At 35.9% G+C, this 60,948-nt stretch overlaps 1 protein-coding gene across 1 annotated transcript; it reads left to right on the forward strand.

Annotated features, from left to right (window-relative positions):
* Nucleotides 1-34,451: 34,451 nt before the first annotated feature.
* Nucleotides 34,452-55,221, forward strand: LOC149077108 (uncharacterized). The gene is made up of 3 exons (XM_089242347.1): nt 34,452-35,548; nt 36,002-36,584; nt 55,090-55,221. The coding sequence occupies exons 1-3, from the start codon at nt 34,452-34,454 to the stop codon at nt 55,219-55,221; spliced, it is 1,812 nt and encodes a 603-aa protein (XP_089098473.1).
* The last annotated feature ends 5,727 nt before the right edge of the window (nt 55,222-60,948 follow it).

The following is a 60,948-nucleotide window of genomic DNA, read 5'->3' on the forward strand; positions in this document are numbered from 1 at the left end:
AGGAATCGACATGGGATTTTCCGCTTCTCGTGAACAGCATACAGTTCACTACAGAATTGGATATTGTTAAATTGAAGAAAACACAGAGAATCGGTAGGAAAACAACAACAAAAAACAAACCATATACTCTTTTGCCGCCAACATCGGTTTACATTTATGAAACGAGATGTTAGAAACAACATCCTGTGATTATATCAGCGAACGGATTTCTGGTAGTTGATCCGGAAAGTATATGTATGCATATTTGTTGAGTATATTGTGTTTCATAAAAAATAGATCGTGTATCGAGTTCTAGGAATTTCACAGTAGAAAATATATACACACATCGATAGAATGGATCTCAAAAAATGTGAAAGCGATCTGAGTTTCTATTTTGTAAATCGTCATGGTATTGCATATTTTATTTGGTTACTCAAATATCCATCGTCTTTTTCCATAGTAGCTTTTTGAGTTTTGTATATGTCATTGCCAATATTTCAAAACTTGTCAATATGTACGAGAAGCAAAACTAGTTTGATCTTTGGCTGGTGAATGCGCAAATTGGTCAGAGACTTCGGGTTCAGTGTATGGAGTAAGAGAAGTATTGCACTAGTTTCAAGTAATATTTTTGATTGTTCCAGTTGGCTGTCATAACGGACAAAATTTTATGGAAAAACGCGCAATTTTCCCATTTCTAAATTTTCAAACAATTTGGAATTTTGTAGCACCTACATCTGAGTTCAAAGTTTTGCTCTATCTGCATCAAAATTGTTTTTTAAGTATTTTAATATATGCTGTCTATTTGCATTATTTATGCAAACACAGACACGTTTCCATTAAAATACTCTCTTCTCAAAGCTAGAGTTTTGTGTCAGATAAGGAACAGATTTTCATAAAGTATTTGTTCAAATGTCTTGAAGTATTACATGTGTTTCTTAGGCCGGGATAACACTATAAAAGTTTTAGAGAAAAGTTTTATTAAATTTAAAAAATCCAACCAATAAGCGCATCGGTTATATTCGAGCGAATGTAACCAAAAAGCTTATTGGTTGTTTTTTCAAGTTTTGTAAAAGATCTTTTATCATTTGTTCTTTAGTATTGTAGTTTTCTATGTATAACGAGAGGATTTTTTACTAAATGATTTCAAGTAATTTTGTGGCACAATATTTGGGTAAATTTTGGTGATTTTTAAAAACGTTGCTCATATGTTAAAGTTAATACTGTATGTGGGAAAAAAAACTTCTAAAAGGTTTTGTTAAATTGTTATAGAAAAATTCACAAAATATAAGGAAAAAATAAAGTACCTAAATTCAATAATGTTGAATTAGGCACTTTTTAATAGGTTTCCCAGTAGGCCTCTTTTAGTAGGTTTTGGGCACAATTCGATTTTTCATTTCACCGATCTCTCAGCGCTTAGTAGCTCGCTACTAAATACGGATATCATGTAGAGAGAGGTGAGAGAGGTAGTGTCACTTACTAGGATTTTTTTGTGCAGAAATAAAATTGTCGCCAAAATCTGTAACCGCCGATTCCGAATTTTCGTCAAAATCTACTTCGACAAACACTCAACTCCTGAACCAGAAAACCGATATGGTAAGCGGAAGCTGGTGGAATGGACAAGTTTTTGGCAAATTTGACTGATTGCAGCTGGAAGGTGTTTGGTGGTTTCATAATCTACTTGGGCTCGTCTATCATCCCTTTTCGTTTGGCAGAATAGGTCGGATTCACCCTGTATATACTTACCTTCTTCGTTCTTCAGAACTACAGTGAGAAAATCTATTTGGATAGAAAACTTTTTTTCAAGATAAAGAATAAAGGTGCAATGAAAAATATTTTAACAAATTAACGAAATCACAGCCACACATGCTCTGCATCAAACAAAGCGCTATCGACCACCCGCATGTATATACATATTTTTGAAAGTGTTATTTTGTGTATTATGTCTAAATTTTAAATCTGATATAACATATTTCTTTTCGGATATATATATCTATAAAGCCAGAATTTCGGAAATTGATCGGGTCAACTGGGCTGGCCAGTTCGTGAAGTGGCCACAACAATGGGCTTTGGGCAGTAACATATATACATATATATATATATATATATATGTTACTGGCCACAGTCCGTTGTAAATGTACTGGCAAAAGTCCAGTCGATATGTTAGTAATCCATATATGGGTGTGTATAAGGATCGACATATGGGCCGGCCAACGCCCAGCGAAAGCTAGAATTTCGGAATTTGACACACACACACATCTGTTAAGGTTTGACATAGCAAATTAAAATAATTATGGTTAGCTTTGGCTCGGACTCGCATTGCGGTGACCCGGGTCCGAGCCCGACCGTCATCACAGTGGTGGTCGGCTGACGCTGGTTCTCTGTGGTTCCCAACTTCGAGGCGCAAATGCGAGCCGATCTCCCCGTTAAAAAGTCTCGCCACAGAGAGCAACAGTCCTACAAACAGTACAAATATTCAGTCACTACACATCACTCACTTCTGAGATATAGATGGCTGCACTGAAAAATCATACACAACACTAGATACACACTCAGACTGCTAGGTACACACACTTACACTTCCGGCACAACTCACTAGGTAGCAAATTGCCTATGGCGATAGACCTGAGTTGTGCTCGGTTTGAAAGAAAAGAAAAAGAAAAGGTTAGCTTTGGCTAATTAGAAATAGACATAATTATCACAAAAAATATAAGCCAACGCGGCGATGACCTCGAATCATAGGGATGTCGATACATAAGGGTTAGCTAAAGTCCTGCAGAAGCTCAAATTTCGGGGTCAACTAGGCTGAACACCTCGCGCTTTGGTAGCAACACACACACACACACACACACACACACACACACACACACACATATATATAATATATATATATATACATACATACATACATAAATTATATATACTAATTTTTATCCAATATATCGACCGGTAATAATTATTCATTCTATTACAACAATCGATCTCAGCTCGACGTCCCCGTTTTTCTTTATTTTTTTTTGCAATGGAATGAACAAAATCTGTCGTTGAGTGTGTTAGATCCTGACCTTTCATGTTCAGAGAAGAAAGGTCACGAAGCACAGATCGTTTAAAGATATAACTTTGGTACTTCTATGGCATTTCTACTTCTGTAGAAGTCGGCTACATCACTAGCGTCTAACTAGTGCCATCACTGGAAACATTGCACGTCATTCCGTTTTACTTTCTCTCACATGTGGTTGATTCTCGCGTGGTTGTGGATTTTTTTATCATATTCCAAATTTTATATTGCAAACTTTTATACTTAATTCCGCAATGGAGAATAAATATAGGCAAGTGAACTTATTTTTTTTTATACAAAAGACGTAAACATCACCCCTCCACGACTCATTCGTGTGAATCCTGACCACGAGGTCCTGATGACGGCTCTCTATTGAAGAGCCGAAACGCGTCGATCATTCGACCAATTAAATTTTATTTGTCTTGAAAACGTGGCAATTTTTGTATAAATTAAAACCAGGCAAAGTTTCTAATTTTTGTGATAAGTGAACTTATTATTTTGCTGCATGTAGTAAAAAAATAAATAAAGGGAGGTTTACGCCACATACACAGTACAACGTACACATACTGTATTTATTTTTTTCCAGCCAGATACATTTTCATTTCAACATTGTAACAAAATATTTTTTTTTTACATTTTATCATATAATATACATAATATTTACCGGAGAAGCTAACTTTATTATCTTCCTATAGACACTTTATTTGCTAGTTTATTTATTTTTTTCATTAAATCACATCACTAAACACCACCGAAAAGTAAAACCAAATGAGAGAAAAAAAAAAGCAGCAGTAATTAAAATTTATTTCCCGAAAGAAAAAAAAAATGAAGTGAGACAATCGGACTTATTGATGTTAGTCTGACAAATAAACTGGTTTAAAAATTCTGTCTTGGTGCGAACTCCCGAGAAACATTACCAGTGGTTACGGCAACCTATGATAATGGAAGCAATTTACACTACGGAATTGGAAATTTGTTAATCAGGGAATGAAGCATAATGGCAGCAATTTGCAAGAAAATAATTAGGAAAAAATATTAGAAAGTTAATTTCTTTCGATCTTGTAAAAAAAAAGTTCATTTGAAAGAAAAGTCAGCGAAATGACTTTTGAGATTTCTTTGAACCAATTATTCTTTGAGATTCGTATTCAACTCTTACTTCGATGTGTTTCGACTCAATGATTCTTAAACTCTAAGAAAAGGATATTTAGAATCTCTTGCTTTCAATTTTTTTAATCTTTTTGTTTTCACAAACACCATTTTTCTTCACTTTTATTTTTTTAAACATTGAAATAAGTATTCAATAGCACAGACGTGTTCCAAGAAATTGGGAAGTTTCAGAAGATTTATTCTTATATAAAAAGAGTCCGTCCATTTTTTTCTCTTATAAATGGAATTCCTATGAAATAAACTCATTATGCATATCAAGATTTCGTTAAATTAATGGTTGACATGGAGATCGACGATTGATTTTCGGAAAAAAATGTGGTGGTAATTATATGATATACATATTGTAAGGCATAGTTACGAAGGTTTTTAACAACTGGCTGTTGCGAAGATGAATTTTTGGAAAGCGAGACAATTTAACTGCCTTTACGGGGTATCGAACCCACGTCCATTCACTTTCCGGGTGAACGCCCTAGACAACCTTTCCTTGGAGCTCGTGTGCACTGAAAGGGACCGTACATGGACGGCCGAACCTAATTCAGGACAAGCTCACAATTGCTTATATGAATTGACATTTACAAGGACAAGTCCTAGTATAAGTCGCTATCTGATGGCATCTAGTGTTACCTACAAATAGGGTGTAAGATTTAAAAAAAAACTAAATTTAATTTGCTTAGATTATTCAGATATTTTCATTTCGTCTCTCATAAATTATGTATTTTAGATGATACATAAATAACCATTTACGGAATTCATAATAACTATTTTGAATATTTGCAATAAAATTTAAGTTTAATTTAAATGGAAATTTGGTTTTAAATTTTAATTAACAAGATCTTTAACAACTTAACAAGATTTGGGAATTCATAGCTAGTAAGGGCAGTCAGTAAGTCGCCAGGCAGCCCCTTCGGGCTGTGCAGCGACGATAAAAATTAAATTCTGTCTGTCTGTTGTGTGATTTGTGAAACTTCATGAATTCGGATTAGGCAATCGAAATTCGTGATAAGTATATGAAGATGAGTTATTGCTAAAAATCTTTCCTATATATATTGTGATTTCAGAATATCTTTCATATATTTTAGAGAAAATTAAAATAATTATACATTTTTGAAATTATAAGTCGATTTCAGCAAATGCAATAATTTTAATATCAACTTAATTTTTTTAATATTCTCTAGTTTGAAATGCATTATCAATGATATTCAAAATATTTCACGAACTTTAGGAAAAGAAGTTATATTTTCATCAGTTTGTGTAATTTTCTATACAAGAAATGCAAATATTCTAAATTCTTTTTTTTCAGTATAAAAGCATTGATATTCAATAAAAACATATTTTGACAATAGCTTACACCTATAACAGCGAGGAAAATTGTCAGAAGAAAACATTCCGATGCATCATATAAGTTCTTTTGTTTCTATACAATATCTAATCCAATAGCTTTGTCTCATTTTTTTCATCTCTTCTCTCTGTTATTTTCTTTTAACAAAGAAATTATTATTAAAAATTTTATTTCGTTCATTTATTTTCATTTTAATGTTACAAAAACGAAATTTTTTGCGTAGGCGCAATGAATGAGATAAATTAAAGTTTATAAAATAATTTTCATACAAAAACTTAGGTATGTATACAATAAGGCCAAAAAAAAAATTTGTAATATGGATTTGTTTTCTTTAATTTTTATAACTTCTTAAAAGACAGATATTTACAACAAAAAATTATGCAGCCTATCCATGTTTCTGATGGATTTTTATATTAAAAGAATGTATTTAAAAGAAAAAAACAACTTGTTAATAACATTTTTCTATTTTTCCTTGTATGAGTATCTTTTTTCGACATTAATTACAAGCAACTAGCAATTAATTTTATTTCCGAGAAAAAACGGTAGTATTTTTTTCCAAATGTTTCTTTTGTCTTCTACTCATTCGATATATTTCCATTATTTTATTAACATAATAATTACTTATTTTATATATACAGGAATTTGAAAAAAATACTATTCATACTTAAGAATTCTTCATTTTATAACTCTTATTCTAAAATGTGATTCATCTTAATTATCTCTTCAACTTAAAGAGTTCAAATTATCTAACATTTCATTTAATATAGAATAACATAGAAATGCTTGTATAAAAATGATTCTTTCTGAATAGCATATTGTAATATTTGAAACCAGAGAGAAATATCCACAGATTTTTTCCGGCTGCTAGATTTTCTTGTGAGTTTTATGTATTTTCTTTCTTTTTAATTATTCATATGTCACTTGTAGATAATGCTTTCAATATAAAGAAGCGAAATATGTTAAAAATTTAGCGGTTTCTTAATTTTCAACATGTTTATTTCGTTTGTATATCTTCAGTTTCGATTACGGCTTAATATTTTTCTACTTTATTTTAATGGCAGACCGTGAAAATGAAATTTATTTTGATTGGGTACATAAAATCTTGATAAGGAAATATGACATCACGACACCGTTACCGAAAGAAATCCAAAGTTTTGATATTTTACTTTGTTGTGGTGAAACAAAAGGTGTTTGGAATCGCACAATTATTTTTGCGCGATCTATTTATTTATTTATCAATTTATTATGCGCGTCAACATGAAATTCGTTGGGATTGTTTAAGTTAACTTTTGAAAATTGTCACATCTCGAATCATATATTAAGTATTAAAAAGATAACATTAAAATATGTGAATTTATTTTTATGATACGGGGAAGAGTTTTGGAAATTATCCGCAACTCATACTAGTTTCGCTTTTTCTTCATGCTTATTTGAAAATTTTCCAAGCAGTAAAGCACTTTAATGCGCATTCTTCGAACCTCGTCGGGAACATATGATATAAAATTACATGCTGTACGTTCATGGCAATGTTCAGTCATGGAAATTTTAGAAGTGGTTTTTATTCTTCGTTATTCGCTGTAAAACAATATGAGTATTTTTTTTTTTTTGTTAGAATTATTGTTTTCTGATGTTTGAAGCTCGCATATGTTTTTTTGCTTTTTAGAACACGTACCAAAGTTGGGGCATCCATCGTGACAACTGGTAATTTTTGGATATAACGCGGGCGTAAATACACGTATGTTTTACACCGAATTTCTTGAATCACTAGTCTGCAGACAGGCAGTCAGAGGGCATATTTCACCCAATGCTTCAAGCCACCAAATAGAATTATATTTGATTAATACAATACAAACATACATGCATTGCATGTACAATAAATAAATACAACTATACGTGTAATTGTATTTTCCTATTTAAACGGATTTCAGCAAACGCAATAATTCTATTATCGGCTTATTAATTTATTTATTGTTAATATAATGTCGCTCGACATTGATATTGAAAATATTTCTAGAAAAAGTTCAGGAAAAAAGGAGTTGTATTTCGTGAAGTTAGTGTAAGTTTTGAATAAGATATGCAAATGTTCTAATTTTATTTTTCGTATAAAAGTGAAAAATTAATGTTGCAGAATACAATATCTTAACAAAGATTTATAGCAGTGAAGAAAATTATCGCAAGGAAACATTTTGATACTTGATATAAATTCTAAGTTCTTTTGTTTCTATGCAGTATCTGATCCAATACCTCTGTCGCAGTTTTCATGTTCTCTTCTGCTATATTTTATTTTCTTATCGTAGGCGTAAAGTTTAAGTTCTTTGCGTAGGCGAAATGAACGGGGGGCAAAATAAAAGTTGATAAAATAATTTTGATACAGGTTATTTTTCGTACAATAAAGTAAAATTTTTCTTTCGTAAGAAGTGGGGATTGGTAGTATTCACTTTTCTACACAATACAAGTATGCATTATAATGTCTCTGTCTTGGTTTTTGATTGTCATAGCCGTCAGAGAGTCTGCGAATCATTCCTCTAATTTTTTTTCTTGGTCATTAAATTACTTTATAAGTAGATTTTTTCCTTGTTTGCGGATTATTTCTTTCACTTACTGTATTTATTTTTTGCTGGTCCTCAAATTATTTTTTCCCTTTTTTTTTCTAGTGTGTGAAAGTGTTTTCTTATTTACTGTATTTATTTTTTATCAGTCGGCAAAATATTTCTCCCGCCTATTTATTTTTACCGGTCGTAATACTTACTTATTTTTTTACCGGTTCGCACAAATTATTTCCAACATTTTCGCAAATCCGTGATTGAAATTTTTCAGTCAGTTCCACCGATCAGCGTAAAAAGGCTTAAAAAGGTTTCAAGGTACAAAAAGGTTTAAGAATACTACACAACGCTTGTTGATGTGGGGGAAAGATAGAAAGGTATAGGTAAAGTAGGGGTACTGATAAGGACAGTATCATCTAAAATTAGCTACATGATAAGTATAATTCCTATACTTATAATTCACAGATAAATGTTTATCTTAAGCTCATTGAAAGCGCAATTATCAAATCTTAATATCGCTCATTACGATTTTATTTTTAGCACATTTTGCATTTGAAAGTTTTATACAAAATTTTATACAGCATCGCATATCACGAAGCAGATGGAATTACGTAGGATTAAATTCGTGGAATATAGAGACAAAAATTAAAGTCTCTTGATGTCGATATCACATAAATATAGAGAAAAATAATTAGTTAATGTATCTGATATTTCAAACAGTTTTCTTTTTGTATTCATCTGAAAGGGATTCCCTTCGTTTCAAGTTATCAAAACGTAAAGAATTCTTCACGACATCAAAGCGGAAGTTTCTCAATAGTTGAAACAGCTTTCGTTATACCTTTTCTAGACTACACTCAGTACTATTTTTCCAAACGTACATGCTCAAGAATTACTTCCACTCTGTGTGCATAGAATGACGTCGTTGGGTTGCCCTTATTAACAACCAAACACATTACTTTCTTCCGTTTTAAATATTTTTAATTTTTTTTTTTTCAAAAAGGAATAAAGAATTTCTATTTCAAATTTTGGATCTCATAATACATCACACTAAAGAAGCATTTCTCCCACAAAAATTTTAAGTTACATAAGAATTCTTGAGTTTTAAACTTACAAAAATCACGTAAATGAAACAGAAAAAAAATTAACATTTCTATTCACCAGAAGATATATAATAAATTTATGAGGCATCGTTCTGGAGATACTTATTCGCATCCATGAGTAACTTTGGCGTTTTGCTGCTATTCATTGCGAAGAATTTCGCTTTCAATTTATTCTTTACTCACATAAAAAAAGTAACGTATCCAATTTTTACTTTCAAGTTTTAGAGTAAGGAAACTCAATTTTGGGAAAGTAAAGTGTAATCTCTCTTCTCTTATTGGAATTTGAAAAGGAGCATACATCGCAGACTTTAGCTTAAGAGACATTTAAAAGATTATATAATGTTATAACATTCTTGTGCAGTTCACTTCACAATTCATATTCCTCAAGCACACAAGAAGTATACTTACTAGTACTTATAATCTATACGCTGATTCCGTTCTTTCTTGAATTTTACAGTTTAATTCAGTTCGGATTAATCAGGGGAATACTAAAACTATATTATAGAGCAGCATTGCTTAACCTTTTTGAACAGAAGGATTAGTGAAATGTCTGAAGCAAGTCGACGGAGCAACAACTTACCTCATAGATAAAGTTACCTTGAAAGGGTAAGGACAAGAATAAAACGCTTAAAATACAAGGAATGTCCCGCATTTTAGGTAATATTCTTCTATTTATATATATATTCTTTATTTATATTCTTGTATTGTTGTTCTGACTTTTTTATGCTCTTTTGTCCGTTTTTTTAACGGATATTGGAATTTTGTTATCTTTTCTTCAATTGTGAATGAAGATAATTTTCAGTACTTATAAATTATATAATATGATGACTGAGTATAAATATTTATTTAAGGATATTTGTCATGTTGTTAAAACTTTTTTTTTCCATTAACTACATTTCAATTCACTGTGACTTCATGCAGTTCTTCATTTCTCGCTCACTGATAACTGTTATTGATGATTCCGCTGACTTACGACAACTTTTTGGGGACAATTGGTGATGAGCCGCATTCCACTGTATTTAATAGTCCGATTTTCCTTATCTTTCTTAATGAAATATGGTCATCTATGTTATGATGAAAGTTTTTCTCTTGAAATACTGAAATTTATGACTGCTCTTTTTCTCTCCACCCTTCGGCAATTTTAGCAATAATTATCAGATTTGTCTTAAATTGCATTTCTCGGCTACAATGAGCGTTATCCCGTATATAGGATGGCGATTTCCCATATTTTTCCTTGTTGACGTGTGGTTACTCTAAGAATGAAGGTCTAATCTTCCATTTCTACCCATAAATATATTATTTTTCTCAATTACAGCAAATGAATACTCTTTTTCATTCAGTTAGAACTAAATTACCAAGTCAGCCTGTGGACCACCTGCGCCATCATCGGGGACCATAGGTTGAGGAACGCTGTTATGGAGCATTATGTTTTTCTCAACAATTATCGTGAATACCTCTGAATTTATACTTAGCATCATGTAATAAATCTTGTTACAAGTCATCCTCGTCTGAATTGTTTTGATTATTCAATTATCTCAATTCAGCGGCGCATTTGTATGCTGGCGTTCTGGTTAATCCAAGTTGGGACCGGTCCTCATTACTCGCGTATTATCGTGTCTTTACTGTGTAACCAATCATTCATACTTAGAATATAATCCCCACACCATACTAATCCCGGATGATGTTCATTGTTGAAGCATCCAGTTATTGCATATCACGTCATCAAGAATGAATATTACACTGACGGGGCTTTGTATGAACTTTTAGAGAATATTTAAATCAAACAAGACAAGCCATATGAATTGGACATATACAAAAATTGTTAAATTGATTATTAGTTATTACTCTCCTCTCTCTGTTTATTTTTGTATATTTGTTGCCATGAATATTGTTGCTCTTTATGAGTCATGGAATGATTATTCTTTTGGGTAAAATAGTGTGTTTTTGTAATCGGTTTTGTGTTATACAACGTCACAACAGCCGATATGCCCAATCAAGTGGATGAAAAAGAGATGCCCATGACTAATATCGATCTCACGTACTTCTAAAATACAGCAACCCCGAATTAAAAGTGCAGGTATAAAGAACTAAAAACTATATATATATATATATATATATATATATATATATATATATATATATATACATGATAAAATATTGTTACGATCTGTAGATGATAGATGGTGTGATTTGTTCGATGGCTCTCAAAAAATATCGAAATCTGTTGACAACAGCAGTTGATACCGGTTTCGGTTTAGCGCAAAGACGTGCGATTGGCATAGAACTGGAGAAGGGTTGGCAGAGAACATTCCAGAGGGTTCCGCCCCTCCAGACAGTGGCGCCACAAACCTGGTACAATGAAATAGAAATTTGTGGAATATTCTTTTTCCTTCAAGATTCGACCAGAGCTATAAATAGTGAGGCGATCACAAGAGGGAAAACTGGATGAAAAGCCAGTTGTGATCGAAATAGCGAGAAAGTTGTTCACTCTCTGATTAGCTTGTAAATACGTGTAAATTCCTGTTCTGTACATACATCTGATTTTGTCCGTTGAACTTGCTTCTTGTTTTGCAATCTCGAAGTCTTGCGGAAATTGTCCGGAACAATATAATACACTGTCTTTAAAAAATATTTATTGTTGTTTTATGTAAGTATGTATATCTTGTCGATTTAACCCAATAAGATTACCGTATTACATTTAAACGTGTCAATTATGCTGTTTTGTCTATAATTTTGTCTATCTATGCTGTTTTTACTATAAATAAGGGGCTGTTCAAGTATTACGTAGGCAAATTTCAGCCATTTTTGACCCCCTCCCCCTTGTCAGCAAAATTTTGTCATGAGCTCTGCCCCTCTGAATCCTAACGCATATTGGTGGGATCAGAGACATACACTGGGGGGGGGGCACAGGGGGACCCATTCCCCCCTTCGACGATCAAAAATTTATTTTTTAAATGCAAAAAAAAAAAAAATTAATTGAAATTTCGGTAGAAAATACCTTTATATGTTATTATGATCAATTTCTGTTAATTTAAATGTTATTTGAAGGCCATGAAGTCAAAATGTATGAAGTCTATGAAGTCAATTGATTGCGACCCACCCTCTAAACCATATAATGATGAATCGCATAAAGGTTCTTGGCCCGCGGACCAAATATGGCCCTGCGGGGTTATCTGATGCGGCCTGCCCTCCTCAAAACTAATTTTGTAAAAATGAACTGAGCAGCACATTTACAGATCGCTTAAGTGTCCCGTGGTACAATTCCAGAGCATTTAACCGGCCCGTGGCACATTTTCATATCATTTAAATAACCCGGGACACACTTACTGAACACTTAATCGATCCGTGACACATTTAGAGATCCCTTGAGTGACATGTGACGTAGTTTTAGAGCACTTAAGTGCCCCCCCCCCCCAGTGCGGCTCTAAATCACTCAATTACCCGCGGCACATTCTCAGATTATTTAAGTGTGTGATCCGCGGCATATAATTACGGATCACTTGAGCGATGCGTGTCACAGTTCCAGAGCACTTAAGCGGCCCGGACACATTTCCAGAGCACTTGGATCCTCAAAACATTTGGAGATTACTAAAGTGGCTCTGTAGGGCACTTATCAGTACGGGGGGGGGGGGGGTTGCTACTTCAAGTGCCCACAAACTATCATTTGATCACTTTTTGTCGCACCACGGTCATTTTCTGCACACGAGGGCTAATTAGACCGGGACCTACAATGTTTTGCCGACTCCGAACGGCAGGCTTGTTTTTTTTTTATACTCATTGAGAGGTTGGTGCGCTAACCCCCCGATGGGGGACTCCCTGCGGTAGCAATTTTATCTGCGGTCATGTCGCCGTTTCTGTTGTACCCCTGTGTCAGGAAAGTTTTCTGACGAGGACGAACCGGGTATCGAACTCGAAACACCTCTAAACATCCTTTGGTACTTCAGGCGAGTATCTTATCGACCTTGATACCGCGCTCCCACAAACTATCGAAAGATTTTTCTCGTTTTTGGCGCACAGAGTAAGATGCCAGTCAAAAAAATTTCATATTTTCACAAAGGGTAGTTGATGACGTAAGCATTATCCAAACTCCCACCCCTCCTCCTTGTCATCAAAAATCAGCAATTCGGAAACCCCCTTCCCCCATCGATGATGACGTAATACTTGAACGGCCCCTAATACTGAATTATTACTCACTAAAATTGTTATTAGGGCACGCTGTTTTTTTTTGTCACTCAAGGGATTTCAAAATGTGCCACGGATCGCTTAAGTGTTCTGGAACTGTCGCGGGTTACTTAAGTTATCAGTGAATGTGTCACAGGCCTACTTTTGCGATCTTAAAACGACATAAGACGCGCGTAGCGCCCTGTATTGACAATAATTCGAACTAATTTTTTTTCCGTACCAAAACAAATTCCCCCCCTTTGCGTGAGTAACTTTTTCACAAACGACATTCAAATTTTGGAATTCTTTCTGATTTTATGAGTTTTTAAGCTACTTGCGAATTTATGAGACGTCATGTATATGATGCATATTCCCACGAATTCCTTCCCTAATTTTTAACCTTTCTTCACCACACGCACTCACAATAAAGAGGAAACACTGTAGGGCAATGGAAAAAGCAATTTCTTTCTAGTAGAGTAATGTGGAAATAGTTTTCTCGAGCAACTTCGAAAGTTTTCCGGGAAACAAGAAACTCGATTGGAGGAATGTTTCTTTCTTCTTCTTTTTTGCATTTGTATAATTCGCTGTTATTTTTTCCTCTTTGAAAATCAGGCTTCTTGTAACAACGATGAATGCAAATTAACTATTGGTGCGTGGGCAAGAATTTCACGTACTGATAAATGAAAAGATTCACCTTAATAATTATATTATGCGTTTGAGGACATCGCAAAAAAGGAAATTGCTTTTTAATTTTCCGAGAATATTATTTCTTATCTTAATTTGAACAAACGTTTTGTCTTATTTTTATCTCGATAAAATATTTTCATTTCAATCTTATACATAATTTTCACCCTCAATTTGGAACATATTTTCACTTTGGACGTGTTAATCTTATATTATGAAATCACCATTCAGCATTATTTTTTCCTGATTTTGAGCACATATTTTATATTTTGAGTATTTTCTAAGAATAAAATGTTTTTCTTACTTTAATTTAGATTGGAATATATTTTTACTTTTAATTTAAAGACTTGAATATTCTTTTTTCATCTCGATTTAAAGCTATCTTTACCTTGATTTTTCACATTTTTTCACCTTGATTTCAAATACACGGTATATTTCATCTTTTATCTGTTTAAAAATAAAAACATTCCCATTTTACGCAAATACTTATATAATTACATTTTATATTAATTTCAATCATAATTTTCGTCCTAATTTCAAGCGTAATTTTCGTCCTAATTTCAAGCGTAATTTTCATCTTAATTTTTCAAACGTGAATTTTCGTTCTAACTTTCAAACTAAATTTTTGTTCCAATTTCAAACATAATATTCGTTCTAATTCCAAACTCAATATTCGTTCTAATTCCAAACATATTATTCATCTTAATTTCAAACGCAATTTTCATCTTAATTTCAATCGTAACTTTTATCTTAATTTGAACGTGTTCTATACTCATAGATATTTTTATACAATTTGAATTTTGTATACATTGTACTTCTTTCTCTATAATTCTGTACAAAATCACAAATCCTTACTTCAACAATAAGCATTAGCGCAATATACGAATACAGCACCCACAGGGCCGTCTAAAAAGCATCATGGCTCCCCCAGGCCAAATGATTTTTCGGAGGCCCTACCTGGAAAATTCTCGAAAATTTCCACCAGTCCTCATTTTTGTGAGGTCCCTCTTGGTCGAGCCCGGGTGGGCCCATGCATTAAGACAGCACTAAACACCCATGCGATGATTAAAGACTTGCACACATATTGTACCTCTTGGTTTTGCTGGATATTGCACACAGACTATCGGCAAGACAATACTCTCAAACAACTTTTGAGTTTCCTAAAAAAGTCGGCTTGAAGAAAATTGATACTAAAAGATAATTTATTTGTTTTCTAGCAGACTTTAAAATATTATAACTCGGTGTTTTGGCCTAAATGCTATTGTAGATAATCTAAAACTAATATTGGGATCGCCGAAAAATTCGTAAGGGCTAAACGTACTGAGCCAGAGAGACTCATAATGTTATTATCATCTATTATTCTGATGTCACTGTCTACGTTTATTAACTCGATGCTCCGGCCAGACCCATTATTTTAGTGGCAGCCATGTTCAGTTTATTTATTATGATGCTCAATATTCTTGTCAAGACACTGTCGCCTCCAATAGCGATCGTTCCAGACGGCTTCCGTCGAACGGATGATGAGTAGGTCTTAATCAACTAAACTGGGTAGAATCTGCATTTGAATAACCAACATCCACGTATTGAATTGGAAACTCATTCGCGAGTCTCTCTGGGGACGTGAGCTTCTTCGATCGCGAGAAATTCTGAGACGTCATTTGGGTGAGACACATTCATCGAGGAAAATAATGCACAGACACAGTTACATTGTAATTAGCTCAATTTCTATGCTCACATTTATAAAATTTTCTTATTCACTGTAAACAACAAATTTCAAAGCGTTCACAAATTATTTTAAGTGTATGTTTGTTCGTTTCTTTCCTGCTATGAAAAAGCGTCACTCGACAATATTACGGAATGGGAATAATGAATAATTACGGGAATAAAAAAAGAACATACGAGAGGAATACCCAAAATTAACCGAAATCGATTTACGGTAAGCGGAGCATCCGTAATACGCGGTTTTCCAACATTGTACAAGCGTGAAGCCACTTTTCCTGAACCAATGTGTTGAGTGGCGTTACTTGGGAAGGCTGTGTTTGGCATCTGTGATTCTTTTTCGGGGAAGCTGTTTAGCCTGCTCCTCGTTTTTGGTCATGGCAGTACGGGGCTGCGAAGTAAGTGCCTACCTGCTTAGGAAAGAAAGGCAGCAGGAACTGCTTTGATGCTAGAAGCAGCTTACGGGTGCGCTGCTATGGGTAAAACTCACTTGTACCAATGCTTTACTCGTTCGATATCTCTCTGAGAGATAGATGTGAAGTGGGGTGTTTCCGGTCCTTGAATGTTCAATGGTTTCCACATTTCAAAAAAGGTGAAATGCCGACTGACGACCAATCAAGCTGCTAAGAAGATTGCACTGCAATGTGCTCAAAAAAAGCCCGATATGTGAAGGACGGATGACTGGTTTTTGCATCGTGACAATGCTCCGTTGCATACATCCTTCAGCGTGCGCCAATTGTCAACAAGAAACAGTATGACACCTGGGTCCCACCGAGACTATTCACCTGATTTACCACCGAGTGATTTTTCTTTATTCCCACTGATCAAGAGGGACCTGAAACGTGAAAGCGTGTTGTCAATAAGGATGGTGTGGAAACAAAAACGAGGGAGGCGCTGTCCGGCATCACAACAGACTAATTTATAAAAATGTTTTCAACAATAGAAGAAAAAACGACTTGACAAGTGTTTTAGCTCTAACTGAGAGCACTGTCAAGGGAACGGAAGAAATTTTGCTTAAAAAAATGAATAAATAAATTCTGTGGTGTTTGGTCAGAACACGATAACTCCAAAATCCCATTTTTGAGATATAAGCTTTTCATTGTCATTTAATAATCAGAAATGAAGCATACACACAAATGCAAATGAGAATATCATACGTCAGCATGTTGTTCAGCCGGATGCACGTATTTGTTCATTTATCTCACTTCTAATTAGTTATAATTAGCAAGACTTACTACTGGATCAAAAAGACATTTTTCGGAGATATCATGTTCTGACCAAACACCACAGAATTGTGAAAAATAGATTCCGATTATCCCTCCACACATACAACAGGACGAAGATAGACGTGTTGATATCCACACATGATATTTCATGTGTGAACTAGTGAAGCTCTGGAGGCGTGGTTTGGTGCAAGTATGTAGGCAATTCTAGCCTAGTCTTAGCCTGTTCATCTAGCCTGACTGCTGAAGAGCTGCCAGTTGCTGGCAGACCGCCGATAAGTAAGGAAGTGTAAGCGAGTGCCGTCGAATTTTCGGTTTTAACAAAATGGCAGGAAAAACTTAAACAATTCTACTGCATTAATTGTGATGGAGCTACCAATTCGACGCAGTCCTTGGTTATGGTTGTACTGTGCGGTGAACATACTCGTGATCAATTACGCCACTGGAGTCAAAGAAGACGGTCAGCATGACTTTGACATTGAATCTCTCTTTAAAACCAAATCGTCAGTCAAAATGGAATGAACGGAGCCAGTGCTCGCTTCGTCTCCGAGCTCTCTGATCGTGATTCGACGATCCTGCATCACTAGAGTTCCACTTTGTCAACAATAATCTCATTTCTGGATGTTAAGATTTACCAGAACCTTCACTCTCCACTGATGTGCGACCATCTTTGAATGGGTTGTGCCACTCCTTTATCTGTGTCGTGCCCGTTCCTTCATCTCCAAAAGTCTTTTGAATCTTGCGGATTTTTTCCACTCAGAAATCACCAAGCTCAACACAAAATTTAATGCATTAGCGTCGTTCAAGTTTTTATCGCCATTCTGGCAAAAAACGAAAATGCGATGTCCCTTACACTTTATCATTCATCGGCTGTCTGCTGGGGACTGGCAGCTTCTGCAGTCAGATAAATATTCAAGCATGCGAACTAGGATCGCATACATAGCCTACATGCTGAAAACTACGCCTCTCTAGTTACATTGGTTTACACAGGAAAAATTACAGTCGGATTTTTTTCGGACAAACCTCGTACGAAATATTTGTTGCGAAACATCCACTAATTTTTTTCGTCATTTTTGCAAAGTTCTGAAAAAGGCGCAAGATGGAACAGGGATCGAATCAGTTGCGGGGCCCGGTGCGAAAATTATTTCGGCAATCCTTAGCCCGATATTACATATTTTATTGATGATGGGAATCGGCACATCCAAAGATGCACGTATTGTCACAGAATATACAGAAATGCTGAAAAATATCCACTCAAAAAATTATAAACACACAATTAAATGTAAATTGACGCAAAAATTAATGAAAATTTTAAATTGATGAAAGAAATAATTGCAAAAAAAAAATGAAAATTAGGACGCACCGATCTGAAAATTACTGAATATTCACCACTGATGAATTAAAAATTAGAAATGAGAGATTGAAAGATATATTATAAATTATTATTTTTTTATGGAATTAATATCCAGGGGGGGGGGGAAGCCCAGAATTTTAAGAAAAGCTGGGATAAATGATCAAATTTAAGAATTAATCAAGGAAATAAAATTCCCGGAAGTGATGGAAATTCCAGAATCGAATCAGTTGAAGGTTAGATACCTCGTTCACAAAAAAAGAAAAAATAATGTTTCTGATGTTGGCACTCCCCCCCCCCCCCCCCCAGAAATATGAATGTTAACATTTCCAAAACTAGGGGAATAACGTCTGAATGTTCACATTACCCATGCTATTCTACGAGTATCATTTTCCTGAAATGCTTAGGCCGGGATTACGCTATAAAAGTTTTCTAAAAGTTCTTTTATAAAATTTGAAAAATTCAACTAATAAGATTATCGGTTGTATTTCCACAAATGTAACCTATGAGCTTTACTGGTTGGATTTTTCAAGTTTTATGAAAGGGATTTTATCAAACTTTTATAGCGTAATCCCAGCTTGAGTAATATGCATTTCAATAGGGGTAAAATTTTCGCGTTTTAGGCAAAACTTAAAAAAATGAGGGATTCAACCAGTAGATAAACCCAAAAAAAGTGAAAATTTTCAGACTCATGATTCTGGCATGGGAAGGGGGGGGGGGTTTATATACTTTTTAAACTTTTTTATTCCAGATATAAGGGTTGGTATTCTAACCATTCAGCTACTCGATATTTCCGATTCCGGAAACGTCGCTGACACTGTATAACGGTGACATTAATTTATGGACTTGATACCATTAATAATAATAATCATGAAAATTCCATTCATCTTACAATTTCATGGTGCAAGAATCGAACTTGTAACGGATGAATAATGTATGAGAACTGTATGAGATGAGAAACTTCATTCTCTCAGAGATACGAACGGCATATCAACGATTGTGCCCCGATGATGCGTGGAGACATACCATTGATCAATGGCTGTTGATTATTCATTCATTAAGTGGTATAAATGCAATGAAGTTTTCAATCGGTAGCAATGAACCTCTCGATCACTCATGAAATGCATGTTTTTATTTTTCAAGGGGAAATTTTTATTTGACCGTAAAATAGAGATGACCGCATCTTAGGGGTGTCCGTAAAGACGGGTTTTACTGTACTAGCAATGTCCCCACAAAGCGCTATGCATTTACGCTTATCAAAGTTAATACTTTGTTATTTCAGAAGCCGTTTAATTTGTCAAGGAATGAAGTTCAATTTATTGATTAATCGTGTAACTTCGTGTAACACTGTCATACGATTCTTAGGTGTGAAACATTGCATAATTAAGGGAAATATTTTTTCAGCATAATGATTACTGTCATCGGTAGAAATATCATGATAGTGAGCACCTACAAGATCATCACATATTTTCTTGGTCGTGTCACGTGCTAATTTTGATTTGACTATTAGGGCCTACTGCTGTTTTAGTTCTCTTCCAAATGTTATTTTTTCTGCTGTCTGAATCATTGAAGAGTGTAGAGCTCAGTATTGTAGAACAATGCAAAATGACCTGCACGACATATGATGCTTATACAGCATATAGTATGATAGTAGAGCGTTAGTTCAGCGTCTTTTACACCCCAATATTGCACACGTAAACGGGGCTGCAATGGTTGAAAATGGGTTCGGCGTCCTTTGGTTACATAAAATATTAACATGGCAGAAATATAACAGTGAAATAATAAATTTCTAGCATAATATCAAACGTAGCTAAAAGTTTAATTGTAAAAATATTGAAAATAATTGGATTTCATTGCGTTAGCAAAAACTGGGACAAACAGGCAAAATCGCGGACTGTCCCGGAAGAAAACCGGAACATCGGGCCACCCTAGCCTTACCGATTCGTCTTGATAACATTTAGATATCACAAATCTTACTAATTTTATGGGCTTAAAAAATATTGGTCAGCGTGTTGGCCACTATGATAAATTTTGAGAGGCGTAGAAAAGCATATATCATACAATATTTTTATTTACTTATTTTAGCTTTGGGATTAGCCATTACAAGTGAAGATTTTTTTCATAAATCAAAGCATCGGAATTCTAACATATAGTATGATTTTCTATGCCGTAGCATATTTTATGTATGCTGTGGAAAGGGGCGGATTCGCTACGATATACGGTTTTTTCCAATATTTTTTCCAACATGGCAAAACACTCTATTACACAACAAAACACTCGCTATATTTCAATACGTATCAGTTTTTGACCGGAAAATCTGTTTCCCTGCGGGGAAAATATTTTCCTTTTTTCTCTATCGATAGCGACATTGACATTCTCTAGAAGTCACACACGTGCAAGAATTCTGTTTATTTCTATTGTTGATAGATACATACCTTAAATAGGGCTGATATGCAGGATAGTAAGGGATAGGATATCTTAAAGATAAAAAAAAAATTTCGAGTCTCTAGAAATGAATACAAACTTCAATCTTCTCTAAACCTAAAAAAAGATATTGGATTTGTTCTTAAACAAAAACGGATGCAAATTTGTGCTTGCAGTATATTTTTAATTGAAACATTACTAGACAACAATTTAATTGACTAGAGCGGAATTTTTAATGAACTAAAACAGTTAATTAAAAGTTAATGTAAACGTATTTGGGGATTAAAGCATTTAAGAATTTTTTTAAATTCAAAACTATCTTGGAAAACACATATTAACTATTCGAGTGTGAATTAAATATCACAACATTCAACATTAGGAACTTTTATTTTATCGGAACTAATTGTTCCCAGTTTATTTTAAAACTACTTCATTTTGTGTTAGTAGATTCTAGATTGAATTATGGCATGACATGTTAGGGCAGAGGGGAATGCATATTTGGTAAACTTCCTACACTTTCCGTCACACAGACATCCTTCCACTTTTCAACCAATTAAAGATACTCCCTCTACAACATCTGTATGTGTTTATAAATGTTCAAAAATGTTTTATAAAAGAAACGGTCATCTCAATCTAAAGTTTCATAAATTTGTGATGCAATTTAGACGTCATACAATGCAGGCAGAGAGCCAGGTATCTTAACCACTAGATCATAGGTTGCCAACTTTTTTTGTCCCATCTCGCCCCCTTCTTCAGAAATTTTTTTTCTCCCAGCGCCCTCCAACGCAATCTCACCCATAGAATCCTATGCTATACCCGTAGCTTCTACCGCAACCTTGGAACATTCCATCGCCTCCCAGGGGGCGTTAATGCCCACGTTATGAATCACTGCACTAGATCATGTGTGGGATGTCATACTATAAAGACAGACATAACCGCCCATTGAGACCATCTTCGGATGGTTTGCGCCTTTCCCAAAGAGATGGACGGTCTCGGAGAGCCTGATGATGTCGATTAAGACATACTTCTAACCTAGGCCAAAAAAAGAAATAAACTTATCTTCCCCAAGAAAACACCATTAATATTTCGCGAGCAAATATTTAGTGTCCTTGGGTTTGCATTCTTGCATAAATTTAATGTAATCATAAAACATTCATATGCCAGCCATCTAGAAACGCTGACAATCATGAAAAATCTTCCTTTTCCACAAAAATATTTACCACATTAAGTGCGTACGTACTATACGTACGGTATTGTACAACTTTCCAATATTTGTGTCGTTATTACTTTTCAGCATTTATCTTTAACTATATTTAGCTTACAAAAAAGAAGCTCATGGCTATATTTTCTTTGCTTTCACCGACCGGAAAACACCGGTGCAAATTAATCTGTCTTGCTATGTTTCAATATTAATTCTCATTTACATATGTTATGCTGATATTAGTACACGCTAAAAAACTTATGTTTTATAATTTATGTAATTGTATGCAAATATTACTAGCGAGACACGTCCCACGCACATCCCCATTAATACACAGCGCATATTGCAGCAGTTTCAGAAAAGCTTGTATTATAAATTAAATTAATATTATTTCCCCATGTATATCTATATTTTGCATACATTTTCCATCACTTGTTATAAAATTGCACACATTTTCCATCACTTGTTATAAAATTGCACACATCATAAAATATAAACAAATCAATGAAATGAAAAAAAAATTATGTCAGTTTTGATTAATCGAACCAGAACCCCGCTAATATATTCACCGGAATTAACAAAGCTGAGCGTTATAACGCACTATAACAACATACACACGCGCACGAAAAGTCACAGCACAGATCACTGTCACCCGTGATTCTACAGAGTTACCAAAGTTTCCAATTTTTTATTTTCTTTATTTAGCTCCCAAAATATATTATTTATTCCGCAGTTGATAACTAAGCAATTTCAGTGAACATCTTTTCTTATAAATTTAAAATTATGGTTTTTAACTTAAGGAAATTTAAATTGCCTTTTGATTTTGTAATTTTCTTTCACCTTGCATGTGTCTCTAAATGCCGATGTTTTTCAAGTCTAAAAACTCTATTCCTTTTGCCACTTATTTCTTTATATTATACACATATGCATTTTTTTCCTCTCGTTATTATTTGCATCGATGATCATGTAACAATTGTTAGTTTTTGGGGCTCAGAAGATAGCTTGGCGACACATGTTTTGTGTCGGTGTTTTAACTGATTAATAAAAATCATCTTGTCCTAAAATATGCAGTTTGCCTCTCTCTTGATTTTAATGTTATCTATAAACAGATAAAATCTTGTCCAGCAAAGTTGAATAATTCTTACCTTGAATTTTATTTTCAATTTCCTAAACTTGGTGCGATTTTATAAATCTCGGAACTCGTAAAATTTCAGCAGCTCTCAAAAAATGACACCGACAAGGATCGGTTTTTGCTGTATAAGTACAATACTTTGTACTTATACAGCCGTATTTCATTCTGAAATTATATCAGAAGCTATACTTTCTAAAATATCAAAAACAATATAAACGGATATATTCGATTTATATTCAAATATATAAATGCAAACCCACAACAGGCAAAATGGCCAACGAGGGGGGTGAGAAAAGATGCCCATAACAAATATGCATGTTTGACTACATGAAATGCTGGACCTAGAGGGTTCAGCTCTGCAGCCAATAATAATTTTCAAAGACAAATTTCAGATTTTTGCTAAATATTATAAGGCAAGAAGGACGCTTAACAATAAGATACAGAAAGGAATTCTTCGCTGCTTTCTTCCACAGAATTGAAAGGAAATGAACAACTTCCCTGAAGGTTTGAAAAAGAAAATAAAGACACAGAAGTTCAATATCGACTTCCTCAGATGGGAAGAAATGCCTTACATTACGTCCATTTTCCCAGTCTCTATATACGGCAAGAACCATACAGAGTGAGAATTCGTAGGTCAAGTCGCTATATTTGATAGATGTTCATGAATTCCGAGAATCTTTTGAAAGTATGTGATTTTTTTAACTGTGGAAGAATATAAATGTAGAATATTTACGAACACTACATACATGAACATATCCTTCTGAGAGTGATATCGAAATTTTCCCATCACAGATTCTGACTAGGACCGTAAAGATTTTTTTTTTCCAAGATGTTTCATGAATTTATGAGAAAGTTCGCTGCCAGAGAAATCATTCATCTCCATATATAAAGAGCGCGAGAGTTACATGTAAGATACCAGTATAATATCATATATTCGTATTTGAAATTTGTTAGTACTCTCAGGCGATGGCTATGTAGATGTTCTCGTACAAAAATGAACTACGAAATAGGATCGTGGTTTGGAATAAGCTCGAAGTGGGATTTACTCCTTGTTTTATGGATCTGTGTAAATTAAACATTTCCAAGAAACTATAGTTCAACGCGGCCAGGTACTTTTTTTTTCTACTTTTTAAACCGTACACCACCCAGGCTCTTTCGGCATTCAGCCCTTGTCCCGGTTAAGGGCTGGGTGGTGTCGGGGAACTTTATTTTCCGTGTACATAGAATACATACATTAAAAAAGTTTACAAAAGAAAGAAAAAAAAATTACAGAGACAAAAGAAAAACCTAGATCAACTACAATATATATAATCATGATGACAGATAAATAAAAGAAAGAGAGGGGGGAATACAACTGTACAGTGAACGTTCGCCGAGGACCTTCAGTGCAGGACTTGCTTGGGTCCAGCTTGGTCTGGGGATTAGTCTGTAGTGAGACCTAGTCTGACGAGTCTGAGTCTTCGACGTATCGCTGAAGTCTTTCTGCCAGCCTGGCCGAGCGTCTTGGTTCCACAGCGATGGTGCTGGGCCTCTCCTCACCCAAGTCCGGTCCGATCATCTTAGCTTTGTCAGGGTTTTCTTGTAGAAATCGGACAATCCTGATCAGTTTTCTTGTCGGCTCGGGTCTTTTTAGGGCATTGGCCATCCATGTTGCTTCCATGGCTTCCGAGGGAGCTCTTAGATGGAACACTTTGGTGTGTCGACAAGTTGTGGCGCAGTGGAGTTTTGTGTCAAGTTCACCACAGTTGCACCAACGTGTGTCATCAGCCGGCCCTTCCCTAATCGATGGCCTCCTCGATAACTGAACCTTAATTCATGCGATTTTTGGCTTTGGGGGCATTTGAAACGTCTGGCAACTTGTGCAATCCAAGAACTTTACCCGTCCTTAAAGGCAGCATTTCATGCCACGTGCTGAACATTTCCCAGCACACACTTCGGTAAGTTGTGGAACATGCCATCTTGCGATTTCATATGGAATGTGATAACCACTCGTTGCACCAATCATTTCGACAATGGCGAGCCCATTTAATACGTTGAAGTAGTTTTTACAGCCAAACATGTTCTTCATTCCTTCCCCCCCCCCAACCTGTTGGATCAACTGACAGTAGGCGGAGTCAACTTTTGTTCGAAGTTTTCTAACAGGAGAAGAGTGAGACAGTGTCGTTTCCTCTTCTTTTCGGAGTAAAACAGGGATATGCAATGTACAATAAGTTATAGAAAAAAGATAAAGTATATCTGTTTCTTGTTTGTCCTTAATTTTTTATCTCGGTTTCGGTGGAAACGCAATATCATCGAACAAAATCGGAGAAAAAAGTTTTTAGGTGGCAATTTCTAGAAATTTCCGTAATTGCCACTGCCGCTATCATAATGCGGATCAGGCGAATTTTAAAAATCGCTTAAAGGGTTAAGATATTGATCTACCAAACATTGTCATCTCTACGATAAAACACTTCAAATGAACATGACGTAAAAAAAGTATGAAAATGTATAATAATTACATCATATTATTATGACCATATTTAGGCATGTGCAACATGTGCAGTAGCACAGGATGCCAATTTTCCGTGATGTTTATTTTTTCAAATGTTTTTGAGGTTGTGTTTGGCAGACAGAGGAACATAAAATATTCTTACCGCACAGGGAAATAAGAGACCCTTAAAAGCGAAACAATAGCAAAGTGGCTTCAATAGTTACCCGTATTTGGAACATAAAGGACATTTCTGGACAGATTTCAACGAAACTGTAAATGCCAACGTGGACGTGTTTTACATTGAATATAAATTCACTACTGACATCATATCAATGTATATTTAAAAAAAAAAAAAAAACCTCAAAATGTGAAGGGAGTGGATAATTTATGTCATGAAGCTTATTTCTAAAACATGAAACAGATTTCGGAAAACAGATGGCGGTAATTCTTAACCACATAGCAAGCATTCCTTAGAAATAATATTTAACCGGGGAGAGATCGGCTCGTAGTTGCGAATCACAGAAAACCAACTTCAGTCCACCACCACAAGGGGCGCCGATGGGGTTCGAGAACCCGGGCACTCACAATGCTTCACTGTCACCACAATGGTAGTCAGCTGAAGTTAGGGTTTCCTGTGGTTCCCAACTTTGAGGTATGAATGCGAGAGCCAATCGCCCCGTTAAAAAGTCTCGCCGCAGAGAGCGACAGGCTTACAACAGTACAGTTAATCATTATACTTCACTAATCGTTTGAAACATTGATGGCAGATGGCAGTGCTGTAACAAGCATCACACAGAAGCAAACTTCACGTTAAGTTCCCAACACATATACACACATTCTTCATTATGGCCAAGGTCTTCTTCTTCTCCACCTGCTTACTCGTATATCTCTTCATTGAGACAGTGAAGCGGTCCATGATCTGGTTAAGAGAAAGTCCTCACGATGCGAGTCCGTCACTATGACCACTCAACCAACACAGCGGCAACTATATCCTACAATAAGAAATAAGCTGAACCGAATTAAATAGTGACTTTACAAGGAAATTGAAGAGCAGGTAACCTATTCATTTCCTTTTAAAGCTTGACACCTGTATCCTATTGTCACTTTACGCTGATTTATGGAATTTCTCTGTAGAAGTTTGATTCAATATTCAAGCGAGTTGCTCTTAAAAGTGTAATTTAGGACTCGTGATATCTTATTTACTTCAGTGAAATGTTTCGTTTCTTCTCATTGATTGATTTCGTTACAAAAGGAAAGGATCGAAAGCACACACACTAACGTAATGGCTGTCATACCAAAGCGACAGAGAGAGAGAGAGATAAGCAAGAGCTGAATATTCGAATCCGGAATGTAAGCAGGGAAGAAAAGGGGTGTGGGGGGGGGGCAAAATCCCCACGCATCGATTAATGACTTATTATCTGCGATCGATCCTCAGAGAAACCACGTCCAGCGGGTAGGTTGTCGCTCCATTCGTTCCATTTCGCATGACTTCCCGCTACCGAAGCTTGGATCATGGAGAGGGAAAACCAGGAAATTGGCTTCCTTGACACTCGCCCCGCTGCTGTCAGTGCAACGTCGAAAAGCGGCTTCAGCGGATATGTCACCAAAATATTATGTTGATTTTCCCCCCATTTATTTGCTTCTACTTAATCTCTGTGTATGTTCCATTGATGAACCCGTGATAATGATATCTACGTGATGAGATCCTTTGTAGATGGCACATGAGAAAATCATTAATTTACCAAGTGATAATGAACGTTTGCATGTCAGTTGTATCTTAGCATATAATAAACTAAGGAAAGTCCATTATTACTCGCACTACCCCAAATTGTGCACTCTGAAATGCTACTGTGGCAGTCAAGTCGTTGGAGGCGCAGTGGTGGTCTGCTGAAGCTGGTTTCCTGCGGTTTGCCTGTCTTCCATTGGGCCAGGTTGTCGTAGGATCGGGATGACTCAGGTCGAACGAGGTACGTAAGTCGGTGCATCGTTGTATTTTGAGCAGCTATACCTTTCAATAATCAACCTTTCTCTAATCTACATCTCGTCAATCGTCATTGTACGTTCCTGACAGCTTCTTTGTTATTTACTAGTTCACAAAGACATGTTACAGGAGCCCACATTTTGATGGCACGCCATCTTCCATCACACTCCAAAGTTTCATGCGGAAGTTATTCGCATTCTTCTTGCGCGTGTGCAGCATATGGGAGAGGGGGGAGGATTATGTGTTGTTAAGATATCGAGTACGTAGACTTGAAAAGTCAGATTCCAGTATGGGTCCAAAGTAACTCCGCAGAGAGCATGCACATATATAACATGGTGCTTACATAACATAAAAATCCAAGCATTTACCATCTTTATTTCAAAATATGGAACACAGCTCGCAGCAAGAACATGGAGAGGTCTAACAACATAAGAACCTTAAGGCCATGCATATGCATCACACATCACGTTCTGACATTTAGCGATTCGTTGAAATTCCGCTGAGGAATGTGTAGGAGGTGCATGTGCGGTAAAAGTCGTAGTAGTGTGGTAGTACATTGATCATAATGATGAATTCGCATCGTGAAGACCTGGGTTGTGGCCCCCATCGGTGCCACAGTACTGGCCAGCTGAGTTGGTTTTTTGTGGTTTCCAAGTTCAAGCCATGAATGCGAGCCGATCTCCCAGTCAAAACGTCTCACTACAGAGAACAGCAGGTCTTCAACGGTAGATATATATTCAATGATTGCACTTCATTCACCATCTGAAGTATAGATGGCAACACTGAAAAATCAGGCACAACACTAGACGAGCACTCAGACTGTTAGGTTCAAACACTCACACTTCCGACACAACTCATTCGGTAGTAAATTGCCCAGGGCTACAGCCCGTAGTTGTGCTCGGTTTGATCTTTTTTTCTTTCAGAACTTTTTACGTTCGTAATTTCTTAACTTGATGAAACATTTGTAGCTAAAATAATTTTCGTTGTGGATGTACAGTAAAACCCCTCTTGACAGACAAACCTCAGATGCGGTCACCCGCATCTGAGGGTTGATCCCGGTCTAAGGACGAAGCTGCAAATCGAGGTCTAGTACTCTTTATGGATGAAAGCAGATTCAGTCTGACCTGTGATTCAGGACGCATACATATTTGGAGAGAACGGGGAACACGCAATAACCCTTCCAACATCATCGAAAGTGGGTCCGGTTTCGAGGTGGCGGAGGTCTTATGTGGGGAGGTGTCATGCTTGGTAGTTGCACATCTTCCAATGTGTTTCAGTCACTGGTGCCTGTTATTGTTCTCCTTCCTCACGTGCGTGTTTTTAGAAGTTCTATGGACCCTCAGATTCTATTCATGGACAAAACGCTACACTTCATCGTACAATGGCTGTCGCAGAGCTGTTGGAGAGTGAAGATATTCAACGCATCGATTGGCTTGTAAATTCCTCGGATCTAAATTTAATCGAAAACGTGTGGGGCACTCTAGGTAGACGTTTGGCAGCACGTTACCAGCCGTCAGTAACGATTGGCGATACAACAGAAATTGGCAGCAATGCCTCAACAGCTCGTTGACAACCTTGTACTCAGCATGGGCAGAGGATGTAAGTCCTGCACAGCAGACAGAGGTGATCATATCCCCAACTAAAAGTAGAATTTTTCTTGACAGTCATTTCTGACAAGGACGTTTCGGTCTTCGGTCCAATTGTGCTCGAAGCTAATTTTTCAATAAATTTCCTTTTCGTCCTTTGGATTTCTTAGGACCTTGGAGAAAGTTTTGTTTACTTTTCCCACGTTCTTATGTCTTGTGGGGGGACTTATGGTATCATTTGTGCTGATTTGCACACCTCACCTTTGCACGACGTTACATTAGAAAAACCGCCTCGTCTCTCTCTCGTTAATTTTTGCACACCAGTGTATTTCGAACCCCTGATTAACGGTCATCCGTGTTTTACAAAAGAATTTTTTTTTTGTCCCAACGGTGACCGATGAACTGTATTTATATATTTACACGAGGAGTCCAGTCAAGTCACAATGGAGGCAGTTTGTTTATTTTCGTGCTCCGTTAAAAATTTTGTTTTAAAACGTGAATATTAGGTTATGGCAGGCCGTAAATGCGTAATTATTGTCTATTAAGTGTAGGAGTGGGGGTTCACATATGTGGAGTTGTGTGGTGGTGTGATGTAGGAAAAAAATTTGGATATTGTTAATGCCACACGTGCTATATCGGTGCAGTCGCGATCAACGGGCGACGGTTACCATCTTCCGCTATCAATGACTGGAAATTTTCAGTGACAATCGGTGTAAATTTTTCATTTGATTTGTCGGCGGGAATGTCAGCTTCAAAACGGTATGAAGATCATTCAAACATTCCAAGTAGTTCGAAGTGGATGGTATGATTACAAACTCCGGATATAAACTCCAATGGTTTTCAAGCGGTGAAGGTGAACTACATTTGAGGACAGTTTGGACATGATAGGGGTGAGTGATTTTCGAAACTTGATAGCAGAGATCATTAACCAGAACATTTGCTATAATTCAACCTGTTAATCGTTGCCATAACTCTTTTAATTGGGGAGATATGATTTTGTAAAAAGAATCCAATGTTGTGTGTATGACTCGCCATTTTCGAACCAGGTGACAAGTTTTATTATACATTTAAATGGTTTTTGGACTTTCCACTGCATTTTGTCATGTTTGGTGTTTGACGTCCGGAATTGTTTCTTTAACTGATTTTCTTTTGCCATGGTAAAAGTTTTTTGACGAACATTATACTATTAATATTTTGTGAACGAATTTCATTTGGTGACCATTCAACCGGGTCACACATGTTTCTCATGCATTGGTGTTCATAATTCGTAGTGGTGTTAATAGTTTTGTGCTGAATTTTCATTTCTGAACATTTTACTATAATTTTTTGTGAACGATTTTCATTGGCGACCATTCAGTCGAGTCGCATACATGTTTCTCATGTGTGGTTATTCGTTATAATTGGTAATGGTGTTAATAGTTTTGGACTGAACTTTCATTTTTGAACATTTTACTATAATTTTTGTGAACGGATTGATTTTGTGACCATTCAGTCAGGTCACGCATACGTGTCTCATGTGTTAATATTCTTTATAATTGGTATTATAAGTTTATTATTATGTTTATTATATTTATATGTTTCTCATGGTGTTAATAGTTTTGTACTGAATTTTCATTTTTGAACATTTTACTTTAATTTTTGTGCACGGATTTGATTTGGTGACCATTCAGTCAGGTCACGCATACGTTTCTCATGTGCTAATATTCTTCATAATTGGTAGTGCCGTTAATAGTTTTGTACTGACTATGGATAAGTCAAATAAGACACCTGTAGGGATCCCAGCTTTTGATTCAAACATGGACAAAAAAGATACCCTTGTGGGAACTTCAAATCAACCAGACTGTACAGATCACCCATTCCATAAGGACATGAACTCGTCAAATCCAATACTAGATCTTGAGAGAAGCGAGCACAATGAACGGGATAAAAAGAAAAAAGACCAGAGAGATCATCCAATCAACAAGAAAGCCTCCAAAATTCACCAAGTCTTTAAAAATTTGGCCAGGTCTTTCAATGAAACCTTCAATATTAGCTCCCGTTTAGTAACATCGGAAAACTCAGATGTCTCAATCTCGTCGTCAAACTCATCAATTGGCTCCCTCTCATCTTCGTCGTCAACGTCAGACGTGGTCTACAAACTGAATTCCTGCAACTCACAAACATCAATTTCGAATAAAGCAGAGCTGATAAAACGGAAACATAAAATGGGTATTTTCAACATACAGAAAACATCTTCATTTGCGCATAATGAACAACTAGAAAAGCAAGACTCGCTCAAGTTCAGCATAGAAGATTCAGAATGTCAGAGGAGAGTCTTTCGAGCAACTGATGCCTCTAATGAACCGATTACATTTACAAGTCAAGTAGCAGTGAAAATCCCATTGACAGAAAAGACACAAAACATAGATCTTGAAACAACGGAAACGAAAACTGAACCCTCAATGGTATTGAATAATAACACTCTACATGATCTACAGACTTCCTCTGTAGAAGAAATGGCGAGTAATTTCGGGGAACAGGGCAGTGAATCAAAGACACTCCTCTCTACTGATGATCTCAATTACAATGATTCGCAAAGTCAGTTGGGTGTTTCAAACACACCACCTTCTTGTCGGCGCAAACAGCTTGGTAAACTAAATACTGACATATCTTGTGACCCTGAATCTCACTCGAAAGGAACTTCTCTCTCACTAAATACATCGACGGTCCAACAACTCAATCACTTTCCTTCGAAAATAATGGACTCATCAGTTGAATCATGGGATGAAGGCAGTTATATGGATTCTCTACCAGAGGGAATTGATTACACCGGGAACGACAAGGAACTTCAGACAATGCTTGACTTTTTAGACTTCAAGAAAGAGAAACTTGATAAAAGCCACTTTCTCTTACAAGAGAAGTCAGCAGAAATACAGAACCTCACTTCACATAAAAATTCCAAAAGTTTTAAGAGTGGAAAAAAAAAGAAAAGTTCAGGTAAACAAAACGTCAAGTCTCAAGTTAAGAAAAAGAGTGAGGAGAACAATGCTGCCAATATGAACATTTCCCAAGAAACAGAAAGTTTAAAAACCTCCAAGGGAAAAAAAGAGAACCTTGAGATAGGGGTGAAAAAACAAACTCAATATGAAGACAAACTTTGCTCTCAGATCAAGAATACCAAAAAAACTTCTCGTCGGTTAGAAACACCCAACTCCGCTGAAAAACCTGTCAGACGAAGTTCATCAAGACTTAAGGAAAAAGACAAGAACCTTGCCATATCTAGGGGTCAAGGAGGTTCTGAGGATCTCCTCAAGCCCATTTTGATAACAGAAATGCAATCCAGTGATAATTTGAGTAAAAATAATTCTGTAACCTTACCTTCTCAACAAGCATCATCTGAAGTCATATCCAAACTCAACGGTCAACAAGTATATGCACAAAAAACGATGGGTGTTACTACTTCAATCTCAAGTGATTTTTCAGCACATAAGACACTCCAACCAAATGTACACGTACTCCTGGAGGAGCTTCGGGAAATTTTGAACTCCTATACAAGTGATAAAGCCAGAGGAAATGTAGGGTTCTGCATTCCCGCTAAACAACGCAAAAGAAGCAATAAAATAATTGATGCAATCAATATCTGGGCAGACAACATCCTCAAATCGACTAGGGACAACTTCTGCCAAACAGAAATATCTTCTCCTCAGGAACAAACGCTCACTTCGACTACACCACATTTTTTTACTCAGTCTCACCAAGACCGTCTCTCAGCTCAACCACAGATCGAGAAACTTCTCCAACAGCAGATTAGCAATATGGGTGAGATGCGCAACAGAGCACCACAACAACCTCCAAAACCACAAAGAGATGTCGCCAAAGAAACTCACAGAGAGGCTGGAGTCAACACCAACATTCCAGAAGTATCGCATGATCTGCCACAATCAGAGAAAGTTACATTATCTCCATCTGCAACCACATCAATTAACACTGCAACTAGTATTAAAGCTGTCAACACCTACATCTCTGGAGTTGGAACTCGGGCAAGACTTGAACAGTGGTTAAGCAATAATTACAACCTCCCTGCAGCGTCACTGGAAAAAACCAACTCTATGATAGATTCTATTGTGGAATGGATCGAGGAGACTATAAAACAAGAACTCAGTGGTTTGACACAAACAGACTTCCCATCACCACAAGGGCAATGCCTTGAAAAACAACATGGAACTGCGAGAAAATCGGCAGAGAAGAATTTGCCCATTGTGGCTAATTCTGAAAAAATCACACAGATATCAATTCCCATACCTTCCCCTCCTCAACAAAAGGACTCTGTAATATCAAATCACGTAGATGAATTGAATGACAGTTCATCTTCATATGTCATACTTGACGAGATCTCTTCCAATACGGAAAATCCTTACCAAGAAGTCAGCTACAGGAAGAAGCAGAGGAAAAACAAGAATCGGCAGATCTATTCAGTGCTGTTATACAAGAACAGATTGGCTCAACCACATCAAAGTAACAGTAACAACCAAATTATTATAAAAAAATTTGAGAAAAAAATTCACAACATCAGACATATTAGAAATGGTACGGCAGTTGATTGTTACACCAAAGAAGACTGTAAAAACATCCAAAGATTTATACTCAACAACCGAAGCCTCCGGCAGTACATATATGTTGTGTGCCCAGGGACCGATGGTTTTAAACAGCACCGACCTCAACCGCAAACATATGCAGGGGTTAAAACTTCAAATAACAAGAACTTTGGACGTACTTTCAATAATAAAACAACAGCAATGTATCAGAAAAATCCAAACCTCTTGGGTGATATTGTCTATGAGTCCGAGGAACAGAATTATAAGAGAGAGGCCTCTTCGGCATTCAGATTTGGATCCGGCTTGGTTTTCTACAATCGTTGTCATCTTAAGAATCATAGTGAAATTCGAAGCAGTCGTACTACATATGCAGGAATCTCTTGTGCTAACCAAAGAAATCTAACCTCAAGAGCTTGTAATACCGTGCATAAGTATGCCGATATCAATGAATCTAAACTGACATTAAACGCTATTGACCAAAAGGACATCAAGCAAGTTATGAATGACTTAGAAGAACAGTTAAAATACAGCAATCTACAGGAGCTCATTGCTAGTGCTAGAATAGATGAACATAGAGGTCAAATCACTTTGATATGTACAGACTCGTCGGCTGCAAAGGTGATAAGTTCGGCAGTCGCGAACAATTTCAAGTTGAAGTTACACTTGAAAAATTGATAACAAGATAACACATCGTTTTCCTACACATATAAGTCAGGTAGCTTATTATATATATAACTATTTTAATATTACATTTGATATACAATGCCTCAAGATAACATCAAGGACGCAATAGCCAACTCCCGGATAACAGGTCAAAATAGCAGACGGGAAAAACACCCAAGATTATGTCGACAAGAGCAAATTCAATGCTCTTCAATGACACCATCTCCAATGGGCAATCTCAAAATACTACAAATAAATGTAGATCGAACTAGAGCGGCAATAAACTTGCTTGTAGATACAGCAATCAAGGATAAGATTGACATAATTGCCTTGCAGGAGCCAGGAATATCAGGGAAGCCACTGCGCGGATTTCCGAAAAGATGGAAAAGATGGATGTCCAGAAATGGGAAAGCGGCAATCCTGGTGCTCAATCCAGACATTAACCCTATGACATATCATACGAGCAACAACATCACATCGATTAGAATCTCACAGCCTCAACATGATCTAATATTAGCTAGTGCGTACTCTTCACCAAAAGATTGTGTTGAGAATGTTCTTAAAGAAATGGACCAACTATTGAAACTGTCCACACAAGCGAACTTATTGTTGTGCGGCGACCTCAATAGTCATCACCCGCTCTGGGGAGACCATAGAACAGATACTAGAGGAAATAAGCTCATTGATTATTCTAATAGGAACAATTTATATTTTCTCAACCATAGTAATTCTCCTCCCACCTTCGAGACGGATTATGGGAAAGGATGGCCGGATGTGACTATTACGAACTCGCATGCAACACTACTGAATACATCTTGGAAAGTGGACGAGAAAGTGACTCTCAGCGGACATAAATACATTTATATACAAACGAATGTGACTATTTTCCAAAAGCCACAGAGACGATATAAAATAACAGCGAGGAAGCTAAAGGTTTTCATCTTGAAAACAAAAAGCGTAATTGAAACAATACAATACAATTTGAGGAAATGTCAAGACAACAAAACCCTCCAACAAATATGCCAGGAACTAATGACCTATATTACTAACATGTGTGAGCAGACATTTCCAAAAGTGAAACCTTCACCAATTCAAAACCTCGCATGGTGGAATGATGAACTAACGTTAGAAAGGAAACGTCTGCGAGCACTAAAGAGGAGGTGTGAAAGAGAAAATGACACAGACACTCAAATAAGGTTAAAGCAATTATATCGAAAAGAAATTGCATTATACAAAAATAAAATCAACAGGGCAAAAAAAGAAGGCTGGATGAGATTTTGTGAAAAAGCGACGGAGCCTTTTGGGAAAGCATACAAGACCGTCACAAATACAAGCTCATTTCTTCCCCAAACATTCCTCGTAAATCCTGATCATCCAACAACATCTTTGCAAGCTGCCCAAAACATTTTAGAAGAAATTTTCCCCAAAAATAATGGGGAAAATGAAAATACTGTAATGCAGTCAAGAAATAAGCAGAATACTGATACCAGAAACGATCCACCTTTCTCAATTCAAGAAATTAATAGAATAATTGATAAACTAAATGTGAAAAAAGCTCCCGGTCCTGATGGAATAACAAACGCATTGATTAAAAGTATACATGCTTTCCACAAGTTCTTTTTCCTGACTCTCTTCAATAAATGCCTCAGCTTCAATATTTTCCCTACAGCATTCAAGAAAGGGCAACTGATACTTTTTCTAAAACCAAGAAAAGATCCGAACAATATCAATTCATACCGTCCAATAATTCTTCTAAACACAATCGGCAAAATTCTCGAAAAATTGCTGACACAAAGAATCAACTACTACATCGAGAAAACGAAGTGGATCAGCGATAAACAACATGGATTCAGAAAGGGGTTCTCGACGGAGACAGCACTATCAAAGATTCATGACAGCATACAAACATTTAAGAGCCAAAAACAAGATGTTGCCCTAATATCAATAGATATTAAGGGAGCTTTCAATAACATTTCACATAAAACAATAGTAAAGCAACTTCTCAACATCTCAATGCCGGACAATGTGAGAAGAACAATGATTGATGCAATCAGAGAAAGACAGATATCCCTTCTTACGGATGAAGGTGAGGCCACTATAATTCAAACAAAAGGGTGCCCTCAAGGTTCCTGTAGTGGGCCTATGATGTGGAACCTTGTCATAAATGATTTACTTACGAAAAACTGGCCAGAAAATATAAAGATTCAAGTGTATGCGGATGATATTGCTATGGTAATTGGTGATTCAACAATCCGCAAGGTCACCGAGCACGCAAAAACAGCAATGGTATTATTGGATACATGGCTCACAAAAAATAATTTAGAGATCGAATTCTCCAAATCCAATTACTTATGGATTTCTCACAAAAAGGGAAGACCAACCATTAGACTGCGAAACAATCCAATAAGACACAATATGAACATCAAATATTTAGGAATAATGTTTGATAGAAACCTGACATGGTTCAAACATGTGAATTATCTGATCACGAAAACACAGAAATGTTTACAAAATTTTAAAAGAATGGCTGGTCCTGCATGGGGCATTAATACGAAAATTAGAAATACGCTTTATAAAGTGGTCGCCATCCGCATTATAGCATATGGTGTTATCGCATGGTTCGGTGATCCCAAACAACAACTAAGAACAAAAGTAGACTCTCTTCAAAGAAAATTTCTGCTATTCATCACTGGAGCCTATTCCACAACACCAAACAGTGCGTTACAAGTATTAACTAACAATCCTCCTCTACATATACTTTTGGAAAACGAAGTACAGAAAGCAAATTTAAGGCTAAAGCGCGAGATTAATATAAACAATGTAACATATCTTCCTACAGATGTAGAGCATAAACATCCACCATGGACGTATCACCCGGTGAAAGATATTTTGCCAACACAGGTCTTGACCATAGATATAGAAGAATCAACAAATCGAATTATTTTCACAGACGGTTCAAAGACCGTGGATGGCGTAGGGGCCGCCTACATCAGTATATACATGGGTGAAGTAACAGACAAATGGAACTGCCGATTGCTAAATAACAACACTGTATTTCAAGCAGAGTTATACGCAATCTGGATGGCGGTCAGTTATGCAAAAAATTGTGCAGAAAAATCAACTATAAAGACAGACAGCATGTCATGTATACAGGCAATACGAGACGTAGAATCCCCTTATAGCCTAGTGCATGACATTAGAAAAACACTGATGGACCACAGGAAGATTGCAATACGATGGGTGAAAGCTCATGTTGGCATTGAGGGGAATGAAATGGCGGATAAATTCGCAAAAGAGGCTACAAAACACCAACATGAAAACCATCTAATGAAATTACCGGCATCCTACATTAAAAATCTGCTCTTGCAAGAAGCGTCAGAGAAATGGCAACACCATTGGCAAATATGCACAACTGGAAGAAAAGTCTTCGACGTAATACCAAAAGTGGGTAAAATGAAAGAAGTCATGCCGAGAGAAATAGTAATGTTCCTCACAGAACACGGTCCATTCGGTGAATACATGCAAAGGTTCAAAATCAGCCGGACCAGTACGTGTAGATGCGGCCATCCGGGAAGCGTGATACACTATGTGACACAGTGTGAGTACACAAAGGGATACCATTTACAGGCGCCACCGAACGGACGAGAGATCTTGTGGAAACGGAAAATTATTTTACAAAGATCTGCAACGAGGAAACTACAACAAGTCTTGGGCTATCTGATAAATTATAAAGAAACTATTTTGATAATAACTGGAAGTAGTGAACAATCCACTAGTGATTCGGAAGTGGAATCTGAAACGGATGCGGGTTCCATATAGAGGGGCGCACTTGGGCTCCTAAACCATAACATTTGAGTAATACACCCTGTATAATTTATGAATGTTTTTGTATATACAATTTCATAGTATGATGGTGGTTTAGTAACCTTGTATATTAGTAGGAGCTCATTATGGCATTTGTTGTGAATATGTGACGTACATAGTAATGTTTATGTGTATCAACAATTATTATAAAAATGGGAATTTATATTTTGTAATTAGCGTATATTATGTAAATATGTGTGGGTAATTCAAATGTGATCGCTGCCACCCAGCACTGTGAACAGGGGCTGTATTTGATTGTTCCCGCCGCACTTTTTAGTATGATAGTAATTTGTAACCTTGAATATATATTTGTATGAGTTTATGGTGATATTTGTACCCAATACTACCTTCATACAGTAATGTTTTTGTGCATTTCCAATGGTATAAAAAAAGGGAAATTTTTGTAAAGTAAATAATATATGCATGTAATTCAAATGTGAATGCCCAGCACTGTCAACGGAGGCTCTGTTTGATTATTCCCGTTGCAGTGCAGGCTCTGTGTGAATTCTCTGTGTGTGTGTGTGTGTGTATATTGCATGTTCTGCAATAGGTCAGGCAAAACTGCTCAGCGCTGTGGACGGAGGCTTTGTTTCTTCGTTTCCCGTCACAGTCGAGGCGCGGTATATATGTAATTTGTATACATTGTGTATTGTGTATTTTGATCATTCTCAAAGCTCTCCCACTTCAACTTGCCAGCTTCTTCCTCTTCTTTCTTGCCCACAAGTCTTTTCCACATTTCTTTCGGAATCCCAGGCTGCGGTCTCCGGCCCTTATGTGCCACTGGGCGCACGTGCAATTTTTCTCCCTAGTCATTGGATTCAGTCACCCATTTTTGTCAAATGGCTCGTATGTTGCATTGGTTGATGGCTGTCTTCCTGGGGAGAACGACGCGAGTAATTCGAAACTTGCGAGCACGGGGCAAGGGAAGCCACCACTATAAATCTTTGCTTACTTTTCCGACACAACTCTGCCTCTTTTGAGGGAACGGAAGTAAGGTGCTTTGCATCAGTCCGGGGTTGTGAGCGGTTCTATCTATCTATCTATATATTTACACTATGATCACACACACGAATGATAAAATGTTTCATAGCATGATTTGAGTTTTGTGTAGGCATGAACAGATAACTATCATTTCGCAGAAGAGAAACTTACACGTGTACCCTTTATCGAAAAGCAATTGCATGTTTTATACCGGTATAAATTTTTAAAAGTGTGTATATTTCATTAAGGTGCAAATTTCTGCAAGTATTCTATAGTTGTTAAAAAAAAATAAATTGTAGTATCTTTTCGTTACAAGTACCCTTCGTTGGAATGAAGTTTGAATGAGTAAGTACTTTATTGAAATGAACTATAGAATACATAATTTAGTGTAAATTTCTTGAAAAATAGTGTTGAATTCATAATTTGTTGAAAAAATCAATTGAATTCATAATTTGTTGAAAAAATCAATTGAATTCATAATTTGTGGAAAAAATCAATTGAATTCATAATTTGTGGAAAAAATCAATTGAATTCATAATTTGTGGAAAAAATCAATTGAATTCATAATTTGTGGAAAAAATCAATTGAATTCATAATTTGTGGAAAAAATCAATTGAATTCATAATTTGGGGAAAAAATCAATTGAATTCATAATTTATGGAAAAAATCAATTGAATTCATAATTTATGGAAAAAATCAATTGAATTCATAATTTTTTCAAATAAATTATTGAATTACAAGCAACTTTTGTAAAAATACACCGTTGCAAGTATCATTTTTCGAAATGAACTGTTGCATGCATTTTTTTGTTGAAAAAAAATATTGAATGCGTTTAAATACACTGTTGAAAGCATTATTTCTTTAAAGAAGCTGTTGCATTTTCATTCTTGGCATAAAAATGACACTATTGAAAGTTTCGTAATAGTTTTATTACATAAAAGTATAAAATTTTTAAACACCTTTTACTAGAAACGAATGCAAAGCATATTTCCAAGTAATTTTCTTTAAAAAAAGACTTGCAGCAAAGAATATAACGGGAAAAAAATGGGGATATAAATAACCATTTTAGAAGAGAGTCTTAAAATTAATTTTTTTTCCCCATATATTTCGTCAGTTATTACGTTTTGCAGTGGCATTCAAGAGTTTATTCACCGATCAATCTTATACCATCTCTGGATAAGACGAAAAACATTTTCGCAAATTACTTGTAATGAAATGATAACGCAATAAACATCATTTCCAATTATCAACCTTAAATGATTTTACATATCTGATCATAACGTTTCGTTTAAAAAGTATTCAAAAAAGCAACAGAGGAGACGGGGAAACATGCCTTCGATTTTTCCTAAAAGAGAACCAGAAAGCTAGCCGCTTCTATAAATAGAATTAGCTGTGATGGCGTTATTTCTCCACGATTCGAACGAGAAGTTTGATTTGCGTAAATTTTAACGCGGCATGCATGCGAGCGTGCATCCATCAACTGTAATTTAATGCATAAAAGCTCGGGGTAGACAGCTTTTGTGCGCGTTCAGTTGCGTATGGCGATAGTTTCCGAATAGATTACAACTAAGAAATGCGAGATTTGATTAATTCTTACTTTCCTCCAACCATCTTAAATGTTGAGATACCATTCGTTGTGAGAGTAAGTAATTCTCTCCGGTAGGAGATCCGGTTTTAAACTGATATTTCTCCTCAAGATCCGTGTAGAACATTCTCGAAATACCAAATATATATATATATATATATACACACACCATACTTACACACATGTTGAAGTTATTAATCAGAACCGAAACCGAAAAGGAATCCAGCAGCTTGCTTACTGATGCAGATAATTACGTGAGATCTGTCTGAATGTGTTTTGCATCCTTTCGCTGCTCCGACCTGTTTCAATTACCTGCGACGTGGGATTTTACAAGAAAAGTTTAGAACATTTTGTATTCCCAATGCTTTACCGACCATTAGTTATACGGCAAACAAGAATTATGTTTTAGTCCGACAGAGATTCCAACGTTTTCGGATGCCACGCTGGTTGAGCATTGATGTATAATATAAATGTATATCAGGTTTTACCTATTATAATTTTGCGGTTCTCGAAATTTCTAATACGTTTGAAATTATTTTTAAACGGTTCTCTCATGTGTACGGAACATGGAAAAAATATGGGATCAAAGTTTAATCATGGATGCGTCATGATATTGATGACCAATATGGCTATTTTCACTTTCGTTTCATGGGAAATGCGTGGTTTTCATTTGCACTTTTGGTTTCGAAACAATGCTAATTAACGCCTTGCCTATACAGTGTAATTACTTAATTCTCCACTGCCGCATTTTACTCGCGAACCGTAGATCCTAGAATCGTATTTCCAATTAGAAAATCATTCAAACAGCTCCAGCTATAGAACTCCAATTCACGTTGCGAGGGGTTGTATAGTTATTAAAATAATTAATTGTATAGTTATTAAAATAAATAATTGTATAGTTATTAAAATAAATAATTGTATAGTTATTAAAATAAATAATTGTATAGTTATTAAAATAAAAAAGTACGGACACCCTATCCTCAAAAATTCAATTAGAAAGTTGTTGCCCTGCCTGTCCTGATGCCAAATAAAATCTAATTGCAACATTCACAGAAATAGTTGAATTTAAAAATTGGAGGAAATTTGTTCATCAACATAAATGACGTATCTGAGTTCTACTCGTTATTTGGATAAATTTTTTTTTGTAATTGGAAGTATATGCCTCTAGGACCAACGGCTCGCTAGTAAAAAGCGGCGAGGGAAAAATCAAGTAATCACCCTGTATATTGACTTTCGCAACCATACAGTGCGCGAGTATTAATAGCATTTATAGTGGCGAGATCTATACGAAGGTACCGTTTTCATAATATTTACTTGAAATCGTTGAAGGAAATGCTTCGACATTATGAACGTGTTGCTTCAACTGGAAGCTCTGGGTCTTGATGATATATCATTGAATGGTTTGAGAGATGAATGGAATGAAATTCAATCATATGTAAGATACCAATGAATTAATTTGAACAAGACTTATGTCTGTTTGATACTGTTTAAGGAGGTATGTGCACTCAATTTTGCCAAAAAATACGACGAAGCTGGGCTGGAATAGATCTCGGCATCGGGATAAGTCCAGTGGCAAAGTTCTGGCGTTCATTCATTCATGCCAAAAAATACAATTTTGAATTTTTAGATACTATAAAATTTGATCTGCATCTATCTACCCCCCCCCCCTTTGAGTTTTCGCTCTACCTTCTTTAGAAAAAAATTTTTTAAATATTTTATTATAAACTGCTGGTAGACATCACAAATACTGTATATGCTTAATGTTTTATATCAAAATGCACTTTCTTAAAAATTACGTTTCTTGCTAGATGAGGAACATGTTATCAGACACCACTCGATCTTGCCTTGACACTTTGTGTGTGTCTTAGCATTGAGGAGTTGCATACTATTACGAGAGATTTCTTATTCAAGTGGATTTAAAGACATTTTATGTGTGGCACAAAATATGGATCAATATGAAAGATTTTTGCAAAAATTTACATGCCGAAGTTAAAATTCGAAAAAAAATAACTGTGAGATCTCACAATAACCAACAATTAAAATCTTAAAACCTTTCATTGAATTGTAAAAATAAAATGTCTCCAAAAATTTGAGGGGGGTGGGAATTCAGTGCCTAAAGTGAATAGAAAGCTAGTAAATGTTCCTTAAAAGCAGGGAATTTTTTTTACAAGCAGCAAATGAGAAGCCAAGAACACGTGCCTACCCCCTTAAGAAATGCTTGACAATATTTTGATTGTTTGTCTTCAACTGAGTGTTATTCAATATTCATGTGATTTCTGGCGAGTTTCGATGTTACACCTGGCTTTTGCCATTAATAAAAGAAGTATATAATTGAAAAATTCACTGCTCTCTCTACTGACCTCCTTTTAAAGTAAGATTAAAGCCACAGCACTCTTAACAGAATAATATATAGCTTCTAATAATGTAAAAATAATTTTAAGCTCACGGATCCCCTTAAATGCAATGGAGTCTTTGGAGAGGTCCAAAGACCTCTAAGGGGTCCGTGGATCCCTGGTTGAGAACCACTGTCCTAGGGCAACTGAAAAATCGGCTAGGACAGGTCTTTCAAACCGAGACGTCTAGTCTCTTTAGTAGAAGTAAAATATAAATCAAGTTCCCCTCATAGACGCCAGTGCAGTAAACAAAACTAACATAGTAGAAACAATTTCACGAAACGCAAAGTAAGAAAAGCTTCGCGCAATTCTACGAACCGTTCCTGACTTTGTCATTTGAAGATGCACTTATTTTCTGCAGACGTTTTTAATATACATAAAAGCATGTTTTCCATATTAAATTTTTAAAGAATTCTGACCACACGCAATAGTAAGAAAAGTTTAATTTCCGAGTCTTGCTCCGTTTTTATCGCTTTCATCATATGCACTCTCTTTTCCGTACCTTTAGAATTAGAAGTAAAAAAAAAATGATTGATTACCCAGCGGAATGCAACGATAATGTGCATCCTAAGTAACTGATGGCTGGAGGAATATTAATGGGGATTATTTACGCACGAAGAATAAATGTGTGTGTGTGCACTCGTATATTCCTGCCTCGTGACATCAAGGCGTAGGTTGACAGGAGTGGGAATCGGTCAGTTACGAAAGCGGTCATTTGTCTCCTCTGGCTATGTCATACTAAATAAGACCCTTGAGAATTCATTCCTTTTGACGGTTGGCGTAATTCATCATCATCCCTTACTCTCACAATTTCGGAGATGAACGTTTTTACTTGTGGTTTTTTTTTTCTCGTTTAAAGTTTGAAAGTCTTTAATGCTAAAAATAAAATCCTCAGTATAAGAAATAAAATAAAATGAAACGCGCATCTCAAACCTAACTCATCTCTTTACGCACACACTCATAATAAAGTCACTAAGTACGGCGTATTTGAGTGGCAAAGATTTCGAATGAAGTTGAGATAACTTGAATGGTGGAGAATTTAGCACTCGAGAGAAGCTTTCATGCTGCTCTCTGCCAAATATTCTAGTCATTTCAGGGTTCCCGAATTAAAGAAAGATGGCTAAACTTTGACAAAGACGAGTCGTGTACTAGTATTAGGATCTCTGACGGCTTATTACTCACAGGAGAATGGTTGAATGAAAAATCAGTGCATCTGACTCTACAAATAAACATAACTGTTAGAAGATGAGTGGGAAATTGTGTTATTTTAGAAATATATAAATATATAATATAAATAATTATATGGGATCCATATTTGTTATGGGCATCTGTTTCTCAGCCACTTCGTTGTACATTTTGCCTGTTGTGGCTTTGTATATTTGTATATGAAATCACACATACAAAATTATTGCAGTGTTCTACCTAGTTGTTGGTTGGATCTCCAGGCGTTTTGGAACACTGATATCTATGTAAGAAAAAGTGCAGGACGCGTCGGGTAGTGAAGTGTCCTACTTAGCCCGAGTGGTGCAGTGGAAAGTTGCTCGCCTACCATCATAAAAACTGCCGTCAGGTATGCGGGTTCGATCTTGAGAAAATACATGGATAACAAGTTTTCCATACTTAACCTGAGGCAACCACCGATAGATGGCATCTTCATTTCCGACCAAACTTGAACGGTAATAAATTGCTGTTTGGTGATGCGACCGGAGTGTTAAAGTAGTGGTGTCCTACCTAGCGGTTTCTCATTTGAAAAAGTCTCTCCGCAGAGAGCGAGCTGACTTTAAACACGATACTCTCATAACACGAAAATTCACGCACTTGCCATTTCCATTTCATAACATAGAAGTTAATTGACAGCATCAATAAAACACGAAACAATCACAACTCTGGCAACCTAAATACGTTAGGGGCCGCACAACTTACAACACACATTCCATCATGCACCAATTCCTTAGAGGAATGCTGACGGAATGCATGAACGGTTAAGTAGTAGCAGTAATACAGTAGTTCCCTCGGAAGACACATCTATCTTCTCCCAATAGTCTTCATTTGCCAAAACAAAAGTCTTTCTTCTTCCCTGCATTTTTATATAGTTCCCAGCTTAATCGAATATTACACATTGTGAAAATCCTCGTGTTTTACGTAAATAAACAACTTTTTCTAAGTAAAAATGAAATTTGTATGTAGTTTGTTTATTTACCTCTACTTTTTCCTAGATTAGTACCAGACGTGTATTAATTGCACCTACTGTATCCTAAACTCATATTCACAGTTACTGATACACTTAATTGCTTAAGTCTCAAATCCCAAACGATGTAGCAGAACCACTCATGCGCCCTCGTATTCTGACAGGCATACCAAATCAGTATGTACAATACTATTAGTATGCACTGCACTGTACAACCACTACTTCTGGAGTAAAATACTTTACATCAGTAGCTCTTATCCGGAGGCTCTTCGAGAGGTTTCAGGAGGTCCACGAGCTTAGATGAGAAAACAATTAATTCACTGATTTCACATTATTAGGTGCTGAATATATAGCAAACAGGATTCGAGGCTTTTCGGCATGGTTACGTCTTATTGACAAAGAGAATCCCTTGCCCGCATCTTATTGGTGGCACAGAAAGTTAGTGGAGCTTAAAAGGTGTTTTATACCAATAGACACTCTGGCTGGTGTCACAATTTGTTAACTGATGCCTGAAGTCGGGTTTTCCTAGGAGCAGGTTTCTACAGTGCACGCAGTGTAAAAATGCTGATTGGTCAAAGAAAATCTGAATTTCAGGTTTTTAACCAATCAGCGTTTCCACGCTTCACACGGCGCAAAAGTTCTATTCCTAGGAAAACCCAGCTTTATTCTGAAATAGCCTGGAAAACTATATTTCCAGCGAAATACTGGGTGGTTATAAATAAACTAACACTACTCATGCGTATGTAGCGCCACCATTCTGATGGAGGTATTTTGATGAAACTTTGGATATGGGATATGTGGAACATGCGGAAAGGAAGGTTTCAATAAAAAAAATTAGTTCACTTTTTGACCGCAAGGTGAAAAAACGGCGCTTTTTTATATCATTTATCTTTTTCCCATGGTCCCAATAACGTATATACCAAGTTTTAATGAAATATATTCACCACAACGGACGTTAGATAAGTCGGAGTAGTTTCAGTATAATCAAGCTGAGTAATGTCAGTTGAATTACACTATTTCACCAAACACCAATTCTGGCCATATCGGTATATTGCAATTTACTGCCATTAATGAGAGTTGCCGTTGTGGTGGTCGAGTGGTCATAGTGACGGACTCGCATCGCGGGGATCCGGGTTCGAACCCCACCGTCGCCACAGTGGTGGTCGGCTGAAGTTGGTTTTCTGTGGTTCCCAACTTCAAGGCGCGAATGCGAGCCGATCTCCCCGTTAAAAAGTCCCGCTACAGAGAGCAACAGGCCTACAACGTTACAAATATTCAATCATTACACTTCACTCACAATTTGAAGTATAGATGGCAGCATTGAAATATCAGACACAACACTATCTACACGCTCAGACTGTTTGGTGCACTCACTTTGTTCCAGACTCTGCCACGAAGCTGGGCTGGAAGAGATCTCGGCAACGGGATAAGTCCGGTAGCAGAGACCCTGGCGTTCATTCATTCATGTCATTAATGAGATGGGCTGGAAATGAAGACGCTGTCTATTGGTGGTCGCCTCAAGTTGAATTATACTGACACTACTGCGACCTATGTAGCGCCCGTTTTTGAAACTCGGTATATACGTTATTTGGACCATGGGAAAAAAATTAAATACGATTAAAAAAGTGCCACTTTTTCCCCTAGTGCTCAAAAAGTGAACTAATTTTTTTCATTGAAACTTTCTTTTCCGCATGGTCTACATATTCCATATACCAAATTTCATCGAATTTCATCCAAATTTCGGGGGCGCTACATACGTATGAGTACTTTCAGTTTATTTATAACCACCCTGTATATAAACAAAATAGTGGCGAGGCAGTCATACGCCTTATTGTGTGAGTGTATTATGTGTGTGTGTGCGTGCGTGCTCACGTGTGCGTATGGTTTCCGCTCATGTCAATACCTAGGAATAAAACTAAATTAGTTTTTGTTCGAAAGTTCGTTCTTATCAGGAATGTTCTATGGTTGCATAACCTCCAATCGATGCGGAGAAAGCACGCTTAAATACGATACCTGTAGAAGAAATTATCCTTCATCGGGTATTACTTTTCATAAATCGCGGAAATTCTTAAGAAATTCCAGAGAAAAGCCGCGGGTTCGTTTCGTTTTCTTATCTCGGCCCTAGTAAAAATGATGGATAATAGAGGGTTCCTTTCCTCGAGCACGCTTTTCTCTTATCGTCTATTGCTTTAAATGAAGGGGACATTTTCTAATCAAGATTATTAAGAAATATGCGGTAACCCTTGACTCTGTCTTCTCGTGATAGCCAAGGGTAAGAAACTAATGAATGGCATTGTGAGGAAGCATAACAACGTCACTATTCTCTGAAAAGAAAGGCTTCGTTCCTTCTCAGACTCCTTCCGTTCTTGAGCTGCTACTTGTTTTCAAACTCAGTTATAAGACACAAAACTGAATTTTCTGTTAGCTCTAAATCATATTAACGTGAACAATATTTTCTAGTTTTATGATGGATTCCGATAACTATTTATTAGGCGTCCGCGTTTTTGTGAATTCTTTGTTCCATAATTGCTTTTTAAAGTTACTTAATCCATGCTTTATATCTGGTATATAAATAATTGATGATAATAAAACTGAGATAATGAAATAGGATTCAGAATTCACTGTTGAGCAAAATTTAATTTTCCAGTAAAAAGTTAAGTTTAAAAAATCATTGTTGAGTGAAGAATTACGCAAAAATGTTTCTGCGGAATGAATGATTTGCATGGCATTCTTATTAATAAGCGGGTTAAAATATTTATCGAAATTCACTTTGTAGGACATAATTCATTATTAAGTGAAGCATTGAGTCTACTGTTGAGTGACGAATCATTTTGAGAATCGATTTTTGATAGACTACTGTTTCCAATTAATTGCTGAGTGAAGTTTTTGTTTTCAAACATTGTTGAGTGGAGTTTTTTCAAACATTGTTGAGTGGAGCTTTTTCAAACATTGTTGAGTGGAGTTTTTTTAAACATTGTTGAGTGGAGATTTTTCAAACATTGTTGAGTAGAATTTTGTTTTCAAACATTGTTGAGTAGAGTTTTGTTTTCAAACATTGTTGAGTAGAATTTTGTTTTCAAACATTGTTGAGTAGAATTTTGTTTTCAAACAATGTTGAGTAGAATTTTGTTTTCAAACATTGTTGAGTGAAGTGTCAGTTTTCAAACATTGTTGAGTAGAATTTTGTTTTCAAACATTGTTGAGTGAAGTGTCAGTTTTCAAACATTGTTGAGTAGAGTTTTGTTTTCAAACATTGTTGAGAGTAGAGTTTTATTTTCAAACATTGTTCATTAAAGTGTTACAGTTTCCAAACATTATTCATTAAAGTGTTACAGTTTCCAAACATTATTCATTAAAGTGTTACAGTTTCCAAACATTGTTCATTGAAGTGTTACAGTTTCCAAACATTGTTGAGTGAAGTGTTACAGTTTTCAAACATTGTTGAGCGAAGTGCTACAGTTTCCAAACATTGTTCATTGAAGTGTTACAGTTTCAAAAAAACATTGTTGAGCGAACTGTTAGTTTTCAAACATTGTTGAGCGAACTGTTAGTTTTCAAACATTGTTGAGCGAACTGTTAGTTTTCAAACATTGTTCATTGAAGTGTTAGTTTTCAAACATTGTTCATTGAAGTGTTAGTTTTCAAACATTGTTCATTGAAGTGTTAGTTTTCAAACATTGTTCATTGAAGTGTTCGTTTTCAAACATTGTTCATTGAAGTGTTCGTTTTCAAACATTGTTGAGTTTTATTTTCAAACATTGTTGAGTTTTATTTTCAAACATTGTTGAGTTTTATTTTCAAACATTGTTGAGTTTTATTTTCAAACATTGTTGAGTTTTATTTTCAAACATTGTTGAGTTTTATTTTCAAACATTGTTGAGTTTTATTTTCAAACATTGTTGAGTTTTATTTTCAAACATTGTTGAGTTTTATTTTCAAACATTGTTGAGTTTTATTTTCAAACATTGTTGAGTTTTATTTTCAAACATTGTTGAGTTTTATTTTCAAACATTGTTGAGAGTAGAGTTTTATTTTCAAACATTGTTGAGAGTAGAGTTTTATTTTCAAACATTGTTGAGTTTTATTTTCAAACATTGTTCATTAAAGTGTTACAGTTTCCAAACATTGATCATTGAAGTGTTACAGTTTCCAAACATTGTTGAGCGAAGTGTTACAGTTTCCAAACATCGTTGAGCGAAGTGTTAAATTTTTCAAAAATTGTTGAGAGTAATGTATTGTTTACGATCAAATATGGAGCGCAATATCTTTCAATTAATTATTCAGGGAAGTATTGTTTTGCATGCCTTATAGATTTATTTATTTTAGAGTTAGGTATTACGATGGAAACATTATGAATTATTCATTGTTAGGTTGAGTATTCTTATGTAGACATTACGAATTATTCATTGTTAGGTTGAGTATTCTTATGTAGACATCTGTTTGTTGACTCTCTGTTTACGAACTTGATTCATTCCTGAAGTCCGTTCGGAAACCAAAACAATTTCTTCCACAGCTATCAATGTAAAATGAATTAATTCGCTCCTAGGAACTAAAAAGACATTTAGTGTACGTTACAGTACTTCAAGCTCATGAGCATGACGTAAACTTGCCGTAAATAATTTTAAACTGACTCTCAAAAAAATAAGATAAATACGAAAGAGATGAAATGCACAAATTAACATAGTTTAAAAAATTGAATGCAGATGACAGCACTACATATAATAAGTATTACACAGAAACAAACTTCACGGAAGGTTAACTATACGTACACACATTCCAACATATACCAATTCGTTAGAAGTTCCGCAGAGGAATATGGACGAGATGCATTTTTGGTTTAGTAGTAGTATTTTCCTTTGCATTATTTTTGGACTCTAAACCTTCGTAAATGTTCTATCTACTTTTTTATTATTTTGCTACAAAGACAACGAATCTCAATCTTTCTTAAGAGCCCATGTGCACTGAACGGGACTGTACATGGGCGGTCGGACATAACTCGGGCCAAAGCTCACAGTTGGTTACACTGCCACCAGATGGTGACTTATCCAAGGATGATGTACCGTGTACCGTATATACTCGTGTATAAGCCGACTCGTATATAAGCCACCCCCCCCCTTACTTCAGAACCACCAAAACTGCAGTAAATTGAAAACCCGTGTATAAGCCGACCCCAAAAAATCCGTGCATTTCAGAGAAAAAAAATTCTTATATTTCATGCAAAATGAATAGCTTACGGAAATTTATAATAGAATTGATTTAAACTTTTTAATCCGTTTCTTCTGAGTCTCCAAGCTCATGGTAATCCATTAGATCATAATAGGGGGGTGCGGCATCTTCTTTTTATCTTCATCTGGGCTGTCATCGCCATTGTCACTTCCAGAGGATATCTTCAGTTCCGTCCATCGCATTGCTGATGCAACACTTCTTGAAGGATCGGCGGAAACGGAATTCCACTCCTCATGTACAGGTTTCTTCAAGGCACCACTTTTTTTTTGTAGTTTCTTTATCATCGGAACTCATCCATTCGATCATTCCTCAAATAGTCTTTGAGAGGCTTGTTGATGCTCACATCTAAAGCCTGTAATTCTCCTTCAAAACTTGAACCTTCACTCGTATATCTCATATATCCCCTTCACCATCGCTCTGCCAATTAAATGCAGTAGTGCATTGACGCCATGGTTGGTATAAGAGAATAGGGATGATGACAATTCAAACGTCATCTCACGCCATCTTAGAAATGATGTGTAAATTTCACAAATGTGGCTGGAAGTACATCTTTACCCCGGGAGTTACCAGCAACCTTACAGGCAGGGCCGTCATTTCAACTTTTCCGGGGGGGGGGGGCAAACATTTTCCAGGGAGGAGCAAAGCACATGTATTCAATGTATGTATATATATATATTTGTATATATATATATATATATATATATATATATATATATACCATTTTTAGTGTATTTTCAAATGCCAGGGGGAACAACGGCCCCCCTACCCTCCCCTCCCCCCCCTAAATGACGGGCCTGTCCACAGGAACTAATGGGTATCATGTATTGATGACTGATGCTAACTAATTGTATATGTTATATGATGTAATATGAATGAATGATAATAAAGTCACCATACGATGATTAAGATACTGGAGATGCAAAATGTTAATAATGATGTGATTAATACTATATGAATACGATAATATGGATAAAAACGATAATGGTGAATAATACTCAACTTGAGGTAAAATAAGGAATGCAATATGTGTAATTCATGAGGTAATTACAATGGCATATGCAGTATATCAGTTCTGGCAGTAGCAGAATGGAGAGAATCCGCCACAATCATTTATCTACATGTCAGAGACCCGGAACATTGGGTCTGGACATCTCGAGAACGTTTTTAGGCTTTTTAAATCAAAAGTATCGGTGATATTATAAATGCAGATTTCACGAAAATGTTCTGTCTCTCATAGTGAGAGTTGTGTAGAGAATCATAGAAGTTTCTGGAGAGCGTTTTGATATAATCTATAATTGTTTCAATCTTGGTATTTCTGCGTATACGCTTATTTCCGATAAACCAGTGGGGGGGGGGGGGGGATCTGGTAAAACTTCGGAGTGTTACGTTTTGGTAACGTTCAAGAGAAGTAATATTAGGATTTCTAGCATACATCCAGGCAGGAGCTGTATAAAGTAATGTGAGACGTACGATCAATTTATACAAAATGAGTGTTTTGTTGATAGAAAGAGCCGTATTACGCCTGCGAATGTGGCTGAGGGCCCCCTTCTGCTTTTTTGACATTTTTAGTAAGTTCACAGAATAAGTTCATTTTCCTCTAACCATATGCTGGATTTATATTAACCATATGAAGATTTTTAACAGCCGGCTGATGTGAAGATGATTTTTTAATAAAGAAACTAGTTAGCAGAGAGTGATGTCATCCTGGGATAAGTCGCCATCTGATGGCGGTATCATCAGTTGTGGCCTAAGGAAGATCCGACCGTTCAATATACTGTACGGCCCCATTCAGTGCACTCGAACTATAAGGAAAGATGCCTCTGTAGTGTAGTACGCTCATCCGGCAAGTGAGAGGATGTGGGTTCGATTCCTCCCAAGGGCAGTTGAATTCTCTTTCTTTCCTAATTATTTATCTTCGCATCAGCCAGCTGTTAAAAACCTTCGTATGGTTAGCGGAGAGTGACGTCATCCTCAGAAGAACGTTTTCATGTGGTGATATCCGTGTTCAGCAACAAAAACCATTCAGAATTGTATATTTTCATATCGCTAATTTCAATGTTGTCCACAAACACCGCTCGTTAAAGCACTTCATCGACACTTTACATGCTGGTATTTCCAGAAAAGGCTGCTAGAACTTTTCATGATGATATTCGTGTTCAGCAGTTTAAAATCATTCGGAATTCCATATCTTCATATGGGACGCAATTCCATTGTTGTCCGGTGTAACATTATATTAACAAAGGACCGTGTCGCAGATGGTACGGAACACATAAATTAAATATGAACAACATTTTGTGTGTGTGTGTGTGTTTTTTTTTCCCAAACTTTTGTGATGCCTTATAATTAGGATTCCTTAAAATGCTAGGATATACTTGTAGCTTATCCAACAAAAAAATATATCAAATTCTTTTCCGTCAAAGAAGTAATTTCATTTTACGGATTGATAAAAAAAAAAAGCATCACCATCATGTACTTCGATTACTTCTCTTTCTCGTAAACATTCCTCAACACATCATCTCCAATAGCGTGTTAAGTCGTATATATATATATACCCAGTGTTCCATATGCTTCGAGAACTCTCAATATTTTAAGCTTCAAAGCTACTTACAATGCTTTTAAAAACGAAACAGACATACATGACAAGGAATTTCTATTTGCCATCGAAGGAGATTTCTCCCTATTTTTTATGTATTTTCCTGTTTTATTTCCCAAATTCATAGGAAAAATACGGATAAAAATAAAAAGCTTCACAATCGATTCATTTCCTTAGAGTGTGTTTTAAGAAGATTAAAAACTTGGGGGATTGGCGAAAAACCTTGAGTTACTGTATCTCGCTTGTAAAAAAAAAAAGTTGTTAGGCTTTACGTTGCAAGAGGTTACGAGTTTAATTTCCACTGAGAATATATACTTTTATCTATCGATCAATATTGGCCAGTTTTTTTTTTTTCTCTGATTTAAAATTCTGGTTACGGATAACTGATCTAACACAAACACATATGGTTTCACGATGAACATTTGGCGACGTGCTTGAAATTTGTTATATTTGTCATCAGTGAAAGATATATACAGGGTGTCCTGTAAGTGATAATGTGGCCTTTATCTCATCAATCGCCTGTCGTAGAGGAATAATTCCAATTTAAAAAATGCTCGAAAGGCAAGCACTGAGTGCTAGTATTTTTGTTGCCACTGTAATGCCACCTGTGGTTGTTGCATCGTTCATTGCAGTTTCAGTGTAATAAGAGCTCCTAGAGAGAAAATACAACACTAGTTTTCTGTTTTTCTGCCAGGTAAGAATGTTTTCCATATTAGGTGCGTTTTTGTTATTTTGTGATGTCCACAAAATATGTGGATACGTTTCAATAATGATCTGAGAACTGAGAATGTGGCACGAGTAACTTGGGTTTAGCATATATGGCTTAGAGGGTGGGTCGAATGAATGTTTCGAGTTATCCTTCAAATAGCATCAAAATTAACAGAAATTCGTCATAATAACGTGTAAAGGTATTTCCATCTGATACTTTACGTTTTCAAAACTATTTTTGCATCAAAAAAATAATTTTTTAAACATCGAAAGGGGGGGGGGGCATAGAGGGATCGTGCCCCATCCCTCTTGAAGTGCTCCCAAAGTGCGTTAGGAGGTAAGGGACAGAGCTGACGAACTTTTGCTGACGGGAGGGAGGACGGTCAGAGTTTGCCGACTTTTGCTGACGGGAGGGACGGACGGTCAGAGTTTGCCGACTTTTGCTGACGGGAGGGACGGACGGTCAGAGTTTGCCGACTTTTGCTTACGGATGTGGGCGAGATAGGGTGTCAAAAACTGCTAAAAATCTGCTGACGTAATAATTGAATTGTGGCCAACACTTTATAATTTTTCCAAACTAAATTTTCTAGTACAAAAACCGTAATTACTTTCCGTCCAACTACGAGTTCTCCGAAAAAAAAAATCGAATTAAACAAGAAATTTCAACATTAAATTCGATAGAAAACTCAAGAAGCGTTCGTAAAAGTTCGAATCAACCAAGTTATACACTGTATCCGTAAGTTGCATGCGTTAAAAATGTCGTTCTCTCCAAATTGAAGAACTCATTAAATTTATTTCGTGGCGGAGTTCATCCGACCAGAATAATAGACCAATATACGAGCAATATCAAGTGGATTCGAGCAGACATTCAATACAAATATTGACTAGGTCCAATTTCTCAGGCGTTCCGAAGTATAACTACGATACACAGAAATTGTTATCATCAAATGGCGTTTTCGTTAGGCGCCGTAGAAATTCTAACGATTTCCGTAACGGCTGCGTCGTTTCTACTTCGGTGGGTTTTGTATCACAATCTAAAGTCTGAAATGAATCGGTATACGCGTCCTCTGCTGAATTCATATTGCCTATTTACATGATATGATACATTGAGTTTTCAAAGAAACAAAAGGAAGGGGGGAATAAAGCAGCTGTGACACTTTTATTTATTACCATTGTCCTTTTTTTTAATGTTATTTTAGATGGAAAGGAAATATTCTCTACAAAGGAACATCCTGTATGATCTCGATTCCACCAGCGCGAATCTTATCGTAATACCTCCACCGTTGTCAATTCTTGTAATTGATGGCGTTATGGTATCGATGACTGTTTGAAAGAAAACCAAGCTATCGATCACTCATATCAAAGTAACGTTTCTCTCGACGTAAAACGGAAGATTTATTTTCGTTATTTTTGTAGAAATTCCTGACACAAATGATATTATTAAAGATTTAATTTTTCCTGTAGTATTTATATTCTTAGAGATGGGGAAAATATATTTCTCAACTATCATGTATTGAATTGAATTACAATATTGCTTATATAGTCTATAGTTATTTATACATTCATAGTAAAGTTTGTTATGTGAATGTTGTTGTCGTAGATGTGTAATTATGGAAATGTTCAGTGCGCACAACCCAAGAAGTCTTAATGGGTTCTTACGACTTCCAAGACTTCAAAAAGTAATTTTTTCATATGGACATTGAAAAATACAGTCAACGCCAATTATTAAAATGACAGATAATGTTATCATTCGGGTATTGTTATCACTTTTGCAAAGAACGGAATGGACCAATATCACAGCAGGGGAAAAAATTCGTTATGGTTGGATAATGTTATCTATTTTATTTTTCTTCAAAAGGTTTTTTTTTAGCTAAGGTTTAACCAAAGTTCAACAGTTCTCGCTATCAGGCTGCAAGACTATTTAGGAGGTTCTAGGTGTTCTCTCTCTCCTCCTCTTTCTGTTATTGATAAACATTTCCTGGCCTTAATGTCATAATCGGGCAGTAGTATTCGCTGTGATCCATGTACTTTCTCAATAGCTTTCCTGTAGTGAGGGCAAAAAAAAAACAACTCTTTCCTTTATTTCTGAAACGTACCGTACATTAAAAAAAAAGTATCGTAATTCGTGGCACTTCCATTGTATCGCCTCACAATGGTTGATTTTTTTTTAAAGCAGGATTTTTGTGTAAAAGGGGAAAAAGAAGTCAATATTTTAGAATAATGATTGATAAAACGTAAAAATTGAACATTCTGCAATCTTGACTTTTCTTTCCGAGTTCACCTCAGCATAATATCCGGAAAATAACTGTTTCCTTGAATCTGCAATCAGTTATATGGGAAAGAAAAACAGAATGTCCCGTGTTTAACTATAATGCCCATTTACCATACAACCAGTTCGACCAAACTGGATGACTGGTCACCGTACTTGAACTAGATATCAGGATTTCCCTCGGATGTAGTTATCATTAGGTTATCGTTATCAGAAAACCTGAGTCTCAATGTGGTCGCATTAAGCGGCGTGGACTGTATTCCACTTAATTGAAAATCAAATTCAGAAATTTTTTTAAATATATTTTTTTATCTCAAAATAGAAGGAAAAAATGAATGTCATTGTCCAACAAACAAACCTTGAACGTTTTCCTCGGATCGAGTTTCTAAAGTATTTGCAATTCAACCTTTAAAGATCAAACACTACTGCACAAAAAAATTCTGAAATTTTGTGCTTAAATCTTTGTTGGATACGTGTTGTGATGAAATAAAAACCTCCGATTCAACAATTGAAGTAATGGGGGAGTATTTAGCAAAATTTGAATTCAGATTTTTGCAATTCATAATTTTTCCAAATTTAAAATTCATATAATTTTAACGGATGGTCAGATATATCCAGATTTGAGGTTCACCATATTGGTGACACATGTCGCATAAATGCAGTGCAAGCCACTTAATGTGATCACATCGGGAACAGAGGGGGTTTCAGATAACAATAACCGATTGAAACTATATCCAGAAAAAATCTCGGTAAAGTAGGTACTGTGACCATATGTCCCGTTCGGTCGAATGGGCCAACTCTTTCCCTCATAACAGGTTTCAAAATATTAAAAATCATGGTTTCTTTTTTTTTTCAATTTTTCCTCTCCTCCTCTTTTCAGCTAAATCCCTTTTTTTTATTTATTCAGTAATTGTGAGGAGTTATGACATGAAATGGCCTGTTGTGTATCAAGAATTAATAACTTTCTTTTAATGTATGGCAGGGGTCTTCAACCTTTCCCGAGTCGCAAGCACTACCTGTACTTATGGGCCACTTAAGTGATTTTGAACTGCGCCACAGCTCACAACGCTTAAGTGAGCCACTTAGTTAATTTTCTCAAAATTAAGATTTGATATATCATCATTTTGCTATATCATCACATGGACCGCGGGCCTAATGTGGCCCGCGGTCCATGAGTTGAGCATGTCTGCCTTACGGCAACATATGCTTGAGATCTGCATAATCATAATTCTTGAATGCAATTTTTACAGGGTGTTTAATCGAGCGAGCATGAAATCTCGCATGAGCGTTGACCACTCTTGGTGCTTCAGGAAGCTCCATGGTGCTCTCGAGCAACAAGTTGAAGATTAGAAATTCCGTGGAAGAATTTGCACGAGGTGCATGTACGGTTAAATAGTAGTAGTAGTAGTAGTCTGGGAAAACTGCGTTCAAAAAGAGTTTTTTTTCTTTGAAAAATTTCACACCGAAATTCATTTCTTTTCCCTTTCATTTTAGAAGAAATAATAGGTGAATTGACGCGAAATTTTCGCATATTATTCGCGTTAAAGTGGGGTATTTTTCAAAGCCATTGCTGAAAAATTGATCAATGAGATGACTACACAACTCAAAGTAGTTATATATGGATATAAAACTCCCATAAAAGAAAGATTTTATAATTCCTCTTATCACTTTACTTTTTTTTAATATTTTTTACATATTTTTAAATAAATTTTTGTTAGTAATTTTTTTTACCACCAAAATTTTTGCACCTTGAACAAATTTACACAAAACTGTAGCATCGATTTAAAATGACATCTTATTCCCGGTTCAGGAATTTATATCGAATCCCTGGTTCCCAAGACCTGATCCTCGTAATCGAAGGATCCTTGTATATTTTGGCTTGTACACCGAACAATCATTGACTTTCTGTAGAAAAAAAATAAAGTCAAGTTCTTCATGGTCCACTAAAACCTGTGGCTTTTTAACTTTCCAAAAACTGACAATATTTATACGTAGTTCAAAATAGTAGTGATATTGAAAGACAAAGCTCAAATCCCGATTCACATGCCATAGAGATGTATCCAGACATCCCATGTGGTAGGGCAAACAGCTGACAAACAGGACTGACAAGAAAAGAAGGCAAGCAACTACCCAGTAATATATTATTCATTGTCAAACGAGAAGAGGGAATACGCCATTCTACCCATATGTGTACTTTCCATCTCGAAGGTTCTGAAGAACAAGTATCGTAAAGCCTGTGGTGTAATGCATAAGGATAAAAATCATCACAGTCCTTAATCAATAAGAAATTAGTGAGATACGGTTTTGCTTCGAATAAAAGGTAACCTGAACGCTTCTATCGAAATATATGTGGAACCACGAATGAAAATGGGAATAGTTCAATCAGTAAACTGATAAATTTCTATAAAAAATACGGGATGATGGGCAGGTTGCCAGTGAAAACGAAAAATGGGCAAGAGGGATGACAGAGTTATATTGTTCTTTTGTTATTTACTAACACACCCATCAGAAATCATCCACAATACTGTTTTAATTTCTTCTATGTTAAAAACATTCAGATATTTCTTTTTTTTTCCACTTAAGGAGGGGAAAAACGATTCCCGGGTTGAAAGAAAAAAAAAAAGTTGAAGTCTTTCCGTAAAGTTACTAATTAAAATAAAATTTTTACCAATTATTTCAGATGGACACTGTGAATTTACTCAAATTTTCAGAGAAGGGCTTGATTAGAAATAGATATGAATAATGTGCAGAATCACAAAATTTCTAATCATCAATGAAATCAAGATAATCCCATTAATTAAAAATAAATGAAAATTCAGTTGTGTGGTGGAGGGAAGATTTTCATAAAAAAAACAACCGTAAAACTACACCAGAAAAAATTAAAATAATTTCTCCCTCTTTTGTTTTTTGAAACAGAATTAACGTGAAGGAACGTGAACAGATGCTTTCTGGATTTTATGCCGAGATTAACTCCGAAAGAAAAATCACATGGCCTCCAACGGCACTCGAAACCAGGCCCTCACACATACAGGGCAAAAATTCTACTATCTTCAAAACTGGAAACACGGCCCTTATTTCATGTACTGTGGCGTGAGACGCTAAAGTAGAGGCATCGGTAGCCTCTCTTAACTTCAGCAAATGCCCCCCCCCCCCCCCAGTTGGGACGGTATAGGTGGAGATAGAATGTCATATTAATATTTTTTAAAAATTGCATTCCCTTCAGTAAAATTTATGATGACTCTTCCCAAGTTAATTTAAAAACAAAACAGATGATTGAAAGTCACTTATATTTTGTTCTAGAAATCTGTGTTCAATTACGCGTAGCCTTTTAGCGGCCAATACTCTCAATTGGGAACATTGGTTTCATTAATTAAAAATACATACATTTCTTTAATGGATACACATAATTTTTTTTTCTTGAACGCGTGGGATTCGAAACTTAATTTACAAAAAACAAAATTCATTCATTTGAGCACTTATGCTATAAATTTAATTTTTTAAATCCTCTTATTTTAAGGAAATAATTGTTTTTAATTTTAATGTTGTTTTTATGGGCATGGCCAAGTCCAGAAAACATACAGGATTAATTTTTTGTCATGAAATTTTAATTCATATGTCTAAACTAAAGGATCAGGAAGAGAAAATATAAAGAAAAAGAAATTCAAATACATGAATTCGGCCGGTAAAAAGTTAATTTATAAAATGATATCCCTAGCCATTATTTTTTCGGAATGTGAATATTTCTTCCATACGCTGTAGATTGATAAAAAAAACTGTCTTTCTTAAATTTTAATGTTTCAAAAAGCTATACATTAGAGAAAAATCATTCTGAAATTATTCGAAATCTATAAATCCTACATATTTTCGAAAAAAAAAAACCCCCAGTTTCTTCGGAAATCTGTAAAATCTGAAGTCGTGGGCAGCATCTTTCGGAGAGAAACCATCGATCTTTTTCATCGAACGTCGAGTGAAGAGAGATCAATGCTTGAAGTCCCCCTACTGCAATATAAGAATGATACAACAGCTCTCAGAGAGTCAAACTGGGAACATTTCTATCTGTGTATTTCTTTTTATATTCCTACATAAGTTTATGTTAGTTACGTTGTAAATTGCTGTATGAAAACACATTATATATATATATATATATTTAATCAGCCATTAGAAAGACTCAAAGAAGGACTTAAAGAATCCGAAAATGTGAAATCCACCGAGATATCATTACTACATATATTTTTTACGGAGCAAAATAACTCTATACCCATAAAGTTTGGTTTTTAAAAACCTAGTTACGACGAGAAAACAGAATTTTTTTCCTATAATTTTATCAGCAAATACCAGCTAAACTACGGATAAAATGGCCTCCTTGGAACGATAAAATCGTAATTCGCGAACATTCGCACAGAGTTTAATGGGTCATAATTCCAGACTACGGAAATGAAAAGAAACCGCATTCCGGATCGGGAACGTTAAAAAAGATGAAAAATAACGGAAACGTAACTAACAGAATTCCCGAAAACTCAGTCCCAAACTCGGAAAAGCCGTTAAAATTTCGACTTAAAGTTATCAACATAAATTCTAAACTTTCAACAAGATCTCATTTATACTCATTAAATCATAGAGAACTTTTTAGGCTGGAATTCCAAAACAGATCGGCAAAGATGTTTTGGAAATTACCGTAAATTTACCCAAGTATTCCACTTCTGGGTAGGGTGTTGTTGATGATGATGATAATAATAATAATGATAATTATTGTACTTGGCACTTAATAGTGCTTATCTCGGCTTCACAC

The sequence above is a fragment of the Pholcus phalangioides genome, unplaced genomic scaffold, assembly GCF_987345545.1.
Source record: "Pholcus phalangioides strain wild (caught in Gottingen) unplaced genomic scaffold, Ppha-v1.0 ptg000015l_1, whole genome shotgun sequence".
In the NCBI taxonomy this organism is placed as follows: Eukaryota; Metazoa; Arthropoda; class Arachnida; order Araneae; family Pholcidae; genus Pholcus; species Pholcus phalangioides.

Bases quoted from the DNA above. Each gene is read 5' to 3' on its own strand.
- LOC149077108 (XM_089242347.1), top strand. From the start codon at position 34,452: ATGCCTCAAGATAACATCAAGGACGCAATAGCCAACTCCCGGATAACA. The intron at 35,549-36,001 runs GTTAAAGCAATT...TAAATGCCTCAG, and splicing joins GACACAGACACTCAAATAAG to CTTCAATATTTTCCCTACAG. The intron at 36,585-55,089 runs GTAATTGGTGAT...ATGTTATTTTAG, and splicing joins ATGCGGATGATATTGCTATG to ATGGAAAGGAAATATTCTCT.